Below are 71,727 nucleotides of genomic sequence, written 5' to 3' on the forward strand. Positions count from 1 at the left end.
ATTGGCCTTAAACATTCCAAAATTAACAAAATATCTAAAACTGCCTGAGATATAGCCATTTGAATGACTGGAAATGTAGCCTATTCTTATGACGTCACAATATTTTCGGTATTTGTGCTTGAAATCAGTCATGAGTAATTTTTATGATTCTTGTTAACCTCTTGCTGACTGAATATAACACTTTACGTGAGTAATGTCACTTTTACGTAAAAAAAGTTTTTCGTTGTAAACCGGTACAATTTTACCTTATTTGACCTTGCTGTGACGACATAGGTCCAAGAAAAATGGTTAAGGAGGTTTCTGTGGTTGCATATATGACATGTCTTCATAAAGACTCGAATATTCACAATGCAACATGCCTTTCCTTATGATTCACGAAAGTGCTTTCTGATTGGTCGAGGCTGACCTCTGTTGTGACGTCACAGGTCATCATCCACTCAGATGACTATCCACATGCCATGTTTATCATATATGTACATCATATTCAGACTCGGCTATTGGTTCCGGAGACACGACGGGGGGGGGGGGCTTTGGCCCCTTTGGTTAATGTCGGATTATTTTTGCCGTGTCTTTGGAATCACTGACAATCTGTTGCGGCCCAGCTCATACGGCGTGGGCCGAAGCATAGTCGCCGTGACGTCACCGCTGTTCGCAACTGGCTGCCGCCATGAGTGAGCTCGTACCCCAGTGTGCGCTGTGTGAGCGTCGAGCCAGCAGGTGAAACAATGGCTCTCCCAACAAAGCCGGCCAGCTCGGGAGGCCATAGGATGTGCAAGTAAGTTGGGCGTTATTTGGTTATTTTATCTGTGTTAAAAAGGGATTGTTAGAGCTTAACCCTATTATTGGGGGGGGGGGCGAATCGGCCCCCACTTGTAGCTTTTTTTTTGCTCTCGATGGAAAACGACTTAAGCCAGGGGCTCGAAATTTGGTGACTTCCTTGCTATTCATTGGGCACATTGTGTCAAACTTTTGAGTTTCTAGCTTGCGCAGAGGCGTCTCCAGGACGAGTTTCTCGGGGGAAGTTTTTAACCCAGATTTGACTGTTTTGACATTTGCCGCTAAGCAGCGACTTACTTAGGTTTATTCTGGTGACCAGTGGCACCACCCGTCATATGTATGCGCCTAAAAACTATGTGACGTCATTTGACATTGACAATATTGGAATAGGCGGTTCCAGGTACCTGAGAAAGGAGATAATATCAATGTACTACCCCCCGTCTTAGCGTGCCTGAATCCGCCAATGCTTAACAAAAACGTGTATTTGGTGCTCACGTTGCATATTTTACATGATATGACACACACATCATGTCATAAGACACATGATATGCCATGACAAAAACTCAAAACATCATCCCAAGTTAGCTTACCTGAATCCACTTATGATTTTTGATTATCCAAAATACCGGAATATGTATAAAGGCCCACCTCATGAAGAAAGGTTTCCTGAAGTTTCATCAAAATCGGTCAAAAAAGAAAGAAGTTATAACATTTTAAGTGATGCGGTGTAAAACGCGATTTCTTTCTTCGAAATCTTTGCTTGCAGGATCCCCAATTTAGAACTTTTATCGATTTTTTGTACTTCTGAAAGTTCACGATGAGAGCAATCGAATGACGTTTGTCCCATTAAGATCGAACATTTATTTTTCGAGATATCGGGGGTCGAATCGGCCCCCTCCAACAGTTAGCGTAGTCCAGAGAGCCCACCAGTAATAGGGTTAAAATTGAAAGGGATCACCTTGTTTGGCCCTTTGCTGGAATGATTAGGCTCTGCCATAGATAACCTAGGTAGTTCATATTAGCTATGGCTCTGCTAATTCTAATGATACAGGGAGCACTCTATAAGGGTGCCTGTTTTTCCAGCTCCCATCAAATTATTAACAAGCGCACCGACGGAGGGGGACGGGGCGATTGACCGCAGCCCCTCCCCCCTGAGGTTTTTCGTGAATAACGGAAAAACGCGGCGCTTAGCGCCGCGAAATTTGGCATGACTCTCATTAATTTTACAAATGGTATGCAAGTTTGAACCTCCTATTTTCAAGGTCAAGTCACCAGGCTACTTCGAATGACACAACCTCAAATTACTTTTTTGCAACTTTGTCTCTGTTCTGTGTCAGAGCTATAGTAGATGGCGGAGGCCTTTGAAAGTCGTAGGATGTAATAAGGTCATTGATTGCTACAATTGGTTAATCTCGGAATTTTGAAATCGATGGCCTAGAGTGAGGTCAATTTCTTGACTACCCCATTTAATGTCAATGGGGGAAAATCAAACACCTATTTTTTCACTAAAACGTGTCGAAGTGGCCCAATATACCATGAATGACTTCATATACGATCAACCTTGACTACCTTGAGGCCTTTTTTGCTCTTGGGCAACTGTAAGGTCATGCGACATCATCAAGGGTCACCAAAGTTTTTTTTTGCTAATAGCTCTTTACAGGAACGAGATAAAGTCGCGCGAATGGTCTCAATATGTTCAGCTAGTCAAGACACATCAAATAATATACATGCTGACCTTGAAGTCACGTCACCTGAGGTCACCTTTGACCTTGACCTTTGGAGGTGACCATATATATATATATATATATATATATATATATATATATATATATATATATATATATATATATATATATATAAATATATATATATATATATATATATATATATATGTTATATGTATATGTACCTATATATATGTATGTATGTATGTATATGTTATATGTATATATGTTATATGTTATATATATATGTTACAGGGAGTATGCGATTTCAGTTAGTTTGCAACGACCCTAGGGTGGTTGTAACCTCCCTGAACGATCAGTTTGTTTGCAACGACCCTAGGGGCGTTACAAAATAACTGCTCGTTCCGGGACGTTGTAACGAAACTAGGGTCGTTGCAACCTCCCTAGTTAGTATGCAACGAACCTAGGGTTGTTACAAAATAGCTAGGGAGTTTAAGAATTCATCGAGTCTTGTTCCACAGGAGGGCCGTCAACAATCTTGTCCAATGAAAATCTTGTTCAATCTAGTTCAGTTAAAAAAGGAAAACAAAAATTGAACATTCAGCTCAGGAGTATTTTTACGACGGCCATCTAAGTACACATTTTGTACAGATTAGGTGCACATTTAGTGCAGATTTGTTCAAATTAGATGGGCATTCGCCAGGAAGCCCTTCGTAAAAACGGCTATTAGCCGTTTTCACGACGGCCATCTGGTACACATTTGGTGCACATCTGGTACAGATCAGGTGCAGATTTGGTCAAATCAGGTTCAGTGTGTCTCTTAGCAGCTATCAGCTAGGGTTGCACTAATTGCTTATATGCCTGCTTTGTCATATTATCAGAGAGCATCATCGATTAACCCTCGCATGTGTAGGGGGGGGGGGTCGGATGGACCCCCCCATGTTTTTTCGCGAATAACTCGCGTAAAAAGCGGCCGATCGCGACGAAACTTTCAGTACCCTCACATTGATCAATTTTACACCTACCCTCAAAATTTCATTACCCTGACCCAAATGACCTTTGACCTGTGACCTCTTTTCCGAGACCATGTTTGGCCGGAATCGCGATTCTGCGTATGTCGGCTCGCATTAGCCGCGCGTTTGCAAGCTTTTCGTGGTTTCAAACGTTCAAACATGTAATTTGATGTTACTCCCGTGGGTGTCAAGGTCACCTGAAGGTCAGGTCAGGTCATTGACCTTTGGTGACCTCGGGTGACCTCGGTTCACTTTTTCGAGTTTTACATGTTTCTAGGCTAGTTTTTGGAGCTGAATTCGAATTTAGCAACCATTTGAACATTTACGAAGTAGTTTTGGTGACTTCGTAACATGTTACGAAGCTGTCAGAGGCGGTGGACACGTACTACGAATACCCGTCACGACGCCTACTGGTTGACCTGACCTGACCTGACCCGACCTGGTCTAAATGCTTCAAGACATCATCTGTGATCAAAACTAACACGATATTCGTGATCAGCACCCCGAAAAACCCCTTAGCAGCCACTCTTTACGACTTTCTAACAGGTCCCGATTTTCCCGACTTTGGGGTCATTGACCTGACCTGGAAGGTCAACCAATGACCTAGGACCTTAAAATTGGGTATCATCGGCTTCCTCTCGTCACGGGCAACACGCTCGTTTTTTCCGCGAAGCTCTAGCTCGATCAGGGGCCAAACGGCAAGGGGGGGGGGTCCAACCGACCCCCCCCCCCCTACACATTAGAAGCTGGCAAACGCCGCACACATGCGAGGGTTAAAACACTGAAATAAACATAAAATGAAGATATTTGCTGCAAAAGAAATTGTGTGCAGATTTGGTCAAATCAGGTGCATTCGCCGGATAGCCCGTCGTGAAAACGGCTATTATCCGCTCGTTTCCAGTCTTTTTGTGATTGTAAACGTTCAAACATGTGGAATGATTGTGGTCCCATGCATTATGGTGGGTGTCAAGGTCACGTAAAGGTCACGTCAAGGTCATTGACCTTTGATGACCTCAGTTCACTTCTTCTGGGTTCATTTATTTTTCGGCTAGTTTTTGGAACTGATTTCGAATTTAGCACACATTTGAACATTTTCGAAGTAATTTTGCCGCCTTCGTACCATGTCACGAAGCTGTCAGTGGTGGTTGACACCTACTATGGACAGCTAGCAAGACGCCTACTGGTTGACCTGACCTGACCTGACCCGACCTGGCCTAAAAACATCAAGACATCATCGATGATCAAAGCTAACATGAAATTCGTGATCAGCGCCTCGAAAAACCTCGCAACAGCCAACAACCTAACTCTTCAAAGTTTTAACAGGTCCCGATTTTCCCGACTTTTGAGTCACTGACCTGACCTGGAAGGTCAACCAATAACCTAGCCCCGCCCTGTGCGTTTGCGGCTAGCAAAACACAAATAAGGGCGAGAGTTAACCCCGCCGGACCTGTTGGTTTTCTACATACGCGCCGGCCGGGGGAGGGTTGGTACGACCCCCTCGTCGTTTTTCGCCCCTGATGGAGTTAGACGTCGCAGAAAAAACGAGCGTGTGTGACGGTAGGAGACGCAGCAACTAGTACCCGATTTTAAGGTCTCAGATCAACCGGTGACCTCTGAGGTCAGGTCAAGTGGCCCAAGGTACGGGTTCAGTTTTTGATAAATAACTTCTTAAAAAACAGTCGCAGAGCGCGATTTTAGCATCAACGTGCTCGCCTTGTTCAGGCGCGTCGAATGGTATACTTTTTGTTCGGGTGAGGTCAACTTGAGGTGTTGACCTCGGGTCAATGTCAGGTCAGAGACCCCTAGGTCGCGAAATTGGTCAAAGGAGATCATATTGCATATTATTCGCTTCGGCAGGTCTTCCTCAGTCCATTGGTGGCTTGACCGACTCGCTAGCTCAGTTTGATCGGGACTTATTGACGAAAAGCTCGTATGACCCAAGTGACGTCATAAATGACGTCACGCAACGTCAACAATGCAAAATTGAAGCGCTTGCAAGGAGTGCATGAAATCACGATCCGTGTGCTTGAGATAGTTTGAGATCGTTCCCGGCGCCAGAATAGCAGTTTTCATTTTTCTCAATTAACTTATAGTGGTGAGGTCACGTGACCGACCTGCCCTCATGTGATCTTTAGGAAAAATCCTAGAGGTACAAGTTGTGAGACTTCTAGAAGATGCCCGTACTGTAAGTTTCATCCCCTGTAAAAGCTCCTCTGGGACTGAGGGCGTTGCGAAGTTGCGGCATCTGAGGACCGCTCACTTTTGACGTCATAGGTCAGTAACCTGACCTGACCTGAAAATCTGGTTGGTGTCACAAGATTCGGCTTGAATCAAAGGTCAGGTATGCCTAGTTTCAGCTCTCTGTTGCTGGCGTGTTCGGAGCTATCACGAAAAAAAACTAGAGGAGAGCGAGGATGAAGCTAGGCTGGGTTGGGTAGGTTTGGGTCAAGTATGTAGTAGGCGTCCCACCCGCACCACCTGTTTATAGCAGGTGTACCTAAACCACCAGCGACAGCTTCGTAGCAAGTTGCATTGGCACCACAACTATACGTACTTCTCAAATGTCTCAACGAATGCTGGATTCGAAATAGGCTAAAAAATTCCCTTAAAATCGTAAATTTTGAAAGTCACCCGAAGTCACCAAACGTCAATGGCCTTGACCTGGCCGACAACTGACAAGTCAACTTGAAACCCATCATGATGCATGGGACAACCATCAGTTCACATGTTGGCACGTTTATATGTAATCACAATAACAAACGCACTTACCCCAGTAACTATGTTTTCTTCATGTAAGCATATGCTGGCGATATAATGCAGCCTATGCCTATTATCACAGTTACGTGCTTTGTCCCGGGCACCACATATACTCCTGAGCTGAATGTTCAAATTTTGTTCTCCTTTTCTTTTAAACTGAACTAGATTTAACAAGATTTTCATTGGGCAAGATTGTTGACTGTGAAAACGAGACTCGATGAATTCTTAAACTCCCTAGTTATTTTGTAACAACCCTAGGTTCGTTGCATACTAACTAGGGAGGTTGCAACGACCCTAGTTTCGTTACAACGTCCCGGAACGAGCAGTTATTTTGTAACGTCCCTACTGTGGACGTCAAACCGCGTGGGACGCGACTTTTTCGCAATAACTTTTGAATACGTTGCCTCTCAAGAACGAAACTTCGGCAATGGACGTTTCAGACCCCGGCCTAATTTTTATTACTAAGGGTTTTCAATGTCCGATCAATATTTAGGGCACTTCCCGTTCACTCGTAATGCTAAGTGAAATATCAGCCCGGATGGCGGCTATCGTCAGGCTGCCCTCGAAGCCCCGCCTACTAACTACGAATTCCCTGCCATCTACCGTTCAGACACGACTGCCATCTGTCGGTCGATCCTCACTCAGAACCGGTTCTGCATGCTGTGTGCGTCGGGTCTCAGATGGGCGGACATCTCGAAACCGAGATTGTTCAGTATGGCCTTTTACCAGGTTTTTTAATCCGAGAAAAAACCGAGATTGTTCAGTATGACCCTTTACCAAATTAACAATACGAATTATTGACTTAGCAGCAGGGATGCAGAGCCTTGAACATTTGAGTCAGGTCCAGCTCCGGTTCCGGCTCCGAGTAAAATGGCAATACGGCTCCGGCTCCGGCTCCCACTCAGGGCAAAATATGACGGCTCCGGCGGATCCGGCTCCCCTCCGGCTATGCGTACCGGTGCATTACGGAAACATTTAAGTTGGGGCATATTGGGGCTTGGCAGGATAACACGAAGTGTACTAACGTTCCTGGCGGTTTGATATCTACAAGAACCTAAAATTAAAATTTTAATTTAAAAAAAATTAACTTGACTGTGTAAATATATTATATTATTATGTATCTCATTTACGTAATTACGTTGACAAACTTATTAAATAATCATTTAATTATTTTCTGTTATTCTTAAATCATCGTAATATTTGGCGTACGCGTATAGTCTTCCTATCTGGGTGACATTCTTAGCGAGTCGAAGAAAATATTTCATTGATAGAAGTGCGAACAGTCAACACTCGGTCCATTCTAAAAAGAATACTCTATGTAGGTAGATATTTGAGCCATCATTCGCCATGCACGTTATATCCACAGCTGAGCATTCATTCAGGAAGCACCGCGTACCAACCCCTACGGACCGCGACTGACCGGTCTCGGGTCAGGTAGCGCCTCAGGCAACGGCCAGCCGAGGCGGAGCTTAGCTCCAACGTCACACTATGGCTCCGCCCCTTGTGGAGTAGCCTCTGCTCACCGAGAGAGTTTCAGGAGCAAAATTTAACATTACGAGTGAACGGGAAGTGCCCTAAATATTGATCGGACATTGAAAAACCTTAGTAATAAAAATTAGGCCGGGGTCTGAAACGTCCATTGCCGAAGTTTCGTTCTTGGGAGGCAACGCATTCAAAAGTTATTGCGAAAAAGTCGCGTCCCACGCGGTTTGACGTCCACAGTAGGGTCGTTGCAAACAAACTGATCGTTCAGGGAGGTTACAACCACCCTAGGGTCGTTGCAAACTAACTGAAATCGCATACTCCCTGTAACATATATATATATATATGTATATATATATATATATATATATATATATATATATATATATATATATATATATATATATATATATATATATATATATATATATATATATATATATATATATATATACTGATCATTGAATGTGACAGCAGCTTCATTGTTGATTATCTTCCTTGATACACCTTCGATGTGTCGAACTAGCCGTTTGTTTTCGGGTGAGAATCTGCTTAGAATGGAAGCGAAACTCATAATTGTAAAGAATGTCGGTATCATACACTTCATGGTTTTCTGTATTTTACATATGTCGACGTTTCGTCATATCTAATGACATTATCAAGACTAAATACGTTGCATGACATTACAATGCCCAAATCGCACACCGCAGTGACGTCTCCACCAGGGACACGAGGGGCTCTCTAGCCGGCTCGCTGCAGATCCCTCGAGTGCGCAGTGAACACGCACGGAAGTCGTTCTTTTGTCGTGCTGTCTCACTCTGGAACCGCGCTCCTGCGGAAGTGAGAGAGTCCCGCTCTGCCAGAGTCTGTCGGAGGAGGGCGAGAAAGTGGCTGACGACCTCCACCTAAATAGGACACTGATACTTTTTTTTAAATGGTGTTGATAACTTTTAGGCGTGTTTCATGTGTATTTTAATATTTTTAGTGTAGGGTGCAATCTTACTTTTATGCTGCATATTTTACTTTTAATAGGTACCTGATTTTATGTAAACCTGACACTTGTTCCGAAAAGCCATCGAATGTGGACGAACATAAGAATACATGATGATGATGATGATGATGAAGTCAGTGACGAGGGCAAAATTAACTTCCTTGACGTTTCACTTGATGGGAGCAGTGGTTCCTATGAGACTACGGTTTACCGGAAGCCAACCGACATGGGGAGGTGCCTTAACGGGGCCAGCCAATGTCCCGACAGATACAAGGACAGTGTGATCAAGGCATATGTGAGACGGGCTCTGACTCATTGCTCGACATGGGAGCTCGTCCATAAAGAGATGGGAAGAGTAAAACAGATTTTGACTAATAACAACTACCCTGTGCTAGCAATCGACAAACACATACGTGACGCAGTGACAGTGTACACACAAGGACGGCAGACCCCTGTACAAGACGCTAGTGTCCATAAACTTTTCTACAAGAACACAATGTCACCGGCCTACAAAGCGGACGAGCGAGTTTTGAGGTCGATAGTACGGCGACACTGTAGACCAGTGACACAAGGTGACCAACTGCAACTGATCATTTTCTACCAAAATCCCACCACCCGATCACTTCTGATGAAAAACAATCCGACGCGTGACACAGACCTCTTGAAACAGACCAACGTAATATACAGTTACAAATGCACCCTTGGAGACTGTGCGCTCCGACCAAACTGTAATTACATTGGACTGACAACAACCTCACTTAGTCGGCGCATTACGATGCATTTGCAAAGTGGAGGCCCAAAAACTCACAGTGACACTCACCACGGACATAGACTAACCAGACAGGACATGACCAAAAACACTTCCATCCTCGACAAATGCTCAGACGTTCGACGGCTACACATCCTGGAAGCCGTTTACATTCGTGATCGGGACCCGCTCATTAACCGACAAGTTAATGCAAGGGGCACCTTGGCCCTCTATGAGGGAGCACCACTAGGCGCCAGGTGATTTAGTGGTTCATATAACAGGGCTGTCATTTGCGAGGTGACGTGTTAGAAGTTCGTGTTCAATGTAAGCACGTTATGTTTTTGTTTTTTTTGTTTTTCGGCTTAGGTATTTTGTCTCCTTTCTTCTTGCGCGATATTCGCATTGCCCTGGGGATTTACTGTAATTTGCTGCCTGTATCTAACTGATAATGATGATTAAGTGTACCATGACCGGTGTTACTTGATTGCCTATAATTGTAATGTCATGCAACGTATTTAGTCTTGATAATGTCATTAGATATGACGAAACGTCGACATATGTAAAATACAGAAAACCATGAAGTGTATGATACCGACATTCTTTACAATTATGAGTTTCGCTTCCATTCTAAGCAGATTCTCACCCGAAAACAAACGGCTAGTTCGACACATCGAAGGTGTATCAAGGAAGATAATCAACAATGAAGCTGCTGTCACATTCAATGATCAGTGTCTATAGAACAATCTGCTTCCAAAATACACAAACATATATATATATATATATATATATATATATATATATATATATATATATATATATATACATATATATATATATATATATATATATATATATATATATATATATATATATATATATATATATATATATATATATATATATATATATATATATATAGGCGGTCAACCGCCCCCCCCCCCGTCGGTTCTAAGTTGGCGCGGACCACCGTCGGTGCGCGGGTTAAATATTTTTCTTCTGTGAAATATTTAATTTAATTCACTCTGAACAAGCATCTTTGAAAAAATGAAATCATTTTCTGCATAAGAGATTTGTATAGATTTTGTCATTGTGGTGCATTTGCCAGGTACCTAAACCGTCGTCAAACTTCGGTACTTTTTACGTTTTCGATTCGATCCGATTGTGTTTGGTATTTTGTTGGTATTATGAACCCTTGCTAATGTATACACGGTTGAAAAATCGGTAAAAAGTTGGTATTATCCTCGTCTTCTCAAGTTGGTTCGGTTTCGGTATTTCCTGATGGTTTTGGTTGGTATTTGGTTTGGCATCGGTAATTCGATTTTCTGTAATTGGCATCACTAATACTGATGCATGCTTCCGACTATTCACATTTCGGTACTCCTAATTAGAGATGTCAATCGGATACCAACTTTTTGGTATACCGAATACCGATACCAAACCGATACCAACTCGGTATTTGGTATTTCAATCCTAATGTGTTTGGTATTTTGTTGGTATCATGAACCCTCGCTAATGTTTAAGAGGCTAAGAAATCGGTAAAAGGTCGGCATTTTCCTCTGAGGCTCCCAAGTTGGTTTGATTTCGGTATTTCTCCACGGTTTTGGTTGGTATTTGGTTTGGTATCGGTATTCCAATTTTCTGTAATTGACATCAATACTCCTAATGGAAAGGAAGGAATGTAATCGCTCAATAGTATTTCAGTTCAGTTATGTACATATTATCCACGTGAAAGGATTGAATTGCGGTTAATTATGCGAGATATATGCACGTATTTATTTCATCTTTTGCAAAACCTGTTCACTATGCTACTAGTTGAATGATGAATTCCTGGCCCACGGAAATGCTCGCATGGGCAGGTAGCGCGGGGTCTGTGCGAATTCTGTTATCGACCGCCATATGGTTCCCTGGCGCTGTTCGGTATCTATCAGTCGCGGTGCCTGCCTGGTGCTGGTTGCCAGTCGCGGTGTCAGTCTAGAGGCAGTAGCGGGACAGTGACTACTGACCAGTGCAGAGTGGCCTGTTTGTGACGCAACGATGACCACCAACCTGCAAAATCTGACAGAGAAAACCGACTCAGCTAGCTTGTGGAGGCCATTTTGAGTCCTTCGACGGCACAAGGGGGGGGATGCGACCCCCCTTCGCGTTTGGCCCATGATGGAGCTAGAGCTTCGCGGAAAAAAGAGCGTGTTGCCCGTCACGAGAGGAAGCCAATTATACCCAATTTTAAGGTCCTAGGTCATCGGTTGACCTTCCAGGTCAGGTCAATGACCCAAAAATCGGGAATATCGGAGCATGTTAGAAAGTCGTAAAGGGCGTCTGCTAAGGGGTTTTCCGGGGTGCTTATCACGAATATCGTGTTAGTTTTGATCACAGATGATGTCGTTAAGCGTTTAGACCAGGTCGGGTCAGGTCAGGTCAGGTCGTCAACCGGTAGGGGTCGTGACGGGTATTCGTAGTACCTGTCATCCGCCTCTGACAGCTTCGTAACATATTACGAAGGCACCAAAACTATTTAGTAAATGTTCAAATGGTTACTCAATTCGAATTCAGCTCCAAAACCTAGCCTAGAAACACGTAAGACTCGAAAAAGTGAACCGAGGTCACCAAAGGCAAATGACCTGACCTGACCTTCAGGTGACCTTGACACCCACCCTAATGCATGGGAACAACATCAACTCACATGTTTGAACGTTTGAAACCACGAAAAGTTTGCAAACGCGCGGCTAATGCGAGCCGACATACGCCGAATCGCGATTCCGGCCAAACATGGTCTCGGAAAAGAGGTCACAGGTCAAAGGTCATTTGGGTCAGGGTCATGAAATTTTCAGGGTAGGTGTAAAATTGACCAATGCGAGGATACCGAAAGTTTCGTCGCAATCGGCCGCTTCTTACGCGAGTTATTCGCGAAAAACCTTAGGGGGGTTGCACCAACCAACCCCCCCCCTGTGCCGGCGAGGGATATCCATTCACGGAATGAAGTAAATGGGTCATAAGGAAATCACTTCGTAAACCAACATACAAATCACATACGAGTCGTGGAAAGTTCCACAAGTTTGTCAATGGACTCTTTTCTTACTTATGGCATGCGTCCAACGGAATTCCGAAATTGCTCCCTGATTATATTTGTGCGTCTCCATTTCAGGTGCACAGCTGTTCTGTCTATGGCCAGCGGGTTCTTTCTGGTGCTGCTGGTTTACACCTACAGTGACATGCCGTGGCAGCCAGCCAATTTGCCGCCGCTTACTGAAGAAGTCGCGCAGCAGCAGCTCGACCCGGACCGCAGCCAAGGTTAGCGCAGCTATATGTATACAGGAACGCACGCACTGCTGTGTTATATTGCTGCAATCAGTCGATACATATATTTTACATTTCTCTTATCAATCACCGAAAGTTCCAAGGCGATCGTTCAATACTTGTCCCCATGACCAGCATTCTAACTATGTCTTAGGTGAGGTCACTTAACGTGACCTGGTGATTTTATTTTTCGTTTCACCCGACAACCACAAAAAGTGGGAATTACGAAGGGTTTTGACAGAGACGCAGACAAAAACTAGTGATGTCAGTTACAGAAAATATGAATATCGTTACCGATCCAAATACCAACCAAAACAGCAGGAAAATACCAAAATCGAACAAACTATAATAGTAAATATGATGGAAATACCAACTTTTTACCCCAAAGTCACAGCCCTTTATACATTAGCGCGGATCCATGATACCAACAAAATACCAACCACATTAGGATGGAAATACCATACACCAAGTCGGTATTCGGTTTGGTATCGGTCTACCAAAAAGTTGGTATCAGGCTGACATCTCTAATGAGAACACAGCTGCACACCGTTCGCACATTTCGTACAACACTGTTGATATTTGCAATTCACACTTATCCACAATTTTCACGAAATTCAATATACATATTTGAAGAAGACACATCGCGTTGAGGCTCCTGTTGCAGGCTCCGTGAGTTGCAGACTAGAGGCGCCCCGTGAGTTGCAGTGCAGCGGGTGACTATCACTCACGACCTACAAAAGTACGTATGTATGTACATATATGTACTCTATGGGTACATCTACATACTCACTATCCCTGCATGCACTATGGCGCGTTCGACATTCATGAATTCTTCATAGTAACGATCATTCCCATCTGTTATCTGCTGTCTAGAAAGCACGACGTTTCGTATCATGCAGAAAAAAAAGAAGTTATCATACAGACCCGCGGTTACAGCTTCGTTGCATTTGTAGGTATTAGCCATGGCCGCATGGTGCTTGAGTTTCGCGCTTAGCAGCCTTTGGCTCAGCTCCGGTATTACCTACCGCTGAACTTCGGTACTTTTTACCAACTCTGAATGGATGTTTACCCGACTACGTGAGCCTTGTATCTTATATGTCTTGGCATGTGACTTAAATGCTGTTTTTATTTCATTTCAGATATATCTTGGAAACGGTTCATAAAAACAAGAGGACAAAATCGTACAGTGAGTTCCCGTATCGTTTTCTACAACCGAGTAGATAAATGTGGCAGCTCCTCGCTCAACGCACTAATCAAGAGGTAAGGAACGCCGTCTTGTCTACGCTGAAGGATAGAAGATAGCGTGCGCATTTTTGGAGATATTTGGCTTGTGTGAACAATATGAGTTTGACAATCAAGAAATAGCTTTAGCGCAGTACTCACCCCGAAATCGAACTTAATATAAATACCCCAGCTTATAAAATTTACAGAATGTCTTTGTGAGATCTCTTCAACTGCACCTTTTTTACCTTATGAAGTTCAATATAACCTTAGGAACATTTGATTTAAATCATGAAAAATTCATATTATTATTCATATAATAAAATATGTTAACCCTCGCCCGCACATGGGGGGGGGGGTGGTTGCCACCCCCCCCCCCAGGTAGTCTTTCTGCTCTGCACTCAACATTTTTAGAGCTAGAGAGCTGATTTTTGGTATAGATGCTCCTCTATCCTTTCTTGATGTCCACTAAAAATTTCAAGTTTCTCTGATTTTTGGTTTCGGAGATATGACCTTGTTTGTCAGGTCATGTCATGACCCAAATGGCCAATTCTCAACATCTTGCGTTTGCCATGGGCCTTGTGAGCTTTTGACACCTTAATTTCGGCTTTTTTTGCCAGTCTTACCTCCCACCTATCATGGAACATGTTTTTCGACGATGTACAGGGGTCAAGGTCAGGGTCAAGGTCAACCTAGGTCATCTAAGATAATTGCGTTTTAGGCAAGCTGAATTTACTTTTTGTGAATTTTTTTTTGCCTGCATTTTTGGTAAAAGCTTCTCAGATCATGATTTCATGTAATATGGACACAAAAACAATCGGTGCACACATCAGTATACACACAGACACACACAGACATACAAACACATATAACTGACCTTGACCTAACTTGACCTGAAATGACCTCAGCAGCAAAAATCTGGTCGGGTAGTGTGACAAAGAGGTTCTAGCTGGCTTGGCACCAGAAAACGGCATCGTCATCGGTATATGATAAGCAGCGCACTTGATATCCAACGGTGACCCAAAACAGCAACAGTTTTTAGTTTGACCTGACCTGGAAGGTCAATGACTGACCTGAGAAGGTAAAATCGGGTATCATTGGATTCGTCTCTAACCAAAGAATCTTTTTGGTCTTTGCCGCTAAGCTCTATCTCCAACAGGAACGAAACGGCGCGGGGGGGGGTGGCAACCACCCCCCCCCATGTGCGTTCTAGGATGTGAAAATGGCATGTGCGGGCGAGGGTTAAGTTCATTTTAACTCTCGCCCCGCTGGGGGGGGGGGGCAATTTGGTCCCCTGTGGTTTTCCTGAATAGCAAGGAAACGGCGGCGCGCAGCGCCGCCAAATTTTCAGTACCTTCCTGGCCCATGCATTTGACACCTTCACACAAAATTTCAAGTCTTAGGTCACCTTCGGTCAGGAGCTATTGAGGTCAAACTGAGGTCATGTCCGAGCAAAAATGAGCTAAAGAACATGAAATTGATGAAATCTTGAAACGCTCACACAAGCTACCGTTACCAAGCAATGTCAAAGTTCTTTATATGGTCATGTAGGCAAAAGACGGCGCTACAAAACTTCTATCTCAGATTTTCAAAATTTTCAGATTTTGACCCTTAAAATATCAATAAGGCGATTTTTTAGAAAACGCAAAACTCCCATTTTTTCTCCGAATTTTGAAAAAACTGGAATACATGTGATAGCCCCTGCGCTTTTCTATATAAATACCAAACTTTACATCGATACCTCCTTTTTTGGCTAAGTTATAGCGAAAAAATGTTCAAAATTAATGAAGCAAATTTTTGAACTCAATTTTTAGCAATTCTAGACCACGTAGCGCAAAATGATAGAACACAATTGAACTCCCCGTGACGAGCTGCATCAAATCAGTACTCATTTTATGCAAAAATATCAACTTTGAAACTTGATCTAATTTGACCTGACCTTGACCTGGCCTTGACCTGACCTTCACCAAAACATAATCTTAACTGACCCCAAAGGCTGCCTGACCCACATAATCGCTGGCATATAAAATGGACCATAAACCATGCATCACATAATATTTTCATACTGTGACCCTCAGTGACCTGAACTCTGTGACCTGACCTGGTATCAGTGACTTCAAACAGCAAAATATGTGTTTGACGAACATTTCCCTATCGATGATTTTCAATGAAATGCATTTTACTCCATTTTACAACGCATTTCTTGAAATGCCTGTAAACGGTGAAAATTCGACATTTGACCTGACCTGTGACGTCATCAGTTTGACCTAGGTCAATAAAATTAGGTGACAAGGTAGTTCCCTGCTGGGGCTATCCAACACCGTTTGCTGCTTGTCGCTATTTTGCGTGGTTCTTGAGATCTTAGCGGGCCAAATTGCCCCCCCCCCCAACGGGACGCGTTGCTCAGCAGACCCCAACGGTGCGCGGGTTAAGAGGCTTATTAAGTTTGATTTAAAACATTTGAAGTCCCATTAAACAATATTAACACGCGCAGTGGAAGGGTTGCGAGTACTACGCCCAGTGGAAGGGGGGGCGGATGTCGCCCCCCCCCTAAGATCTCAGCTCCCAGTGGAGCTAGGAAGACGAAATATGGAGGGTAGGTGAAGGCCTTGGGAATCTCTGTTGTGTGTGAATTTCATGACCCTAGGTCAATATCTTCAAGGTCAAATGAGGTCAAATGTGGTCAAATCTGCCATATTAGCGACTTTTTTGCGCTTACACGCCGATAACTCAAAAAGTTACCGGCCGATTTTCTTTTTGCTTTCACTATACGAAAGACCATACATTTGTGAGTATGTATGGTGAATTTCTAGTTAATCCAACAATAAATATGACAGCTAGAAGCCTGCTAAGAGTAAGATATCGCCGGCTGAAGCGGGATCGGCCGACGCGGGAAACGCGGCAATCACAATTTTGTGTTTACACACTCATAACTCAAGTTGTTACCGGCCGATTTTCAAAATTCTTTGACCATGAGATTGCCTGTACATTTCTTAGTCTTCTCACCAAATTTGACGCGAATCGAATATAATCAGCGGTAAGGAGCGCGATGTAAAGACGGAACCGTCCCGCCCCGGCACAGTCTACAATTCAGGCGGCGCGTAACGGCTAGCGCCGGCCGCCGCGCCGCCGCGCCGCCGCGGCGGCAGGATGTTTGACTTTACACCGCTATTACTAGAAAAGTTGTGAACCGATTTTCTTACTTCTTGCACGAGAGGATCCGCAATTCAATTCTGGACAGGTAGCCGAAATTTCACATTGATATTATGCTTGCGGCGTGAGTTATTGGCGAAAAACAGGAGGGGTGGGCGAAATCCGCCCCCCCCCTTCCACTGCGCGTGTTAACACGCGCAGTGCCGCAGTGCCGTGTTAACCCTCGCCCCCTGTGCCGGCGAGGGTTAACATTATTTGCAGGTATGACATGTTCACAAGTGAACAAGAGGTGGATTATAGGCGGTTCCACGAAAAAATGAGGTAGCCAAAATACTCCAAGTTTGGTGTTGACAAGTTTAGCGGTTTAGAACATATCGCAGAAAACGCGAGGGCGCTCTGTAGACAACGCAATGCGCGGGTTAATATGTATGTGCTCTAAAAGGTCATCCATTGATTAATCTGTGCACTATTTCAGACTTGCTAAGAATAACCGGAAGTTCATTAGATCAAGTTCAGACGTTCATTTTCGTCGATATCTAAATGATACCGATCAACTAGCTATCATCAAGAAGCTTATCAAGCAGTCCAAGAAGAAACCTGTGGTATTTGATCGGCATGTCTACTATGTTGACTTCACCGAGTGAGTACAGCATTGTTCTGTTAACGTTTGCAAATATTGATTTGTAAAAATTGTCCGCAAAATTGCGCCAATCTCTTGCAATTACGGGATATCCAGTAAGTTCGTTGACACTTTCCATGCCGATAAAGCATATGAAAACTAGCCAAAAATCTTAGGCTTTGATGCTTATGTGTACACTGCACAAAAATACCTATTGCTTCGACAACTGCATAGCTCGATGTGCTCTAAGCCAAGCCCTTTGCTGTACCTATCCCCATAAATGGTTGCAGTTACCGGTTAAGTCGTACCGTCAGCTGTCGGAGGCTTATAAAAGGCGTCTCAATTTCAAGCTCCTGCAGAAAAATCTCCGCAGTTTCTGCGTCGGATTTAGGTTGGGCAAGTTCCCTGCTTCTCCCTTAACCCGCGCCGGGCCGGTGCTCTGAGATTCCGCGCCGGGCCGGGGGGGGGGGGTCTGAACACCCCCCCCCCTTCTAACTCAGCTCCTGGGCCACGTAGCGACACGCGGTAAGCGGCAACCGCAAGAACGTCCAAAATAAGGACGAAAACACTTCGGTCATTTTTTGGGTCAGGTCAAAGGTCAGGTCACCAGAGGGCAGAGGTCACCAAAGGTAAAATGTTGACTATTTCAACATTTTGGAAACTGCCAAGGGCTATCTCGGGAACCGATAGAGCTACAGCGCCGCGGAAAAACGCATTCGATAGCCCTTTTACAGACCTTTCTGGATAATGTCCTCAGATTTGACCTCAGGTCAACGGTTTAGCCTCCAGAGGGCAAAAACTCCCAAAATAGCCGTTTTTACGAAAAGCGTTTTTTCGGCAATAACTTTTGACTAAAAAAAAGTCATTACATTACTTTTGCCAGCATCGTGTTCCTCTCGTCAAGACGCGTCGAATGAACTATAATTTGACCTTGAAAGGTCAACTTGAAAATTTGACCTCAGGTCAAGGTCATGACCTGACCGGAAAAGGTCATGTTGCATATCAGTCGATCCGCAACGTCGAGCCGAACACATCTAAGGCGTTTTCAGCGCTCTAGCACGCCTCTATCAGAACTTATTAGCGAAAAACTGTTAGATTCTGTTCGTGACCTGAGATGACCTCGGGGACATAACGAGGGGTCACAGTTGCCATTTTCCGGTTCAGTGTGTCAATGTTACCTACATCTCGATGTTTGAGAGTGTCTAGAATAGCGTTCGTGCAAAACAGACGCTTTTCAATTTTCTCCCATTGACTTATAATGGAGAGGCCGCAAAATTGACCTGACCTTAGGTCACCGATATCAAATTTCCGAGATATACATTTTATAGATAATGTTGCTCTAATCAATCGCTGAAAGTTTCAAGGCAATCGATCAATTGGTGTAGCTATGACGAGCATTCTGATTTTTTTTCTGAGGTGAGGTCACTTGGCGTGACCTGGTGACCTGACCTAAGGCGACCTGGGTCTGAAATTTTAACATGTGCGGAAAAGATGGACGAACAGGTGTGCTTAAAAAGTAAAAACCGCAGGGGGGGGGTGTTCAAACGTCCCCCCCTGGCCCGGCGCGGGTTAAAGTCGTCAGCCTGCATTGGCACCATTCATGAGTTTTTCTTTTTCTTTAGGTATTAGCTGGCGCCAATTCGTTTACCAAGAATGGCGCCGACATCCTAAGCACCACATTCCTTTACAAAACGACCCCATTTCTGACTAAAGGGAAAGCGCCAGAGGTACGTTTTGTGACCTCAGCTCATCAGCGATACGTCGCATGTATTTACATATGCATCTTTAGAGGGTGTTTTTCAGACATTCCTTTTTAACGAGGGAGCAGGCGAAGAGTCTTTAAACCCGCACACTTTCTGGGGGGGGGGTTATCCACCCCTCCCTGAAGTTTTTCGTGAATAGCGGGAAAACCTCGGCGTGTAGCGCCGCGAAATTTAGTATGACTATTCTCCCATCAATTTTACACATGGTGTGAAAGTTTGAACCTCCTAACTATAAAGGTCAGGTCACCAGGTCACTTTGGATGACCCAGCCTCAAGTCACTTTTTGCAACTTTGTCACCGTGTCAGTAGATGACGGAGGCATTTGAAAGTCGAAGGATGTTATTAGGTCGTTGGTAGCTACAATTTGTATATCTCGGAATTTTGATATCGATTACCTAAGGTCAGGTCAATTTCTCGACCCCCCATTAAAAGTCAATGGAGGAAAAATTGACTCCCAGTTTTTTTTTCACTAAAACGCGTCGAAATGACCCCATATACCATACATGACTTCACACACGATCAACCTTCACTACCTTGAGGCCTGTTTTGCTTTTGGGCAGTTGTAAGGTCAAGTGACGTCATCAAAGGTCACCAACGTTTTTTTTGCCATTAACGTCTTTACAGGACCGAGATACAGGTCTCGAGGTCACGTGACCTGACGTCACCCTTTGACCTTGACGTTTCGGGGTCAACATATATATAATTCGATGCGAATTGACGAGAAGATCACGATGATACCCTTAGTTTGTTCCTAGCTTGACTAGCTCGAAAGTTATTCGAGAAAAACTCTCCACATCTAGCGCCGCCATTTTGACTTGTTTGACCCCTGTGACGTCATTTTTGACCTGACCTGAAAATGACCTTTGTAAAAATTGTAGACCTTGTCCGTGCGTACCCCATGCCGTTTACCGCTTGTCGCTATCTTGCTTCGTTCTCGAGATCTCAGGGGGTGGGGGGGAGGCGGTCATCCGCCCCCCCCCCGTCGGTTGTAAGTTGGCGCATACCCCCGTCGGTGCGCGGGTTAAATAATATAAGAAATTTCTGAGCTTGAGCGGCCGGCCGCGGTTACGTTTCTGAGAAACTTAAGGTGATCGTCCACTGCAATGGTTAGGCGCGCATCTTTACGCGAAGAATTTAACATTGGAGTCTATGGGCTGCGCGCCGACTGCGGTTCAGCGCCGAACGCCCGATGAAGCGCAGTCAGCTGATTCCTCATCTGCTGGTCGGCGCTGAATTACGCGCTGACGGGTTGAAATAGCAGTCTACTTTTCAACGCGCACTATAATAGGCGCCGAACGATTGTGCGCTGAATACGCGCCTAACCAATGGGCGGTCACCTTTTCCTCAGCTCATTAGCCTCGTCATGGGAAGGGGATGGGGAAGGGGAGGAGCGAGGCAACTTGCCCCCCCCCCCCAACCTCCTACCGGGCACCCATGAGAACGATACAGATCCGATGAGATTTTCGGGTCGGAAAAATTGATGGTAGTTTTCTGAAAATGGTCGTGAAGTCGTGATCGGTCGGAGTCGAGAGTTATGTGTGGTCATGGAGTCTGATTCGCAGTCGCAGACGTCAAACTCTAACTCGGACTCCAGACTCGGAAACGTCATTCCCAATCCAATCCATCTATTTCAGTAGTACTCCAATTATTTCTTCAGACGTCAAAATTTGACTCCGACCCCATACTCAGCAGTATCGTCCGTGAATTTTACACAATTTTCGCCGGATGTGTAAGCTAGCGTTAAGTTATCGTCGGCGCGAGACGCGAAAAATTTCGGGGTCTGTCGGGTTCCTTCCTAATTATGAGCAGACTGCACTCTGGCGGTGGCTATAGCCGGACCGGGGGACGGCAGTTGCTAGCGGGCAGTGTTGACGTGCATGTTTATGCTAGCAGAATAAAGCTGCATCGTCGTGCCATCTCTTCCTTACAACTGCTAAATGCAAGCACAGGTGTGAATGAAGGCATCCACATATGGCTGTTTTTTTTTGGCACAGATTTGGGAGTTGGGGTGTATCTATGCAATCTTGACTTTCGACTCTAACCCCAGTCGACTTCACAGTCTATTCCTTGATTGCAGGTTCAACCAAAGTGAGCCTATTTACATCAATCTCATCCGGGACCCTGTCCAGCGGTTCATCTCGTTTTTCCACTACCTGAGGCTCGAGAAACGCTACAGGAAGGCGACTCAGAGACCCAAACGCCAATGGTAAGACGCCTGGCAGACCTGCAGTCGTTGCTCTTCGGTGTTCAGCGTTGAGTCACAGGTATACATACTAGTTACGGAGCGAGCGAAGCGAGCGGAGTCTTTCCTTAGATTAACGGAAATTTCTGAGTATGAGCGGCCGGCCGGCCGGCCGGCCGTGGTCATGATTTTGCGACGCTTATAGATATTTCAGCAACCACTTGACCGATTTACACGCGGTAATTTTTGTAGGGTAGCTTCATTCCTTCCAGGGGTGTCGTTTTCCGAAAATGATTGGTAGGGCCCAAAGGCGGCGGCCGGCCATATGTGTGACGGGGCTTAAAAGGTAGGGTACCCCCAAATCTGCCTTTCTCATCGGATTTCGGCCACTTATTTTTTCGCCCTGGTCATTGACAAGACAAACCAAAATCTAAAAAAAAAAACATTTTGGAAGCCTAGGTCCTCACCGAGCTCCATGCACAAAACGTGCAGTTAAATAGGCAGTTATAATAGTGTCGGAGGAATGCACGCCACTCTGAAAGAGGCCCACGCCGACTTAAAAGCACGGCTGTGCTGAAAGGGGCCAGGAACGGTTTTGGTGGCCCAAGCCGAATGAAAAAGAGGGCTGCGGAGTGCGGGGCCAGTAACGGCTTTGAAGACCCAACCCACGCCAATTGCAGGGTTCGACAACTAACGAGGTCTCGAAACACCACGATAGTTAGAAAGAAAGTTGAAAGTTGCCAATGCCAAAATAAAAGGATGACAGTACGAGCCGGCGTTCAGAAAGTTACATGCCCGACCATGAAGAAGCAGAGAGATACAGCATCGACTTATTAGACCAAAAAGTTCATTTATTCAAATAACCACCGTTAACCCGCGCACCAATGGGGGTCCACACTCCGCACCAACTTAGAACCGACGGGGGGGGGGGCGGATGACCGCCCACGCATATCTGTGATAGCCATAACCAGTGTATCTCAAGGGCCCCGAAACGGCGCTGAGGGCCCTCACTGGCGACTGTGCAGGTCCCACTCCGGCGCCTCTGAAGGCCCCACACATGTGCATCTGACGGACACCTACCGGTGACTTTTGCGTGGCCCACACCGGCAATTCTGAGGATCCCACCGGAGTCTGAGAGTACCTTGCCGTTCTCTAAGGACCCCACTGTACTTCTGAAGGTGCTGCCGGCCTCTGAGGACCCTTTGCCGGCTAGAGGAGTGAGGACCCCTTGCCGTTCCCTAAGAACCCCCTGCCGGCTTGCAAAGGGTTCGCGACAGCAGCTCCTACGGCCACCAGGCCACACACATATGTGACGACTGTACGAGTACATATATGCTTATTTGCTTATCTGTTTATTTTGATTTTCTTACCAACTGATAAGTGTCAAAAGATTGGTAGAGCTCAGCGAACATTGGTAGGGCCCAAATAAAGATTGGTAGGGCTCGGGCCATACCAGGCCGATATAAAACGACGCCCCTGTACTTGCTATCATGTTGATTTTATACATAAGAACCTCATTCATTTTATTTGTATGACATGTTTGAATGCAATTTTCTCAATAAGTGAAGAAAAATGTTGGTAGTGCTCAACAACACATTGGTAGTGCTCAGCTGAACATTGGTAGTGCTCGGGCACTCCCAGGCCTATACAAAACGACGCCCCTGATTCCTTCTACCAAGTATTGGACTATTCCCGATGCATGTGGGTGACCCCTTATGCACGTGCCACGTGAAAAACGAAGAGATGTCACTTTTGTAATTGTTGCAATATCTCGGTAACCACTTGGCCGATTGCGCTGACAGTTGGCATGTAGGTAGGCACCCACTAGGCAATGCATATCCATGTGCCAGAGTTGGCGTGCTGCTGCACGTGCGCACGTGCAGGGGTCGATTCCAGATCTCGAGAACGGCTGGACCGATGGCGCTCAAATTTGGTACATGGTTAGGGACCGGTTAGCAGGGTGCCGTGCAAAAGTCAGTTGGGACCCATTTTGCACGTGCGCACGTGCAGGGTGCCGCTTCCAGATCTCGCTTACAACCCCGCACAGTTATAACCAGACATGTGCATGGATCCGAGTGGTGGATCTATGATCTCAGTGGATGTCAAGGCAAATTGGAGGTTCGGGTTTATGATCCCACCGAATCCGGCGTGAAAAATTATCCTGGATCTATGATCTCACAGGACCTGACGATAAACCAAGAACATGGATCTATGATCTGAGTGGATCCCACCACTCACAAACAACATTTGAAACCAGGGCCCAATCTTACCAATGCCGTGGATGCAGATGCCGTGGATGCCTACCACGGCGGCTGATCCACGGCACTCCATTTACCCAATCTCACCAATGCCGTGCCACGGCATTTCTATTCACTGCATTTTGCCCACGGTACAATTCAGCGCCAGCAGAAAACACGCAACGTGATTGGTCAATTCTTGTCACCTTCGCTATCGGAAATTGTGCGTATTGCTTGTGAACAAGTATAGCTCTCTATTTAAAGTTTTGTCGGGCGTTTATTTGTTTTAGAGCCATACATATGTGTGAAGGATAAGTTATTTGTGGAAAGCGTGATAGCAAACTATGAAAAACTAAAGCCTGCCTAAAGAATTCTCCTGAAAAGCGGATTACTGAGCCCTGTTCGGGCAGCGCATCCTACTGCAAAATTTTGCACCACGCATGCGCAGTAGGGGTCTCTCGGGTGCCAGGCTCCGCCCTTCGGCGTATGACGTCACATGTGTGACGTCGGCACGCGCAAAATCTTTCAGTTTTGCGCAACAAGAAAATAGGAGCTGCAGGAGGCGAAAGTGGCGCGAATTAAAGTTTACCGTCCTATATTTCTTATTGTAAGCGGTTTGAATGCTGTTTTTTGGGTATCATGATCACTTTTTTCAGTGGCACATTGCTATTAACCACATTTGAACGCATTTTATTCAGTTTTTGAACGAAAACCACCAGTCCATCCGCGCCACGGTTCGTCACGCGTCGAATAATGGCTGCCGCGGCCCTCGGCTCTGGCGGCCCGGCGGAGAGTGGGCGGAGCCAGTGGCTGACGTCATTCCAAGTGTGCCGTCACACGCTGCAAAATATTTTGCGCGGACCCGAACAGGGCTCTGGCCTAGTAAACTTCCGCGAGGACATTCTCGGGCTGAGAAAATCGAGTGGATTAGATTTCAACTTTGTTTCGCTGCTCATCATTTCTATTTACTTGCTGTTAAGATATTGCAACAATTTTGAGATAAAATTATTGAAGTAACGACCTAGTGATAGCTCCGCTGTTGTTTCTAAGACATTGGAATAATGCATATGAAATGCAGCTCGTAAAGTTTAAACTTTGGGTATATGCACCCGGCAAGCTCAAGCCTCAAGCTATAGCCTTATTTGCTGCTTTTTACGAGCACGATAACAAAAGGAATTACTCAAAATATTGAAGAAACCCGTCTACATCTCAAAACCATAACATATCAAGAAAAAGGCATTCAGTTCAGAAGTCAGATTGAGACGCATGAAGACAGCATGCTCCGTAGCTGTCTGTGCCAGACAGAAAGTGTTAAAATATGCATTGTGAGTGCTGATACTTGTTTGACAAGTGTACGGTATTTGATTGCTTTTAATATTTACTTAGAAATTATGAAGGATGTTTGTGAGACGTCCGGACGGGGTGAACACTGAAACACCCACATTATAGCATATATAGATAGGTTTGGCGCATTGGTATGATTGGGCCCGGATGCTAAAATCGTCTCCACGATCTCGTATGGATTTGAAAAATAAGACAATATAATGAATAAACATGTTTATTTTTATGGATTTGAGTGTGATTTTATCCCTGGAAAATACATGTTTTTGAAATAATCACTATGCGTGTAATCGTCGCTCTAAGATGTCAAGGGCATTATATGAAGAATTGTTAACTTAGAAAAAAAGAATAGTGTCAAATATTGCATAGTAACATCCTCCCAGCGACCTATCCCTTTAACAACCCCCGCCATTCACGGCACTAAAAGGTGGCGTGAATGGAACGGCCACCGGCAGCGCAAACAGCTGATTATTTGCGTTTGTTCTGCCGCTCTCACGGCAGCTTGTGCCACTGCCCATGTTAAAGCACTGCAAAAATGCCGTGGATAAACATCGACCGCATGCCGTGAATGAGATGGCGTGAATAGCTATCCACGGCATTGGTAATATGCCGTTGCCGTGAATGGGCTCCATTCACGGCATTTTGCCTATTCACGGCATTGGTAAGATTGGGCCCAGGTTTTTCCAAGCGTTTCTATGTCAATAAAAGCCATAAAACTATGGATTATGACGTGTTGTCACATAAAATCACTAAATAAGAACGTTTGTGAGTTGCAACGAGTGCTCTTTTGGAATTTCTGTGTTGACCAAAAATAAATGAGGATCTATGATCCCACTGGATCTCAAGCAAAAATACTAGACTCGGATCTATGATCCCTACGGATCTCTCGATAAATTAAAAAAGCCAGATCTATGATCCCGACGGATCCGAGATCAGGATCCGTGGGATCAGATCCCAGATCCATTTTCTCGGATCCATGCACATGTCTGGTTATAACAAGCACAAATATACATGCATGCTTGTATTATGCTAGTGTTTTGTTCGACCACTTCAATTCAATGACAGATTTTCTGTTTTCAGGTTCAACAAGAACTTGAATGAGTGCGTTATGAGCGGCGACCCTGAATGCGCCATGACAGACACATACCACCATGAGGGCCCCAAGGGTAATGAAGTGTTTCACCCCATGACGTCCTACTTTTGTGGCCACGAGGCGGTATGCAGGTGAGGGCAATGTGCAAATAATTATGTCCTTTTTGTATGCGGATGAAACAAATGAGCACATCTTTATGTCCTGTATTATGCAGGTGAATAGTGAGCACATAATTATGTCCTGTATGTATGCGGGTGAACAAAGAACGTTGACCACGTAATTATGCCTTTAGCTAAATGTAGGTGTCTGGTGTAGGTAGGTGTATGTAGCGTAAATGCTCCAATTCGCGACCCCCTAAGCTTGTAGTCCGCTGCAGCACAGCCTGTCGGTTCGTTTGCACAGCGAAAGTCTTTTTATACCGTACTGATTGAACATTGTCCTACACATATTCATTCTTAGTCTGCACGTACCCTTCACAGTTACGGTCGTCAGCATTTGAAATCTCGCAACCGCTTGCAAAAAATAACGCAAAAAGAGAAGTTGGTCCCTTTTTGCGATCTGTGTTGTTCACAGGCAGCGTGAATGAGGTATTGGTTTAACGACTCTTTTCGGACATTTACCTACTCGGAAGTTATTAACATGCATGCTGAAACCAGGTGGGTGACAGCACGTGATCGCCTGAGGCGGTGGGGAGGGGGTTAAATATTTTCTTCATTTAATGCTCAATGCATTAGCTGCGATTTTTTACAAAACCTTCTCCTCGTTGCCATTTCCCGCTTTCAACTGCTTGACCCACAAATGCGGTTGGTGTCAAAAGATCTGGCTTGAATCAAAGGTCAGGTATGCCAAGTTTCAGCTCTCTATCGTCAGCGTGTTCGGAGCTATCGCGAAAAAAACCCTATGGGGGGGGGGGGCGGCACCCGCCCCCCCTCTCGGCCGGTGAGGGTTAAATATAAAGGTACTTTATTAAAGAAAGCTGTCGCAAACGCGTTTTGAACATATCATCTTCATCAGTGCTAGCTTTCCATTATACAAAATCTTTTTTATTTTGTATTATGGAAAGCTTGCGCTGACGACGATAATATGTTCGTAACGCGTTTGCAAAGGCTTTCTATAATACAGCATCTTAATATTTAAACGAGTTTCTCTAGTCATATGTACATGTCACAATGAACGTTCAACATCACCTTGTGATGGCATGGGGTCGGAAATCGGGAAGGGTCGCTAATGGAACATTTGCCCTATAGCTACTGTATATATACTATATACCTATTGGGTGTCCGGAAATTATTTGCCCCTCCATCAGCTCGCCACCATAATTTATAAATAAAGAGCCCCGGGTCATGGTTTATTTACCGATTTATCCCCTGCCCTGTCCTACCCATTCCCTCATCCGCTTTGGCATTCCATTGGTCAAGATGTCCAGAGTATCCGCGCTGATGTTCAGCCACACATTTCACAGGTTCCTCTAAAGTCCGTTTTCTGTGGGAGCTTGTTCAATCTTGCTGAGCTCCTCCTTCATGATTCCCCACAGGATTTGACCTCCTACTTCATTCCAGTCTTCAACATAACTTCAGCACGATGACGCTTTGTCAAAGAGTTTGTTTCGTCATAGTAGACACCACGTTCAGGTGCGAGTTACGCCTGCCAAACACTAGTGTGTCAAGGTCAGGTGACATGGTTAGGTCATGTGACTAACGGACAGCTGTAGATAGCCTGAGACACTGTCTTTGCAAATGTTCAACAGTTCTTAAAGTTTAAAGCTAGGTCCACGGTGGGATTATGGCTGAATGAACAAGGGGCAAATAATTTCCGGACATCCTGTAGGTCTAGCTAGGTGTTCGCAGGCGAACAATCAGCGTATAATTATGTCCTGAACGGGTTGCGGCTTATTTATTCGTTACCAGTATTATATACGAGGTAAATGCACAAAAAAGGAAATATTTGATATTAGGAAATCAGTGGTGACTTTCAAAAGCCTGACTTTGTGTCCAGACCTAACATATTCTAGTTACGTAACAGGCATTCTATAGAATGCCCGGTTCCACACATTGCCAGTAAAAGATCGCCTTGTTTCCAGGGAGTTCAACAACAGGGCAGCCCTGCAGAGGGCACTCGAGAACCTGGAGAAGAAGTACGCGGTCGTTGGAATCTTAGAGACATTGGACAGATCTCTGCAAGTCTTTCAAGCCTTCGTGCCTATGTACTTCCGAAATGCTGTCAAACTATTTGACAAATCTCCCTGTAAGCATATTAGTTCCTTGGACTTTCCTCTCGAATAGCTCTACATATACAGGTTATGACACTACATTATAGGTATTGCAGTCTTCTATTTACCGCGCATAGTGTATACCTGTGCAATGTGTATACTATTATGTTTTTATCATTAAACTCACGACTAATATTTATTGTGAAAGAGAACTGTCGAACAACATGTATTTAGTCTTTCAAAGGTTTTCGAAGCAGAATAACCTGATGCCGGACTTTATTTCAGTGAAATCGAACACGAACCAGCACGAACCGGCCACAGCGGCTGTAGAAGAAGAGCTGGCGAGTCGCCTTTGGGCTGATATCGAACTCTACAGGCTCGCCGAGCAGCGACTCTACCTGCAGTACCGCAGCATAGGGGGCCGCGTACCTCCAGGAGCCAAGTCTTAGCTGTGCTGTCGCAGCGTGGGGACTGAGTGGCTCCGTGAGCACCACTGCAGTGCATCATCGCAGCATTAGAGTCGAGGTGCTATAGTAGCACATTTACTCGTATGTCCGTCCTTTCCTGCCCACCATGTGATACAGGGTGTCCCAAAAATAATGTCACACCTTTCCAGCGTCCATTGCATGAAAATAGCAAACATGAGGGTTGCTATTTTTTTCCGACGTTTCCGACTGTTTACTGCTCAAGAGCACAAACGTGATGTTCGAAATCATAATGTATCCAATGCGACGGTGCTTCATATAGAAAAGTGTCATCATCTTCCAGCTTGGGATTCAGCTACAGTGATGGAAAAGGGCATGCCAAAACCGATTAGGAGAGCCATGGAAGCTGCATATATTTTACTTGAAGACACTGTTAACCCGCGCCCCGTTGGGCTCTGCCGAGCAACGCGCCCCGTTGGGGGGGGGGGGGCATTTTGGCCCCCCCCTAAGATCTCGAGAACCACGCAACCTAGCGACAAGCGGCAAACGGTGTTGGATAGCCCTATCAGGGAACTACCTTGTGACCCAATTTTATTGACCTAGGTCAAACCGATGACGTCACAGGTCAGGCCAAAGGTCCAATTTTCACCGTTTACAGGCATTTCAAGAAATGCGTTGTAAAATCGAGTAAAATGCATTTCATTGAAAATCATCGATGGGGAAATGTTCTTCAAACACATATTTTGCTAGTTGAGGTCACTGATACCAGGTCAGGTCACAGAGGTCAGGTCACTGGGGGGTCACAATATGAAAGTGTCGTGTGATACGTGTTTTATGGTCCACTTTACATGACAAATGCGATTATGTGGGTCAGGCAGCCTTTGGGCCAGCTTAGGTAACGTTTTGGTCAAGGTCAGGTCAAGGTCAGGTCAAGGTCAGGTCAAGGTCAGGTCAAATTAGGTCAAATTTCAAAGTTGATATTTTTGCATAAAATGGATATCGAATCGACGCAGCTCGTCACGGGGAGTTCAATGGTGGTCTTTGTTTTGCCGTACGAGGTCTAAAATCGCTAAAAATTGAGTTCAAAAAGTTGACGTCATCATTTTTGAACAGTTTTTTTCGCTATAACTTGGCCAAAAAACAAGATATCGATCTGAAATTTGGTATGTATATATAAGAGCGCAGGGACTATCACATATATTCCGGTTTTTTTCGAAATTCGGAAAATTTTGGATTTTTTTTCAGTTTTTATAAAAAATCAATTTTTTTAAATTTTTTGGGTCAAAAACCCAAAATTTTGAAAATCCGAGATGGCAGTTTTGTAGCGCTGCTTTTTCTCTGCTAGACCATATAAAGAACTTTGAAATTGCTTGATAACTGTAGATTTGGTGAGCGTTTAAAGATTGCATGTTTTTTGCTCATTTTTGCTCGAACATGACCTCAGTTTGACCTCAATAACTCCTGACCTAAGGTGAGCTAAGACTTGAAATTTGGTGTGAAGGTGTCAAATTGATGCCCGGGAAGGTACTGAAAATTTGGCGGCGCTGCGCGCCGCCGTTTTCTTGCTATTCAGGAAAAACCACAGGGGGGGGGGGCAAAATGGCCCCCCCAACGGGGCGAGGGTTAACATAAAACCAGGCTTCTACAGCTGGTCCAGGATAGGTGCGAAAATGGTGCTAAAAAACAAATGGCTATATCTATAGGAGTGTCTCTGTTACAATGTGTCAATGTGTCAATTCCAATGCTGTGATTATGACTTACAGAATAGTTTAGACAGAAGAACGATATAACATTTTAGTGCGAGATTAGATATAACCTGTATTTCAAAAAAGTAAAACTGTAGTTCGTGCAGGCTGGTCGTCTTCTATATTTTTATCGATGTAAAGCCTATATCTTGTTTTTCCACTGACGAAGGCACTTTGTTGTCGAAACGTCTGGTCTTATTACATTGTTTTTTGTATTGTCATTGTCTGTGAGAAAAACGAAATGTCTGACTCATCTAATGAGGGTTGCGCTTTTCTTACATATGTATCCCCACTTCTCACTGATGCAAACAAGAATGCGGTCCGGCACCATCAACTTGTCCAGCTTCTGTTGACTGAGCTTGGACCAAGCAGATCGAGCGTTGCTGGTCAGCGTGCCGTCGGATGTTCCCGTGCCATTGCTCCCCTCTTAAAGCTTAACAAGGGCTTAAAGCCCTTGTTACACTGCCGAATTTTGGTACACGAATGTGCACGAATATGCAAGTCATCCTATGTCGCGGATCGATTCGGGATCTTTCTTCCACGTTCTTGGCATTTCGCAGACCAGTCGTTGTCCACCGCGCGACTTTTACGGTTCGTCACGACCGCCACGATTATTTCATGAAAAATGAAAATTTCGTGGCCGTTCGCCGAACTTATAATAAACGAACATGAATTGATCGCCAAACAGTCGCCGAGTCGCCGCACACATGTCGCTGCGTGCGCCGACTTGTTGCCAAGGTATCGCCGACTATTCGCCACAGATTCGCCATTCATTCGCGATGTTCGCCGAATCATGGATCAGCTTCGACCTGCGCACGATTAGGGGGGCCCCCCACCCGTTTTCTTCAAATCGGGCTCTGTCGGCGAACTGTTCGCCTCTGTCGGTGAACTGTTCGCCGATTTCCTGCACGACGTGATTCGGCGACAGGGTCGTGGCCAAAATTCGGCAGTGTAAAGGCCGTGTTACACTGCCGAATTTTGGCCACGACCCTGTCGCCGAACCACGTCGTGTAGCAAATCGGCGAACAGTTCACCGACAGAGGCGAACAGTTCGCCGACAGAGCCCGATTTGCAGAAAACGGTTGGGGGGCCCTCCTAATCGTGCGCGGGTCGAAGCTGATCCATGAATCGGCGAACATCGCGAATGAATGGCGAATCTGTTGCGAATAGTCGGCGATACCTTGGCAACAAGTCGACGCACGCAGCGACATGTCGGCGGCGACTCGGCGACTGTTTGGCGATCATGTTCGTTTATTATAAGTTCGGCGAACGGCCACGAATTTTTCATTTGTCATGAAATATTCGTGGCGGTCGTGACGAACCGTAAAAGTCGCGCGGTGGACACCGACTGGTCTGCGAAATGCCAAGACCGTGGAAGAAAGATCCCGAATCGGTCCGCGACATAGGATGACTTGCATATTCGTGCACATTCGTGTACCAAAATTCGGCAGTGTAACAAGGGCTTAAGGCCTTTACCGGACGATCGCCCAGATATTTTTTATCGGCGACAGGTCGGGGCTATTCCACGGCAATTTGTCCTTCTCCCAGAATGCCGGGAAGTACGATCGACATCGATCCTGCGTCGTTCTAGCTCCACTTGAGTCGGGGTGCCGTCTTGATGAAAGATGGCTCTGGACATGTTCAGCAGAAGTTTACTGCTTGAGACGTGACTTGGAGGGCTTCAGGTTTAGAGATAACCTCTGGTGTCGATGGATTGTTGACTTGGAAACGAACCGTTGGCAGTCAGCCTTCTTGCCAGTTTCCTTGTGGATTGGCCCGTTTTAAGCACCGCGCTTCGCGATGACGATTTGCGCTACCCGGCCGACGAAACTCATCCTGTCGCGACCCGCCTTGCTCTCAAGTAAGCCGCCTCTTGTCTATCCGCCTCTGCCGCGTGGCAACCATCGCCAAATCGTGCGGTGGCTCATGCCCAGTGCCTCTGCGATCTGGCTGTGGGTCATGTCGCCGGCAACCATGCCTACTGCCTTGCTACGGGTCGATTTGTTCTGCGGCTTTGCCGTCCTGGACACGGTACGCGCGCGCCGGGCGTACTGCCCTGGAAAAGACCTCTGCTCACCCCTGACCGGTCAGGGTCACAAAAATTCGAAGGTCGTGTGACTAGAATGTAACCAATATAGCTTGAGAGCTGGTATCCGAAAAATTATACTGAAATTGCGCTATATGAGACAAAATGATGGTTGAGGGAGGGTGTGACATAAGTTACTTTTGGGACACCCTGTAATTATTGATAATGACCACGTTAAAAGCTGTAGTGAGGGCCAGAAGGCCTCATTTGTGAGTTGCGAGTGCGGAAACCCATGGCCAGTGGGATAGGTATTATGTATAAAGGCAAAGAGAAATGTCAGGCATGGGATAGACGGGAATCGGTGTCACGCAATGTGTTGTTCTAACGTTATCAATAAGTCTGCCATAATTAACCCGCGCGGCGCTATTTTCAGTTGGGGAGGTAAATATTACCCCCATCCCTCTTCCCGGATTTTTGCGATAACTCATGAACCACGTAAGCTGTCAACACGAAATTTTCAGTACCTACATTCTTTTGCATCAATTTGACATTAAAATACTGTGAACATTTTGGCGAAATCTGTCGAAAAATGTTGGTAAAATGGAGAAATGACTATAGTCTGTTCCATATCAAGCTTGCAGTCGGAGTTTCTTCGGCAGATCGCTCCTCCCAAGGCCCTATATATCAGGTAGGTTCATTAGGGATTTTTTACGTTCCCCCTACCGGCCCCGGATGACGTCACTGGGATGCTCCCGCCACGGCCGGCCTATGTATAGAGCATTACTACGGGCTTTCCGGTGGCATTTTTTCGTGTTATAACGCCCAAAAAGCTATCGCGAGCACTTTTCGCACGAAAAATTGAAAATATGTCGCATTTTAAAGTAATAGTGATATAAGGTCACGTCCAGGAAAAGCGGGCCGAAACCAGGGAGGCTTGTATGGGTCCCAGGGCGCATGGTTATGGAGTCGGGACCGGACTTTGAGTCGGATTGTCGGAGTCGAACTGGAGCCGGATTCGGAGTCAGGAGTCGATTTTGGAAGCCGGAGCCGGAGTCAGAGTCGACCTAGACCTACAGGGTGTCCGGAAATTATTTGCCCCTTGTTCATTCAGCCATAATCCCACCGTGCGCTTTAAGAACTGTTGAACATTTGCAAAGACAGTGTCTCAGGCTATCTACAGCTGTCCGTTAGTCACATGACCTAACCATGTCACCTCACCTTCACACACTACTATGCATTTCAGACAGCATGAGACCCTGTTTTTCGGCGATAATTTGTTTAATATTTATCTAATTGGTTTCAAATTTTCGCAAAGCACATTTCAGTTTACGCGCCAATTTTCGCTAATATGGTCTCTTAACAAAATATCAATTGTTAGGGTACTTGTCGTTGCCTCGTAATGTTAAAACCAGTATAACGCCTTATGGGGCGACTAACGGAGCGAGCGAGAGGGTGGGCCTTGCACGTGCGAAATTGCGAGGGGGTACCTCCAACTGACTTGTGCACGGCACCCTACTAACCGGTCTCTAGCGATGTGCCAAATTTGAGCACAACCGGCCCAGCCGTTCTCGAGATCTGGAAGCGGCACCCTGCACGTGCGCACGTGCAAAATGGGTCCCAACTGACTTGTGCACGGCACCCTACTAACTGATCCCTAACCGTGTACCAAATTTGAGCCCCATCGGTCCAGCCGTTCTCGAGATCTGCAAACGACCCCTGCACGTGCGCACGTGCAGCAGCACCCCAACCCTGGCACATGGATATGCAGCACGCCTAGTGGGTGCCTACCTACATGCCAACTTTCAGCATAATCGGCCCAGTAGTTACCGAGATATTGCAACAATTACAAAAGTGACACCTCTTCGTTTTGCACGTGGCACGTGCATAAGGGGTCACCCACATGCATCGGGAATAGTCCAATACTTGGTAGAAGAAATGAAGCTACCCAACAAAAATTACCGCATGTAAATCGGTCAAGTGGTTGCTGAGATAGAAGCCTCGCTAAAGCGTCCGCACGGCCGGCCGGCCGCTCATACTCAGAAATTTCCGTTAATCTAAGGAAAGACTACGCTCGCTTCGCTCGCTCCGTAATCAGCTCCGCAAATCCGTCAGTGGAGTAAAGGCTATCCGCAAGGCTATCCGTACGTAGGCGTGACGTCACAGGCACGTGACCATTAAGCTCCGCCCTCCCGGCGGATGGAGCGGTGACCTTGGCCGGTCAGTCGGATGCGTGGAGCCGACGGGGCAGTAGCCGCCACACCCAAGGCCGTATGCCGCGGACCGGGGCGGCTCGCATTGGACGTGGCTGCCTTGCGGTTGCCGTTGCAGTAATAACGATACAGCAGAAACTAGCGCTCGTTATTAGCGCACTAGCTTTTGGTATTGCATTTATCGCAAATTAACCTGCACCTTGTCAATCAATAAAGATATAGGTACATACCTACTTTAATACCAAGTTCAGGGCTAGTGACTACATTTTTGCTTGATTGAACGTCATTAAAAAAGGTCGTTGATATCAATTGACTGTGAACTGATGCAAGACGTCGGTCAGCCTTCGTCAAATTTGCAAAACATGGTGAACATGAGTTGTATCTGTTTTAGTGCTCGTTGGAGGATCATTATTAATGTAAAAATGAAATATTTCTTAATTATCATGACCTTTCCTCCTTTTCAAAAATATGCTGAGCCAAAATTATATTGTTTTAGCGTTTTCAAATATATCGGCCACAGGCCTTCATCAGTGAAATATATCCAAAAGAACACTTTTGCATCTATGTATAGTCACTTTTCGGATTATTCTCTGGGATAATAATATCTAACCCACAAGTCCATATATTTCGGATGATGTTGCTCACCCTTGGTCACTGGACAAAATAAAAACAATTACATATATGAAAAACCACACACCAAAATTGGAATTTTGGTGTGTGGTTTTTCATTACGAGCGAGCGAGCGCAGCGAGCGAAGTGAGTCTTTTCAATATAACGGAAAAATCTCAGTATGAGCGGCCCGGCCCGGCCCGGCCCGGCCCGGCCCGGCCCGGCCCGGCCCGGCCTGTAACGCTTTTGAGAGGCTTCAGAATTCAGAATTCAGAATGTATTTCAAGCTCATCCAGGTAAACATACACCGGCTTTTCATGTGCTTACGTCAGTTGTGGGATAAAAGGCATACACACACGACACTAATACGACATAAAACAATGCAAAAGGCAACTAACCCAATGAAAGAATGCTAAAAGGTACCACACACGAGCACGCTCACACCTGCATCTGCCGCGCCTGACCCATGTGTATCCGCAAAGCGTTTTTGAAAGCCGCGGTGCGTCCGTCCCGTACGGAGGGTGGTAGGGCATTATATGCTCGGGCCCCCCGGTAGATGAACATTCTCCTCCCTGACTCTGTTCTGATGCGTGGTAAAACAAGATGGTCGTCCTGCCTGGTCGATCTCTGCCTCACACTCATCGCCGTTCGAAAGTGACTCGCCAAGTCAGCCGGTTGTTCGTAGGTGAGGATGGCTTTCAGCAGACACAGTGTACGATACATCACGAGGTCCTCGGCAGGCAACCAGTTCAACTCGCTCAACACATCACGCACATGTTCCCGCTTTTTCCGCCCTGACACCACTCTTGCGCAAAAGTTTAACAGTTTCTGAATGCGCGTCACTGAGTGTGTAGTTGAGTTTCCGTATACAACAATGCAGTATCGAATCAGAGAAATAACCAAGCCACTCACGATCACTGGTAGCACACCTTCAGGTAAACGATGCCTCGCATGGCTCAAAGCTATAAGTAGCCCGGTGCACTTTGCAACCAGTTGGTTGACATGCGGTTCAAAAGATAAGTGTCGGTCCATAACCAGCCCCAAATTCTTTACTCGCTCAACCTCCTGCACAGTCACACCATTTACTTTAATGGAAATCTTGGGAAGACCCTGGAGCATATGACGTGTGCCAAAAACGATAAGTTGAGTTTTGCTAGAGTTAATTTTCATCTGATTTTGGGTGAACCACTGGAATAAAGTGCACAGGGCTAACTCCATGCGCCGAATGAGACTCGCAATGTCACGCTTGTGTCCAGTAACAAGAATCTGCGTGTCGTCGGCGTACTGAGTGATGCTAACGTCGTCGCCGACGTATAGGCTGATGTCGTTTGCAAAAATACTGTACAAGAGGGGCCCCAATGAGGTGCCCTGGTACACTCCGATAGGGTTTCTAGCCGCCTTGGATAGAAGCTGACGACCATCTGGAAAGCAAAGTCTAACTTGCTGATAGTGGTCTGATAAGTAATTTGAGAACCAAGTGCTTTCTACCCCATAAAGTTGAAGCTTTTCAATCAGTTTTGAATGGCTAACCACATCGAAGCATTTACTGAGATCTAATAGTACTAAAAGAGATATTTGGCCGTTGTCCATACCCTGAAGAACGCGGTCTGTTACTCTTATAAGGGCCGTCTCGGTCGAGTGGTGGCGACGAAAGCCATGCTGCGTACACGAAAATAGGTGGTTCGAGTCAAAGTGTCAAAGGCTTATATCTCAGCAACCGCTGGACCGATTGGCCTGCGGTCTTTTTTGTTGGGTAGCCCCATCCCTTCTACCCCGTAATTGACTACTTTTGATACATCTCAGTGACCGGCGTGGCACGTGCCACGTGAAAAGTCAAGGGTGTTCAAGCTGTTTTGCAAAAGTAGTGATTTTGAGAGGCTCATATCTCAGCAGCCGCTTGGGCGATTGGCTTGCGGTAATTTTTGTAGGGTAGCAGCATCCCTTCTACCAAAAATAGGATACTCTCGATGCATGTGGGTCACCCCCAGTGCACGTGCAAAATACAACAATAAGAGGTGTCAAATTTGTTCCCATTTTAATAACTCGGTAATTACTGGGGCGATTTCGCTGAAACTTGGCATACAGGTAGGCACCCACCAGACAATGCATTCCTATGTGTTGCGGTTAAGGTGCTACTGCACGTGCGCACGTGCAGGGGGCGCTTCCAGATCTCGAGAACGGCTGGGCCGATTGCGCTCAAATTTGGTACACGGTTGGGGACCAGTTAGTAGGGTGCCGTGCAAAAGTCAGTTTGGACCCAGTTTGCACGTGCGCACGTGCAGAATGCCGCTTCCAGATCTCAGGAACGGCTGGGCCGATTGCGTTCAAATTTGGTACACCGCTAGCGACCGGTTAGAAGGGTGCTTTGCGCAAGCCCGTGGGAAGTACCCTCTCGCCCTTCCGCACGTGCAGGGCTCACTATCTCGCTCGCTCGTTCTTCGCCCAAAAGGCGTTTTACTGGTATATGTAATTGTTTTTATTTTGTCCAGTGACCAAGGGTGAGCAACATCATCCGAAATATATGGACTTGTGAGTTAGATATTATTATCCCAGAGAATAATCCGAAAAGTGACTAATGACTATACATAACTAATTTCCTGGGAAAAAATGACTTTAAAACAACATACTTTTGCATCTTTTTTCCTGTATGTTTGATGCAGTCTTGCAATGCAATCCAGCCATCCAAGAAACTTTGCGCGAGACGTTTTCTTGGATGGTTTTCTTGAATAGCTTGATTTCATCGAGGGCTTCTGTTTTTAAGAAAATTTGTAAGCTTTGCTGAACTGTAAAGTAATTAGAACTGCCAGTATTTCAGTATTTAACGACGTGTAGTTAATGTTACTGTATTTTATTTATGCATATTTCGGCCTTTTTTAAGCAAATAACGAACGATATTAACACGCGCAGTGGAAGGGGGGGGGCGGATTTCGCCCACCCCTCCTGTTTTTCACCAATAACTCGCGCCGCAAACATGATGTTAATGTGAAATTTTGGCTACCTGTCCAGAATTGAACTGCGGATCTTCTCGTGCAAGAAATAAAAAAATCGGGTCACAACTTTTCTAGTAATAGCGGTGTAAAGTCAAACATCCTGCCGCCGCGGCGGCGCGGCGGCGCGGCGGCCGGCGCTAGCCGTTACGCGCCGCCTGAATTGTAGACTGTGCCGGGGCGGGACGGTTCCGTCTTTACATCGCGCTCCTTACCGCTGATTACATTCGATTCGCGTCAAATTTTGTGAGAAGACTAAGAAATGTACAGGCAATCTTATGGTCAAAGAATTTTGAAAATCGGCCGGTAACAACTTGAGTTATGAGTGTGTAAACACAAAATTGTGATTGCCGCGTTTCCCGCGTCCGCCGATCCCGCTTCTGCCGGCGACATCTTACGCTTAGCAGGCTTCTAACTGCCATATTTAATGTTGGATTAACAAGAATTTCACCATACATACTCACAAATGTATGTTCTTTCGTATAGTGAAAGAAAAAAGAAAATCGGCCGGTAACTTTTTGAGTTATCGGCGTGTAAACGCAAAAAAGTCGCTAATATGGCAGATTTGACCACTTTTGACCTCATTTGACCTTGAAGATATTGACCTAGGGTCATGAAATTCACACACAACAGAGTTCCCCTGGGCCCTCACCTACCCTCCAAATTTCGTCTTTCTAGCTCCAGTGGGAGCTGAGATCTTAGGGGGGGCGACATCCGCCCCCCCTTCCACTGGGCGTAGTACTCGCAACCCTTCCACTGCGCGTGTTAAGAAACATACAGGAAATAGGAAATAATATCTAGGACTCTACCTGACTCTACCGCGACGAAATATTTCTATCTCGAGTTTTCAAAGAATTTCATGCACTCGGCCAAGGCCTCGTGCATGAAATCCTTTGAAAACTCTCGAGTCGATAGAAATATTTCGTTTTCGCGGTATCGTCCAAGAATGTATATTTCTGATTGCCGCATTTTAAAATATCTTTTTAAAGGTCGTTCGTGCTACGTTCCCTGATCCTACCACTATGGACAGACACAGTTCACAAATGTAACATTGGCGATAAATCGCAGCACATCACAATGTGTATCTGTAGTTGCACCTACATGTATCACTGTCTATCAATAACATTGAGCGTGTGGTACCTGGAAAATATCGTTCGAGATAGTGGACATAATCTATAAAAAATACAAGAAACCTATATACTATCGAGCGGATTCTGAAATAGCTCTGAAATTGTTTCCAATCGTAAACTTAACCCGCGCCCGGCTGGGGGTCCTGGATTTCCACGCCCTGCTGGGGGGGGGGGGGGGGGGTGTTTGTACACCCCCCTTGTAACTCGGCTCCTGGGCCACGTAGCGATACGCGGAAGGCGGCGTTCGAAAGAGCGTCAAAAATAATGACGAAATCACTTCGGTCAATTTTTTGGTCAGGTTAAAGGTCAGGTCACCAGAGGTCATTGAAGGCAAAATTTCGCCGATTTCCAGGTCGAATGTCGAAAATTTCCAAGAAGCCAACGCATAACTCGAGAACCAATAGAGCTACAGCGCCGCGGAAAAAACGCATTCGATAGCCCTATTAAAGCCCTTTCTGAGTAATTAACTCAGATTTGACCTAACGTCAACGGTTTTGCCTGCAGGGGGCAAAAACTGCAAAAATAGCCGATTTTTTCTGAAACAGTTTTTCTGCAATAACTTTTGACCCAAATCTTGTACGAGCTTACTTTTACCGGCATTGTGTTTCTCTCGTCAAGACGCATCGAATGAACTATAAGTTGACCTTGAAAGGTCAACTTGAAAATTTGACCTCAGGTCAAGGTCATGACCTGACCAGAAAGGGTCATGTTGCATATCAGTCGATCCGTATCGTCGAGCTGAACACATCTAAGGCGTTTTCATCGCTCTAGCATGCCTCTATCAGAAGTTATTTGCGAAAAACTGTTAGATACCATTCGTGACCTAAGATGACCTCAGGGCATAAACAAGGGTCACGGACACCATTTTCATGTTTAATGTGTCTAAACCACTTGTAATTCGGTGTTTGGGAGTGTTTATAATGTCTTTTGTCCAAAAGAGGCGCATTTCAATTTTCTCCCATTGACTTATAATGGGGAGGTCGCAAAATTGACCTGACCTTAGGTCATCGATATCAAAATTCTGAGATATTTGAAATATTCGCGAAAAACCACAAGGGGGTGTTCAAACACCCCCCCCCCCAGCAGGGCGCGGGTTAAACATATCATAGTATAAATGATGAGGAAAACGATGAAAGCAAGAGCAAGCAATGAGGACCTATAGAAGATGATACGACGAGAGGAACCAAAACATGACATGCTTCACAAACACATATAATTGACCGTGACCTAACTTGACCTGAAATGACCTCAGCAGCAAAAAATCTGGTCGGGTAGTGTGACAAAGAGGTACTAGCTGGCTTGGCACCAGAAAACAGCATCGTCATCGGTATATGATAAGCAGCGCACTTGATACATTCTGTCCTGTCCCAGCAGAATCGGATGATTGTAGCACGGCGGTGTCCATGGCGGCATGAATCATAGATGGTTTGCCAGCAGCTGGGCATCTGCAGAAACCAGTTACACGTCTGCCTGAGGCGTGGTAAGCTGGGATTTGGTGGCAGACTCAGCCCGGTCGCGACCGCAAAACCGCCTCCTATTGATGGGTGAGGAGAGTTATCAAGACAGTAGTGACAAAGTAGTGACTTTTACCGAGTGGTGAGGAGTTATCAAGACAGTAGTGACAAAGTAGTGACTTTTACCGAGTGGTGAGGAGAGTTATCAAGACAGTAGTGACAAAGTAGTGACAAAAAACGACATCAATCAATCCGCTAACTGACTGGGACGCTTACAAAGGCCCCATTACAATAAGAGGTCCCACATCATGATCCACTCCACCGCTATCTGAGCTACATCCTGGTTCTGTTGCCATCCAAACTGGAAAAAACAACAACCATGACTGAAAATTGTAGTGCCGTTCTGTTGTTTGAAATAGTATGTCTATTGTCAACTGTAAATCTCTCTACATTATAGATAACTAAATGGTGGCGAGGGAGATGTTCCGCATGCTCCCGCGCTCAGCATTCTGTTGACCCGGCGGCCTAACTGACGTTGGTGACGCGTCAACCAGTCGGACCCGTTGGTCCGGTCAACTGTAAATGTCAACTGTATGTAACTCTCCCTACATTATACATAACTGGTTGGCGGCGAGGGAGATGTTCCGCATGCTTCCGCGTTCAGCATTCTTATTCACCCGGCGGCCTAACTGGCGTTGGCGACGCGCTAACCGATCGGACCCGTCGCGCGGTCCGGCTGGCGAGGACTTGTGACCAGAGTCGCTACAACTGACACAACTGAGTCGCTGCTAGTGACAGACCTGATCGCTGAACGGTCTGCCAACCAACACCACATGACCGATGACGGCCACAGCGCCTCGCTGGAACCGCGATTGGTCCTGGAGTGGACCCTAAGGATTTGCATGACTATAATCACCTTAATGAATTAGCGTCAATTGATAAAACGGAATAATAGCATATAATAGCATGTTTTAGTATAACATGACGGTTAAAGGGACTATCCCACCTTTACATTAAGTTTGAGTTGAGATAGCCAAGTTTGCGGCGAGGTTCAGAAACCACTATTTATCTAGGTTGCAACCCCCGCGGCCTCGTGGTGTTGAAGAAATTCGTTCCCTTCATTTGAAAATGGGCCTTGTACAAGGCCCTATCTTCAACATGGAGCGACCGTTAGTGTGACGTCACCTCGTTTAGTCATTCTGATTTAAATGGGTTTGTTCGTTGAAAAATCGCTTAAAACTTGGTCTGAACTTTGTTGTGGTGCCTACAGAGTAAAAAGAATCAGCTTTATGACAGTACCTAATGTGGCCTGGGGAAGGAGGTAATTTTGGGCTGTGACGTCACATATTTGAAAGTTTGTGTTTGGAATATGGGAAGCCTAAGATGTTACATGAAAAATAAATGCCAGAACCGTGTTCCTGGTCATCCAATCTATAAAGTCGGGCAAAATTTAACTGGTTTTAACAACATTTTATAAGGTGGGATAGTCCCTTTAAGATCGCATGATACACCTATCACCAGCCACAGTCACACTTTTTTTTTTGCGTGTCGCCGCTGGCCAAATCAACGATTCAATGGCCTAATTGGGCAGGTTTATCGACAATGACCTCATTTTTTTAACACTCAGCGTACAAAAACAGGTTTTCAACAGAATATGCTTGTGTGTAAGGTTTTGGTGTCGATGCGGACATCGTTTAATCATTTTACGGTAGTGTGTAACTGCGGAAGATTGCTTTATACGAGACAAAAGTAGCCATAAAGTAAGCGGCTGATAAAACGATCGGCTAAGTTCTCGCCACACTGTACAAAATACATTACTAACATCTAAGTAGGTGGTTCAAATTCACTCATTAAATAATTAACCCGCACCGGGCCGGGAGGATTTTTGAACACCCCCTTGCGGTTTTTCGAAGTTATCTATAAAAAAAAACGCTGGCACACCTGTTCCTGCATCTTTTCCGCACATGTTGTGAAAATTTCAGACCCAGGTCTCCCAAGGTCACGTCACCAGGTCATGTCAAGTGACCTCACCTCAGAAAACGTTAGAATCCTCGTCATTGCAACACCGACTGAACGATCGCCTTGGAACTTTCAGCGATTGATGAAAGTAACAGAATATACGGAGTTCTCGTATCTCGATCGGAATTTTGATATCGGTGACCTAACGTCAGGTCAATTTTGCAGCCTCTCCATTGATTATAAGTCAACGGGAGAAAATTGAAAAGCGTCTGTTTTGAACGAACGCTATTCTAGACAATCGCAAACATCGGGGTGCAGGTATGAATTGTCACACTGAACCGGAAAAAGGCAACTGTGACCCCTCATTATGTCCCCGAGGTCATCTCAGGTCACGAACAGAATCTTACAGTTTTTCGCTAATAACTTCTGATAGAGGCATGCTAGAGCGATAAAAACGTCTTAGATGTGTTCAGCTCGACGTTGCAGATCGACTGATATGATGACCTTTTCCGGTCAGGTCATGACCTTGACCTGAGGTCAAATTTTCAAGTTGACCTTTCAAGGTCAAATTATAGTTCATACGACGCGTCTCGACGGGAGGAACACGATGCTGGCAAAAGTAATGTCCTGGCTCTTTTAAAGGAAGGGTGCCACCTTTTGGACACAACGCAGTTTTTACAAGATTAGCCTCACATGAACCTAAAAACCGGCTTCACTTACCTATGCTCGAGACGGTCAGCATTGAATCCGCACGTGAAGTTATCATTTGCGAGTTTTGCTGCCAGCATTCGGGCAGGCAAAAATCTTCAGCACTATTTCCTCGTCGTGTTAAGGGTATTTTATAAAACATGAAATCAGCAAAGGTATGTATAAAAGTTATACTTTTGAAGCATGTTTTATCATTTTGAAAGGGTATATTTTTTCTTTATGGTATACACTAAAGTTTTAAAATTTTAATTGGGAAGTTTTTCTAGTAAGTTGCATGAAGGGTGAAGGGTTCCATAGATCTCTTAAGCATTGTAAAGGAAAAACCTTTACTCGACCTATTTGATGTTCTTTTGACGTATCTCCGCGTAACATGTTATCTTCATATTGATTGTTAAGATAACATGTTATCATGTTATCTTCTTCCTTTTTATTTGTTCATCTTTTTGTCTCAGTTGCGCCATCAATGCAAATGGCAGAATGATATGTTGCCATGACAACAGGATATGCCAGCCGTCCTAGCTGCCACATCAAACGACCTTGAGTTGTAGTGGTGATATAAACAACGATCTTTTTTTTTGGCCAATGTATTAAATGCAATGTTTCGGTTTTTTGTATATTGTGGACGCGCTAACCACGTCTAAAAATTCAAATAAGTAAAATAGATTCATAGAACAAAAATTTCGGAAGGTGGCACCCTTCCTTTAAGTCAAAAGTAATTGCCAAAAAAAAAAAACACTGTCCGTATACACGGCTATTTTTGGAGTTTTTGTCCTCTGGAGGCTAAACCGTTGACCTGAGGTCAAATCTGAGGACATGTTGGCGAAAGAACGTCAAAAGAGCTATCGAATACGCTTTTCCTCGGCGCTGTAGCTCTATCGGTTCCCGAGTTAGCCATTGGCAGTTTACAAAATGGAGAAATAGCCAAGATTTTACCTTTGGTGACCTGTGGTGACCTGACCTTTGACCTGACCAAAAAATAACTCAGTGTTTTCGTCCTTATTTTAGACGTTCTTTCGATTGCCGCTTACCGCGTGTCGCTACGTGGCCCAGGGGCCGAGTTAGAGGGGGGAGGGGTGTTCAGACCCCCGGCCCGGCGCGGAAGTCTCGGAGCACCGAACACGTGTTCATTGCAAACCTTTACTATGAATGTATGTAATGTAACTAAGTCCTTGCTTTATTACTGACGTCTTTGCTTTGCTATATATAGGCCAGGGCCTTTTTCATAACGCAGACCCATACCTGGCGACTAGCTCATATGCAATACGGTCTTTATAAACTAGTGGAGTCAATTTCGTGAAATCTTAATTCAAATTCCAAAAGGATTCCAAAAACCTGCCAAATAAATTTCCAATTTTTGTCCGAAGGGGGGCTATTTTTCCGATTTTTTGATTTTTTTTCGTTCTTCGTCAGCTTCTATTTTACCCCTCGCCGGCACGGGGGGGGGGGGGTGATGTAACCCCCCCCCAAAGGTTTTTCGCAAATAACTCGCGCAAAAATCGGCCGATCGCAACAAAACTTTCAGTACCCTCGCATTGATCCATTTTACACCTACTCTAAAAATTTCATGACCCTGACCCAAATGACCTTTGACCTGTGACCTCTTTTCCGAGACCATGTTTGGCCGGAATCGCGATTCGTCGTATGTCGGCCCGCATTAGCAGCGCGTTTGCAAGCTTTTCGTGGTTTCAAACGTTCAAACATGTGATTTGATGTTGCTCCCATACATTAGGGTGGGTGTCAAGGTCACCTGAAGGTCAGGTCAGGTCATTGACCTTTGGTGACCTCGGCTGACCTCGGCTCATTTTTTCGAGTTTTACGTGTTTCTAGGCTAGTTTTTGGAGCTGAATGCGAATTTAGCAACCATTTGAATATTTACGAAGTAGTTTTGGGCCTTCGTAACATGTTACAAAGCTGTCAGAGGCGGTTGACACGTATTACCCGTCACAACCCCTACCGGTTGACCTGACCTGACCTGACCCGAGCTGGTCTAAATGCTTAACCCGGCGGCCGCTGGGCCTCCGCGCCACCCGCCGGCCGCTGGGGGGGGGGGCATAAAGTTGCCCCCCTTTACTTCTGCGACGATATCGTCGCAACGCGAAGAGATAGAGAAGCAAAACTTTGCACACATCTTCCTGAATACCTAGCCGAGGTTGTGTCCAAATTTGGTGCCGATCCCATTTGAAATGACGTCACAGTGACGTCATAAGTGAAATTATAGATTTGCGACTCTCATATTCCTCACGATACATCACGTATATGAGACCGAATATAAAGGGCCGATTGTTGGTCAGAAACTAGATGGAAGTGTAGTAAGATGTTTTAGGATGACAGCAGGTGCTGTCTAGTTCATTTACAGTCGAGTTTCATGTTCAGCGTCATCAGAAACGGTCCATATCGGAAAACGACAAAACTTTATGACGTCACTGTGACGTCATCTTAGGTGCTACAACCACCAAACTTTCCTCAAACATTGCCTAGGTATTCATTTGAAGCTATGCCAAGTTTCACGTTCGTAGCTCATCAGGTTTCGGAGATATTTCACAAAACGTAAAGGGGGGCAACTTTATGCCCCCCCCCCAGCGGCTCGTGGGTTAAAGACATCATCTCTGATCAAAACTAACACGATATTCGTGATCAGCACCCCGGAAAACCACATAGCAGCCACAATTTACGACTTTCTAACAGGTACCGATTTTCCCGGTTTTCGGGTCATTGACCTGACCTGGAAGGTCACCCGATGACCTAGGACCTTAACCCTCGCCCGCACATGGGGGGGTGGTTGCCACCCCCCCCAGGTAGTCTTTCTGCTCTGCACTCAACATTTTTAGAGCTAGAAGGCTGATTTTTCGTATAGCTGCTCGTCTATCCTTTCTTGATGTCCACTGAAAATTTCAAGTTTCTGTGATTTTTGGTTTCGGAGATATGACCTTGTTTTTGAGGTCATGTCATAACCCAAATGGCCAATTCTCAACATCTTGCGTTTGCCATGGGCCTTGTGAGCTTTTGACACCCTGATTTCGGCCTTTTTTGCCAGTCTAACCTCCCTTCTATCATGGAACATGTTGTTCGACGATGTACAGGGGTCAAGGTCAGGGTCAAGGTCAACCTAGGTCATCTAAGATAATTGCGTTTTAGGCAAGCCGAATTTACTTTTTGTGAAGTTTTTTGATTGCATTTTTGGTAAAAGCTTCTCAGATCATGATTTCATGTAATATGGACCCAAAAACAATCGGTGCACACATCAGTATACACACAGACACACACAGACATACAAACACATATAATTGACCTTGACCTAACTTGACCTGAAATGACCTCAGCAGCAAAATTCTGGTCGGGTAGTGTGACAAAGAGGTTCTAGCTGGCTTGGCACCAGAAAACAGCATCGTCATCGGTATTTGATAAGCAGCGCACTTGATATCCCGCGCCCCACTGGGGGGGGGGGCTATTTATAGCCCCCCTCCCGTTTTTCTGCAATAACTTCCAAACCGCTTGACGTATCGACGCCAAACTTTCAGTACCTTCGGCTGCATCAATTTGACACCTTGTGTCAAAATTTTAACTTCGTAGCTACCATAGGTCGGCCGGAAATGACGTCAGAGTGACGTCATGTTCGGCCGATTTCGACGCAAAACATTGAACCACGGCAATCGCTCCCAAGAGCTCAGTTTTTAAGCTAGATCCAATTTCTTTGCATGAGAGGACTCAGAATAGACTGCGCTATCAAACTGCTATCTCGGATTTTCGAAATTCTGAAAATTTCGAAAATTTGATATAATGAAATCCAAAGTTTATATTTTTACATTTTTTTCAAAAAGTTTTTGATTTTTCGAAAAAACCGGAATATATGTGATAGAACGCATTATTATGACTAACTCTAGCAAGTTTTAGCTAAATATCTTCAAAAATGGCCAAGTTTTACGCATTATTGCAAAAAATTCAAAATTATTAATTTTTCAAATCAATTTTTCAGCACGTATTTGACATCGTACGCCAATATAAATAGCACCATCGTGTTCCTGAGCTCAAACTGCATCCAATAGACACCTTTTTTGTTGAAAAATTTTAACTTCAAAATTTGACCTTTTTTGACCTGAAAGTGACCTGACCTAAGCTAAATTCGACTCAAAATGACCTCTAATGACACAGACGACATCACATTCGAAATCTCTGGCCTAAATGGACCATAAAACATGTGTCACGTGACCGACGCATGATATAATATTTTCGTGACCTGTGATGACCTGACCTTGACCTGAAAATCAAAGTACAAGTTTGGTACCCTCGGGGTATCTAGAGCATCTTTTCACGAGTGTGTGATCCAAAAATTAGCCTGATCTGACTTGTAAGACGGCGACCAGAGCCCAAAACGTGAACAAGCAAAATGCTAATAATTTTTACTTTGACCTGACCTGTGACGTCATCGGTGACCTCGAGGTCAATGAAATTAGGTTTTGCTCGACAGTTTTTCCGGGGCTATCAGACGCCGTTTGAATTTTGACGATCGGCCCAGTAGTTTCGGAGTTAGGAGGGGGGGGGGGCTATGAATAGCCCCCCCCCCAGTAGGGCGTGTTATACGCAGACCCCAGTGGGGCGCGGGATATCCCACGGTGACCCAAAACAGCAACATTTTTTAGTTTGACCTGACCTGGAAGGTCAATGACTGACCTGAGAAGGTAGAACTGGGTATCATTGGATTCGTCTCTTCCCAAAGAATCTTTTTGGTCATTACCGCTAAGCTCTATCTCCAACAGGAACGAAATGGCGCGGGGGGGTGGCAACCCCCCCCCCCCCCATGTGCGTTCTAGGATGGGAAAATGGCATGTGCGGGCGAGGGTTAACCCGCGCCCCACTGGGGTCTGCGTATAACACGCCCTACTGGGGGGGGGGGCTATCCATAGCCCCCCCCCTCCTAACTTCGAAACTACTGGGTTGATCGTCAAAATTCAAACGCCGTCTGATAGCCCCGGAAAAATTGTCGAACGAAACCTAATTTCATTGACCTCGAGGTCACCGATGACGTCACAGGTCAGGTCAAAGTAAAAATTATTAGCATTTTGCCTTGTTCACGTTTTGGGCTCTCGCCGCCGTCTTAAAAGTCAGATCAGGCTCATTTTTGGTTCACACACTCGTGAACAGATGCTCTAGATACCCTGAGGGTACCAAACTTGTGCTTTGATTTTCAGGTCAAGGTCAGGTCATCACAGGTCAAGAAAATATTATGTCATGCGTCGGTCACGTGACACATGTTTCATGGTCCATTTAGGCCAAAGATTTCGAATTTGATGTCGTCTGTGTCATTCGAGGTCATTTTGAGTCGAATTTAGCTTAGGTCAGGTCACTTTCAGGTCAAAAAAGGTCAAATTTTGAATTTATAATTTTTCAACAGAAAAGGTGTCTATTGGATGCAGTTTTGAGCTCAGGAACACGATGGTGCTATTTATATTGGCGTACGATGTCAAATACGTGGTGAAAAATTGATTTGAAAAATAAATATTTGTGAATTTTTTGCAATAATGCGTATAACTTGGCCATTTTTGAAGATATTTAGCTAAAACTTGCTAGAGTTAGTCATAATAACGCGTTCTATCACACATATTCCGTTTTTTTTGAAAAGTCAAAAACTTTTTGAAAAAATGTAAAAATGTTAATTTTGAATTTTATTAAATTAAATTTTCGAAATTTTCAAAATTTTGAAAATCCGAGATAGCAGTTTAACAGCGCAGTCTATTCTGAGTCCTCTCATGCAAAGAAATCGGATCTAGCTTAAAATCTGAGCGCTTGGGAGCGATTGCCGTGGTTCGATGTTTTGCGTCGAAATCGGCCGAACATGACGTCACTCTGAAGTCATTTTCGGCCGACCTATGGTAGCTACGAAGTTCAAATTTTGACACAAGGTGTCAAATTTATGCAGCCGAAGGTACTGAAAGTTTGCCGTCGATACGTCAAGCGGTTTGGAAGTTATTGCAGAAAAACGAGAGGGGGGGCTATAAATAGCCCCCCCCCCCCATGCAGTGGGGCGCGGGTTAACACGCGCAGTGGAAGGGGGGGGGCGGATTTCGCCCACCCCTCCTGTTTTTCGCCAATAACTCGCGCCGCGAACATAATATTAATGTGAAATTTCGGCTACCAGTCCAGAATTGAATTGCGGACCTTCTCGTGCAAGAAACAAGAAAATCGGTTCGCAACTTTTCTAGTAATAGCGGTGTAAAGTCAAACATCCTGCCGCCGCGGCGGCGCGGCGGCCGGCGCTAGCCGTTACGCGCCGCCTGAATTGTAGACTGTGCCGGGGCCTGACGGTTCCGTCTTTACATCGCGCTCCTTAGCGCTGATTATATTTGATTCGCGTCAAATTTGGTGAGAAGACTAAAAATGTACAGACAATTTAGTGGTCAAAAAAATTTGAAAATCAACCGGCAAAAACTTGAGTTATGAGTGTGTAAACACAAAATTGTGATTGCCGCGTTTCCCGCGTCCGCCGATCCCGCCTCAGCCGGCGACATCTTGCCCTTAGCAGGCTTCTAACTGCCATATTTATTGTTTGATTAACTAGAAATTCAGCCTACATACTCACAAATGTATGTTCTTTCGTATAGTGAAATAAAAAAGAAAATCAGCCGGTATCTTTTTGAGTTATCGGCGTATAAACGCAAAAGAAGTCGCTCATATGGCAGATTTGACCACATTTAACCTCATTTGACCTTGAAGATATTGACCTTGGGTCATAAAATTCACACACAACAGAGTTCCCCAGGGCTTTCACCTACCCTCTAAATTTCGTCTTCCTAGCTCCACTGGGAGCTGAGATCTTAGGGGGGCGCAATCCGTCCCCCTTCCACTGGGCGTAGTATGTACTCGCAATCCTTCCACTGCGCGTGTTAAAATTGGGTATCATCGGCTTCCTCTTGTGACGGGCAGCACGCTCGTTTTTTTTTCGCGAAGTTCTAGCTCGACCAGGGGCCAAACGCGAGGGGGGGGGGGTCGTACCAACCGGGCCTTGTGCCGTCGAAGGACGCAAAATGGCCTGTGCCGCCGAGGGTTAGAAGATGATGTAATTTTGTCATATTGCATGGGACCAGTTGCCAAAAATCTAAGTCCTGTCTGTTGCTAATTGCTATGTGGTTTAAAAACTTAATACTTAACGGTTTAAATATGATGATGAGAAATATGATTAGCCGTTGGCACTTTCCAAAATTATTAAAATGAACTAAATTTGACCTTTGATGAACTCTGGCGACCTGACCTTTGGTGTGGCCTAAATATGAATGAGTGTTTTCGTCATTATTTTTGACGCTCTTTCGATTTTCGCTTACCGCGTGTCGATAGGTGGCCCAGGAGCCGAGTTAGAGAGGGAGGTGTTCACTGTTCAGACACCTCCCCCGGCCCGGCGTGGAAGTCGTTTAGCACCGTCCCAGCGCGGGTTAAATTTGGGAACCAATCGCTGCGTCTCGTAACGGCGCACACTCTCGTTTTTTCCATGACGCTCTAGCTCCATCAGGGGCGAAACGGCGAGGGGGATTCTTACCCCCCCCCCTTTGGCTGGCGTGTATGTAGAAAACCAATAGGCCCGGCGAGGGTTTAAGTGTCTGAATTATCGTGACTTTACGTGCCACGGCGCTTTCGTTATTTAGCTAAATTATTTCAATTTTATCCTGACCTTGAACCGGTTTTTGTGACCTGGTTGCCTGACCTGAGACGACTGGGACTTGAAATCATCAGGGAGGTGTCAAAGAATGCCCCATTCTCCATAGGTTATGTCAGATTGGTGGCGCTACTCGTCTCAATTTTTACGCTATATGCGAAAAACCTTAGGGGGGTGCATCAACCCCTTTGGCTGAGCGAGTCTTAATGTCGGATTATTGCAGTCATGTGCTCGGGATCACTGACAATCAGTTGCGGCCCAGCTCATACGGCGTGGGGCCGCGAACCTCTGCAGTAATCGCCGTGACGTCACCGCTGTTCGCGAATGGCCGCCGCCATGAGTGAGCTCGTACCCCAGTGTGCGCTGTGTGACGGTCGAGCCAGCAGGTGAAACAATGGCTCTCCCAACAAAGCCGACCAGCTCGGGAAGCCATAGGATGTGCAGGTAAGCAGGGCGTTATTTGGTTATCTTACCTGTGTTAGATGGAGTACCAGCGTTTTATAAATTGTCAGGGATCAGCTTGTTTTGGCTACCGCTGGACTGCTTAAGCGCTGTTGATTCTACTGGTATCCATGAACGTTCTATTGCCTGATTTTGTGCAGTTACTTTTAAATTATCTGACATTATTCTACATTGAAACATCAAAATAAAATGACGATATCAATATTTTAGCTGCATACAAGAATTGTTTAGATTTGGCGAACTTTGGCGAATTTGCCAGATAACCCGTCGTGAAAACGACTGACCTGATTGAACTAAGGTCGTCGATATCAAAATCCAAGGCTTGCGTTTTTAACCAGCGCCGGGCAGGGGGTTTGAACACCCCCGGTAATTTTTCGCAGGTATCTCAAAATTGGCGGCGCATCTTTTCCACCTATGTCGTGAAAATTTCAGACCCAGAGCTCTCAAGGTCAGGTCACCAGGTCACGTCAAGTGACCTCACCTCAGAAAAAGTTTGAACCTTTGTCATAGCTACACCGACTGAAGGATCGACTTAAAAAATTCAGCGATTGATTTGAGTAACAGTATGTACAAAATGTTAGGGGAAGTTGGGGCAATGCCGGAGTTGGGGCAAAGCCGAAATTCGAGATATTTCGAAAAACGTACCACATGGATGTCACCTGTCAGTGATGCTCTGAAGCTTAAGTGACTACCAACTATCGCATGTTTGTTACGAGTCGTCATTCGGAATGCTTCGGCTGTGAGGGCGCCAAGAGCGTTTTCAAGGTACGTTTCCTTTGTACTACATGCGCCTTTGAAGCTGCATTTCTTACTCATTATGCTACCGTTTGTCTGGCCAATTCGGTCAAGTAATCTTCAGCACATCTTTGCATAAGTGTGCTGCCTATTTGAAATTTATACAGCACGTTGAAGAGTTATGGGCCTGCAAATGATGGCTGGCTGGGGTAATGCCGAAAACGTGCAATTACGCGCGTTAAAGCACGCTACGTGAACTTTACTGCTGTGGAATAGCAACGCCTATTTTAAGTCACACAAATTACACTTTCAACCGACACAACCATAAGGAATGATTTACCTGGTCTTTTCTTATTTTATCACACAGTTATAACTTCCAGTGTACCAAGCGTCCTCAAGCTCTTAAAACGCACGTCAGCTTTGATGAATTATGGTAGGTTACCTACTTCACGTGATCTGGTGACCCAACCTTGAGCGGCCTGGGTGTAAAATTTTCTCAATTCTCACCATGTACAAAAAAGGTGAATGACAATGTGTGGAAGCGGCGCCATTTTTGAGACACTTGCGGAAAATCACAAATGGGGGTGTCCAAAGTCCCTGCAGCCGCCGCGCGTTACACAGTCGACAAATTACATACATAGTTCATTTGTAACACGACCACTGGCATAAACCAGTGGTCGGGAGTGGTGGCGTTCCTCAGAAATAATTGTTAAAGCGTGTCACATACACTATGCATACGAGCGAAATCGCTTCTTAAATGATGAATTCCTGGCCCGCGGAAATGCTCGCATGGGCAGGTAGCGCGGGGTCCGTGCGAATTCTGGTATCGACCGCCATATGGTTCCCTGGCGCTGATCGGTATCTATCAGTCGCGGTGCCTGCCTGGTGCTGATTGCCAGTGGCGGTGTTAGTCTAGAGACAGTAGCGGGACAGGGACTACTGACCAGTGCAGAGTGGCCTGTTTGTGACGCAACGATGACCACCAACCTGCAAAATCTGACAGAGAAAACCGACTCAGATAGCTCGTGGATACATAAGTGAGCAAACGATTATAAAAGGCGTTTTATCTGAATTATATCTATTCACGGAATGAAGTAAATGGGTCATAAGGAAATAACTTGGCAAACCAACATACAAATCACATACGAGTCCTGAGAAGTTCCACAAGTTTGACAACGGACTTTTTTACTTACTTATGGCACGCGTCCACCGGAATACCGAAATTGTTCGCTGATTACAATTGTACGTGTTCATTTCAGGTGCATAACTGTTCTGTTTATGGCCAGCGGGTTCTTTCTGGTGCTGCTGGTCTACGGTAGCGGGCCGTGGCAGCCAGCTAACTGGCCGCCGCTTACTGAAGAAGTCGCGCAGCACCAGCTCGACCCGGACCGCAGCCAAGGTGAGCGCAGATATATGTACAGGAGCGCACGCACTGCTGTGTTATATTGCAGTGGTCAGCAGAGAGTGGTTAGCAGCGCAGAGAGTGATCAGCAGGTGTGTGTTATTAACCCTCGCCCCGTTGGGGGCGGGGGCAATATTGCCGCCCCTGTGGTTTTTCCTGAATAGCAAGAAAACGGCAACGCGCAGCACCACCAAATTTTCAGTACCTTCCCGGCCATCAATTTAACACCTTCACACGAAATTTCAAGTCTTAAGTCACCTTAGGTCAGGAGTTATTGAGGTCAAACTAAGTTCATCTTCGAGCAAAAATGAACAAAACACATGAAATCTTGTAATGCTCACAAATACTACAGTTAACAAGCGATTTCAAAGTTCTTTTTTTGGTCGCGTAGAGAGAAAAAAAAAATGGTGCTACAAAACCGCAGTCTCGGATTGTCAAAATTTTGGGATTTTGACCCCAAAAAATTAAAAAATGATTATTTTTAAAGAAAAGAAAAAAATTCCAAAGGCTTTTCGAGATTCGAAAAAAACGGTTTTCGCATGATGATCCCTGCACTCTTCTGTCTACACACCAAATTTTAGATCAATGCCTCCTTTTTTGACCAAGTTATGAAAAAGTTGTCCAAAGTTTATGACGTCAAATTATTGAACTCAATTTTTAGCGATTCTAGACCACATAGGGAAAAACAAAGACCACCATTGAACTCTCCGTGATGAGCTGCATCGAATCGATACCCATTTTATGCAAACATATCAACTATGAAATTTGACCTAATTTGACCTGACCTTGACCTGACCTTCACCAGAACATAATCTAAACTGACCCCAAAGGCTGCCTGACCCACATAATCGTATTTGACAAATAAAACGGACCATAATACATGCATCACATGAAATTATCAACATATATGTATTGTGACCCTCAGTGACCTGACCTCTGTGACCTGACCTGGTATCAGTGACCTCAAATAGCAAAATTTGTGTTTGATGAACATTTCCCCATCGATGATTTTCAATGAAATGCATTTTACTCGATATTACAACGCATTTCTTGAAATGCCTGTAAACGGTAAAAATTCGACGTTTGACCTGACCTGTGACGTTATCGGTTTGACCTAGGTCAATAAAATTTGGTCACAAGGTAGTTCCCTGATAGGGCTATCCAACACCGTTTGCCGCTTGTCGCTAGGTTGCGTGGTTCTCGAGATCTTAGGGGAGAAAATTGCCCCCCCCCCTCAACAGGGCGTGTTGCTCGGCAAAGCCCAACGGGGCGCGGGTTAATGTATTACATTTTTTTTTATTAATCAGAGAAACACAACTTCGGGGTTCCTGGGGCCCTGCGATGCCCTAGCATTGTTAGTACCTTACTAAAAGCGCTAAGCTGGGGTGGAGGATAGGGGTTTTGAGGGTGGTCGGGCCTCCCTCACTGTCCAAATCATCATTGAAATTGAGAAGTTCACACAGAATAGCTATGAGGTTATGGTCCTATTTTCGGTGCATACCTTCTGTTATAAGTGACACACATTCGTGTAAACAGCAGAGCTGCTGTGAAGAGCATATGGCTCGACTATGCAGGAATATTACTGCGCCGTTCGGATTACCGCTGAAAAGCACCCTGGCATTTTCACAATGCTCCATCTATGGCGCTAAGACTTGTAACGCATTGTTCCATTCTCAACGACGAATTCGTATCGCCACCCATACTTGTATTTATCAGTTGTAGTTCGTTTAAGAACCCTTTGCTATTTTCATCGACACTGTTGACTTGCAGATATTTGCAAAGAGCATTGTATGTACTTTAAGCGATAATCAGATTATGATATGAGTGAGCTTTCAACTTTACGACTGATAGGGGTGGTTGCATGTATTGACCGACCATCACCGGCACTCCACACACACTTTTCCTTTTCCGCGCCTTTAAGTCAAGATATAAAACAGTGTGGTATTGTAGGCAATGGAAATAAAAAGAGTCATTCACTCGCAACATTCAAAACATACGCACATTCTATAAAGCCCTACTCCCGCCGCCTGCGGTGTCCCTATTGAACATTGACTTAACCCGCGCCCCGTAGGAGTACCGGCGGACCCTGTCACCCATAGGGGAGGGGCCGTTTCGCCTCCCCCGATAAAATTTCGGAAATTTACCGGCCGATTTTCAAAATTCAAACGGCGTTCGATGACCTTACCGTGGAACTACGTTGTGACCGAAGTTCATTGACCTCGGTTTAACCGATGACGTCACAGGTCAGGTCAAAGGTCAGATTTTCACCGTTCACAGGCATTTCAAGAAATGTGTTGTGAAATCGAGTAAATTGGTAAGTTATTGAAAATAATCGATGGTAAAATGTTCGTCAAGCACATACTTTGCTATCTGAGGTCAATGATACCAGGTCAGATCACAGAGGTCAGGTCACTGGGGGTCTTAATATGAAAGTGTCGTGTGAAATCGGTCACGGGCGGGGGGACCTAGCATCGAATAAGGCATTTTAAAAGAAGACGGCTGAAGAGTGAATATCTTTTTTGCCGTTCACTAACCGGCTCATTAAAAAAACAGAGAACGTTCAAATAAAGTCCAGTGAGTGGCTAGAGAGCAAATAATTTTGTAATTGGAATCCGCTAGCGGGTGCACCTGTAACCATGGATGCATTCTGTTAGCGGGTGCAACTGATGTTTTTTCGTATTCGTGCTCGGGTTTCCAGATTACACCGAAAACCGCCGTCCTCGAGTGGCATGGTGTAGGGAGAGTGGGGCACATTCGTTTTCAGCAGTTTATGGGAACACGAGTGACTGCACGAGCTCAAGGTTAAGTTATGGAAATATGTCTATCATTGCCGCCCTTCGTTCACCGTAGAATACAACACTGTACCTGCTGTCATGCTTGATAAAAACGCAACTTTGTATTCGTGAGCTTTCCAAACTTTTCTTATATCATCCATTTTCGTGATCCTGACTCAGAAATGTGGTTGCATCCTTGTCGAAAGGAATCAAGTGAAATGAAATCGAAAAGGAAAGTGAAATCGTGAGCTTTCCAAACTTTTCTTATGTCATCCATTTTCGTGATCCTGACTCAGAAATGTGGTAGCATCCTTGTCGAAAGGAATCAAGTGAAATGACCCCCTGCCAATTTCCTTTGGTAAATTTCTGGTAATGCCCGGTAATTTCTCGAACTTTGCAGGGTGTGCGGAAGCGCCCCATCCTTTGCACGAATGTGCCCCATAGGTGGGGCAGTTTCGTGCAAATGTTCAGAGTTATTAAAAATCTTTTTTTTCTGATAGAAGCAATAATCTTAGAGGATAACTTTTGGAGAGGAAAAATACCTGCAATAGTTCCTTTCCATACTACAATCAACAATTTTGCCGTTGCACTAACCAAAGAACAGATATATGGATTTATCCATTTTTTGCACGAATGTGTCCTACCCTCCCCTACACCAAAAATCTGTGGTAGTCGTGCCGACGACGGGCCAAATTTTCAGCTTTGTAATGAAACAAATCTCAACAAATCCTCTGCGAGTAGGTTGGCTTCCGTTGACCACATGCTTACTCCCATCATCAGTTTCCGGACGGCGACTCCCACCTCCCCCTATCCCTCCGCAGTCCGCAACCACTCCCCTCGGCCCGCCGCGCCGGCTGCCTCCGCGTGTCAGACTTCGGTCAGTGCTACCAGCGGCTCTCAAACTTTTCCGCTCAACCGCGGATGGGACAGGTGGCGCCTTCCCTCAGAGTCGCAATACTTTCAAGAGAGACTATACCAGTCGCTGCGTCTCGTAACGGTGCATACGCTCGTTTTTTTTTTTTCTGCGAGGCTCTAGCTCCATCAGGTGAAAAACGGTAAGGGGGGAGATCGCACCCCCTCCCCGCCTCAACCGGCGCGTGTGTAGAAATAAGAAAGCCAATAGGTCCAACGAGGGTTAACCCTCGCCGGCCGAGGGGGGCGGGTGCCACCCCCCCCCCCCCCCGAAGGGTTTTTCGCGATAGCTCCGAACACGCTGGAGATAGAGAGTTGAAACTTGGCAAACTTGACCTTTGATTCAAGCCAAATCTTTTGACACCAACCGCATTTTTGAGTCAGGTCAGGTCACTGACCTATGAGTTATGACGTCATAAGTGAACCTATGTATGCACGGTCTTCAGATGTCGCAACTTCGCAACGCCATCACTGCCAGAGAAGATGCCACAGGGAAATGAAACTTGCAGGATCTAGTATTTATTATGAGTCTCACAACTTGTTTATCTCGGATTTTTCCTAAAGGTCATATGAGGTCAGGTCATTTATATGGGCCTGCATTTATCACCATTATAAGTCAATGGGAAAAATGAAAACTGCTATTCTGGCGCCGGGAACGATCTCCAACTATCTTAAGCACACAAAATCGTGATTTGATGCACTCATTGCAAGGTAAGATGCGCCACTTTTGCAATGTTGACCTTACGTGACGTCATTTATGACGTCATCAAGGTCATATTAGTTTTTCGTCAATAACTCTTGATCAAATTGAGCTAGCGAGTCGGGAAAGCCACCGATGGACTCAAAAAGACCTGCTGAATCGAATGATATGCGACATGACCTCTTTCGACCAACTTCGTGACCTGGGGGTGCTGACATGACCTTGACCTGAGGTCAACACCCTAAGTTGACCTGACCCGAATACAAAGTACACCATTCGACGCGCCTGAGCGAGGCGAACACGATGCTGCCAAAATCGCGGCTCTCTGCGGCCGATTTTTGCGAAGATATTCACCAAAAACTGAACCGTACCTTGGGGCACTTGACCTGACCTCAGAGGTCACCGGTTGACCTAGGACCTTAACCCTCGCCGGCACAGGGGGGGGTTGATGCAACCCCCGTAAGGGTTTTCGCGAATAAATCGCGTAAAAAGCGGCCTATCGCGACGGAACTTTCAGTACCCTCGCATATATCAATTTTACACCTACCCTGAAAATTTCATGACCCTAAACCCAATGACCTTTGACCTGTGGCCTCTTTTACGTGACCATGTTTGGCCGAAATCGTGATTCGGCGTATGTCGGCTCGCATTAGCCGCGCGTTTGCAAGCTTTTCGTAGTTTCAAACGTTCAAACATGTGATTTGATATTGCTCCCATGCATTAGGGTGGGTGCCATGGTCACCTGAAGGTCAGGTCAGGTCATTGGCCTTTGATGACCTCGGTTCACCTTTTCAAGTTTTAGTTACATGTTTTTAGGCTAATTTTTGGAGCTGAATTCGAGTTAAGCAACAATTTGAACAATTACGAAGAAGTTTTGGTGCCTTCGTAACATGTTACGAAGCTGTCAGAGGCGGATGACAGATACTACGAATACCCGTCACGACCCCTACTAGCGGCAACAGAATCGCTGAGTTTATCGTTTATAGCGTAAGAACCATTAGACGTAGCGCCACAAAATTTCAGGCACAAGTTAGGGCAGCCATTTGACATGTGACCTTGGAGTTTTGTTTTGCAGTGGCCACAGGTCAGGTCACAAGGTCACAAAAGCCGGTACATCCGCCGGTCAAAATGACACTGAACATACGCTATTTTGTCAATGAAATATAGAGTGAGTTGCTTATCGATTTGATGTAAACTGGCAGGGTATGCTAAGCTCACCGAGTTGCATAGTTTACATTTAGGTTTTCCAAATTCGGGTGGCCTGAGGTCATCTAGAGAGCACGATAATTAAAAAGAAAAGTTGTCCAACGTTTTGTGTTGTTTTAGCTCAACTGATTATAAATTCCTAGCTGTTTATAAAAACACCTAGGTCGGATCATCTGAGGTCAAATGAGGTCAAACTACGTTTTTGCCAATGACTTGGCACAATATGAAGCTAGAGCTTCAAAAATGGTGTCATTGTGTTCATTGTTATCAGCCGAATCGAATGATATGCGATATAATGCAATTTGGTTTACTTGAACTTAATTAATTAATTTAAATTCACTTGAAAAGAAGAAAAATTTTAAGTTCACTTAAATTGGTAACAAAGTATACCATTCGACACGCAGAGACGTGCTGAGTTCTCAGGTGCTTTTCGTTTTGCTCTATCTTAACTAAACCAGTATAACGCCTTTTGGGGCGAATAACGGAGCGAGCGAGAGGATGGGCCTTGCACGTGCGAAATTGCGAGGGGTACCTCCAACTGACTTGTGCACGGCACGGCACCCTACTAACCGGTCTCTAGCGATGTGCCAAATTTGAGCACAATCGACTCAGCCGTTCTCGAGATCTGAAAGCGGCACCCTGCACGTGCACACGTGCAAAATGAGTCCCAATTGACCTGTGCACGGCACCCTACTAACTGCTCCGTAACCGTGTACCAAATTTGAGCGCAATCGGTCGAGCCGTTCTCGAGATCTGGAATCGACCCCTGCACGTGCGCACGTGCAGCAGCACCCCAACTCTGGCACATGGATATGCATTGCCTAGTGGGTGCCTACCTACATGCCAACTTTCAGCGCAATCGGCCCAGTAGTTACCGAGATATTGCAACTATTACAAAAGTGACACCTCTTCGTTTTGCACGGGGCACGTGCATAAGGGGTCACCCACATGCATCGGGAATAGTCCAATACTTGGTAGAAGGAATGAAGCTACCCTAAAAAAATTACCGCATGTAAATCGGTCGAGTGGTTGCTGAGATATAAGCGTCGCAGAAGTCGTGACCACGGCCGGCCGGCCGGCCGCTCATACTCAGAAATTTCCGTTATTCTACGTAAAGGCTGAAACAGACTCTTTCCGCGTTCAGGAAATCGCATGCGAGAGCCTATTCAAATACATTATAATTCTTCCCGCATCAATCGCATCCGGGAGGTGCGTGCGATTGGTGCGAGCGTGCTTCCATGTATTTGAATAGGCTCTCGCATGCGATTTCCTGACTGCGGAAAGAGTCTGTTTCAGGCATAAGACTCCGCTCGCTTCGCTCGCTCCGTAATGAAAAGTTATAGGCGAAAGCCTTTTGACATATGTTCTTGCGAATTTTTTTACATTTATACCCCCAAACCTCCCTAAACATTAAGCTAGAGCAACCAAATTTGCATAGGGGCGAGATCACTTATTGACCCATCTATCCTGTAAATTTGGCGCTTCTAAGTGCCATATAGGAGCCAATCGCCAACGGGGGCTTGTACTAACCCCCCGGCCGTCCACGTTATGAAAAAGACCCTGGCCTGGCGAGCTCTCGCCCTGTTGGTGGCCAATTTGCCCCCCCCCTGTACTTTTTCCTGAATAGTAAGAAAAAGGTGTGCCACCAAATTTTCAGAGTACCTTCTCGGGTATCAATTTGACACCTTCACACAAAATATCAAGTCTTTGGTCACCTTAGGTCAGGAGTTATTGAGGTCAAATTGAGGTCATGTTCGAGCAAAAATGAACAAAAAACATGAAATCTTGAAACGCTCACAAAAGCTACAGTTAACAAGTGATTTCAAAGTTCTTTTGGTGGTCGTGTAGTCAAAAGACGGCGCTACAAAACTACTATCGCCGATTTTAAAATTTTGAGATTTTCAGCCCCAAATTATTATTTTTTTAAGAAAATGCAAAAATTCCCAAACGTTCTTCGAATTTCGAGAAAAAAAAAACGAAATAGGTATATATGATAGATCCATATGGACCATAAAACATGCATCACATGATATTATCAAATTGTGACCCTCAGTGACCTGACCTCTGTGACCTGACCTGGTATCAGTGACCTCAAATAGCCAAATATGTGTTTGTCGAACAATAACCCATCGTTGACCTTCAATGACATTCATTTTACTCGATTTTACAGCACATTTCCTGAAATGTCTCTTAAACGGTGGAAATTCCACATTTGACCTGACGTGTGACGTCATCGGTTTGACCAAGGTCAATGAAAATGGCTCTCAAAATACAGTTTAAAATGTAGTTCCCCGTTGGGGCTATCCAACACAGTTTGCTGTTTGTCGCTATGTTGCGTGATTCTCGAGATCTTAGGGATCTAAATGCACGGTGTGTCCTAGCATACAAAAGAAATTAGAAAAGGAAATGAAAGTATTGCACATCCAAGCTTTCTTACATTTATACCAGTAAAGACCACATGGCGTTTGATTTTCGGCACTTTTCAGCCTTTAGCTCGGCTCTGGCATTACCGGCGAGTCGGTACTTTTTATCAGCCAGCTCCGAATGAATGTCTATTCGAGGAACTGATGTATTCATTTTATGTGCTTGGAATGTTACTTAGTTCCTGCTTTTACTTTGTTTCAGATGAATCATGGAAACGGTTTATTCAAACAAGAGGAAAAAATCGCACAGTGAATTCTCGTATTGTCTTTTACAACCGAGTAGATAAATGTGGCAGTTCCTCGCTCACAACGCTTATCAAAAGGTAGGTATGGAACACTGCTCTGCCTGCACTGAAAGATAGAAGGTAGCTCATACGCCCATTTTAGCGAAATTTGACTTGTGCGAACAACATGAGTTCTATATTTGAGGAACGGCAGCTCTTTCCAGTGCTCGTCCAAAATTGGACTAGGCATAATTTCATTCACGTGACCTTAGTCTCTTAAGTGATATGAATATCTCAATTAACCCGCGCCCCACTGGGGGGGGGGGTATTAATAGCCCCCTCCCGTTTTTCTGCAATAACTTCCAAAGCGCTTGACGTCTCGACGCCAAACTTTCAGTACCTTCGGCTGCATCAATTTGACACCTTGCGTCAAAATTTTTACTTCGTAGCTACCATAGGTCGGCCGGAAATGACGTCAGAGTGACGTCATGTTCGGCTGATATCGACGCAAAACATTGAACCACGGCAATCGCTGCCAAGGGCTCATTTTTTAAGCTAAATCCGATTTCTTTGCATGAGAGGACTCAGAATAGACTGCGCTATCAAACTGCTGTCTCGGATTTTCAACATTTTGAAAATTTCGAAAATTTCATTTAATAAAATTCAAAATTTACATTTTTACATTTTTGTCAAAAAGTTTTTGACATTTTTGGAAAAAAACTGGAATATATGTGATAGAACGCGTTATTATGACTAACCCTAGCCAGGTTTAGCTAAATATCTTCAAGAATGGCCAAGTTATACGCATTATTGCCAAAATTTCACAATTATTAATTTTTCAAATCAATTTTATGGCCTAAATGGACCATAAAACATGTGTCACGTGACCGACACATGATATAATATTTTCGTGACCTGTGATGACCTGACCTTGACCTGAAAATCAAAGTACAAGTTTGGTACCCTCAGGGTATCTAGAGCATCTGTTCACGAGTGTGTGAACCAAAAATGAGCCTGATCTGACTTGTAAGACGGCGGCCAGAGCCCAAAACGTGAAGAAGCCAAAATGCTAATAATTTTTACTTTGACCTAACCTGTGACGTCATCGGTGACCTCGAGGTAATGAAATTAGGTTTCGCTCGACAGTTTTTCCGGGGCTATCAGACGCCGTTTGAATTTTGACGATCGGCCCAGTAGTTTCGGAGTTTGGAGGGGGGCTATGAATAGCCCCCCCCCCCAGTAGGGCGTGCTATACGCAGACCCCAGTGGGGCGCGGGTTAAAAAAATTTCAGATGCGTCTCGTCGAGACCGTTCCAAGTTCCAGCGCCGCCTTACGCGTCTAGCTAGGTATATACGGTCTGCAGCTTCGGATATGACTGAGGGAGGTGTGTAAGCGCGTGTTAAGTGTCACTGATGGAGGATAATGGTTCTGGTGCTAAATTTCCTCCGGCATTTGTTCCATATTCGACTTAAAACGTGCTCTGATACGTCACCCAATTGATTAAGATTTGCATTTTTCAGACTTGCTATGAGGAACCGGAAGTTCACTACGTCAAGTTCAGAGGTATATTTTCGACGATATCTAAATGATACCGATCAACTAGCTATCATCAAGAAACTCATCAAGCAGTCCAAGAAGAAACCTCTGATATTTGATCGGCATGTCTATTACATTGACTTTACCGAGTGAGTATGACATTGCTTCATTAGCCTAGTCTGCAAAATCACACAATTAGGAAGGTTAATACCTACGCACAATGCGTCGTGGTCATGGATGAGATAGGAGAGATAAATATGAGATAGCAGAAGTGGTGAGGTAGATAGTTTTATCTCAGTCATGCCATAACATGGATTAGATCATTTGACCATGACATTAGCCGTGTTTACATTTTCTCCCCTATTTTCAGATCGAATTTTAGGCATCATAGCGATCGCATGTAACGTTGCTATGGGTTGTTGCTATATTGTTGTTAGAAGCATACAAAGCATCGTTTATGCTGTAAACAATATAAATTGGGCTTATTTAATACTCGAAATTCAACAATTCATATTTTGAAGTATTTTTATCCTGCCCTTCAATTCCCTCTTTAAGCGACAAATAGGGGAGGATTTGGTAGCGTAGAGGGTATTTCAATACCCAGAGGGTATTGAAAATTTCGGCCCGCTACGACAAGCCGTTTAGCGTGCACTTCGAAAAAACCTCAGGGGGAGGGGGGTTGATACAAGTTACAACCCCCCCCCCCCTAGGCGTTCTAGGGTTAAATGTCCCTTATAAAGGAATCCTCTGTCTCCTTTACCTCGCTTCACTACAAATATGGCGCAACTAAGTCATTCTAGAAGCAGTTTGCAATTTTTACTTACCTTTAGGGCTCTCCCAAATAGCTTCCAGACTAGACACTGAGGTAAAAGTGATAGCACATGAAAGCTCAAAGCAAGAAAAATCAGAAAACTATCTGGCATTTAACATACTATAAACGGCTGAGCTATTATTCAAGTAGGTGTAATCACATCCACGGCAATATACCCTCTGGCACTTTCAATACCCTCTGGGTATTGAAAGCGCCTTTCCAAAAGCTGCTACGCTACCATATCCAGTGGTTCTCAAACTACCACATCACAAAAGTGGCTTGCTGATTGGCCGGCAGTTCCGAATCGTCCGACTGGTGGTCCCCGACTCGACAAGCGCACGTGCGCCGACTGAGGATTTTTAAGTGGCATTAACGCATTAACGGCAGAAAGTCAAGGCAGAAATTCGACAGGTGCGGTGTTCTGATATTGCCGTGGATGTGATTACACCTACTTGAATAATAGCTCAGCCGTTTATAGTATGTTAAATGCCAGATAGTTTTCTGATTTTTCTTGCTTTGAGCTTTCATGTGCTATCACTTTTACCTCAGTGTCTAGTCTGGAAGCTATTTGGGAGAGCCCTAAAGGTAAGTAAAAATTGCAAACTGCTTCTAGAATGACTTAGTTGCGCCATATTTGTAGTGAAGCGAGGTAAAGGAGACAGAGGATTCCTTTATAAGGGACATTTAACCCTAGAACGCCTAGGGGGGGGGGTTGTATCAACCCCCCTCCCCCTGAGGTTTTTTCGAAGTGCACGCTAAACGGCTTGTCGTAGCGGGCCGAAATTTTCAATACCCTCTGGGGCAACCTTTGCGCATCTTTTGCCGAAAAAAATTGATCGGGTCATGTCAGGTCACGGAGTTATGACGTCATAAGAGGTACAGCCTCCGGCCGACAGTTACCAAACGTGTGCGCCGAATCCCTAGGTTTTCTGCCGGTGATACCCACATTGTTTGATGGATCATGATGAAACTTCCCATGCATGTTGGGGCAAGCATTGGCTATCGTGTGGTGCAAGAAAATTGATTGGGTCAGGTCAGGTCACGGAGCTATGACGCAAGGGCTCCGCCACGGACTTTTGGTTGGGGGGGACGGTCTGCTCTTCGTCCATCGGCCTAGTGTCTCCTCTAAACCTAGGGTACCCCCAAATCCAGTTTTCTCATCGGATAAAGGCCACTTGTTTTCGCCATAGCCCTGATACGATGTTTTTTTTTACTAAAGAAATACAATAAATAGAGAAATGGTAGGCCACCTGACCCATGATTTTATATTAGGCTGTAGTGGTTGTAGCTTCCTCACACTGTCACACCAGACGGAAAAAAAACTTGAAAAACAAACCTCAAATTTTTACTGGTATCTGGCTCATAGTTTTGCGCTGAATCTGAATCCCTTTTTAGCATTTGGCGTAGGTCGGGTCAGGTTAGGTGAGATCAACAAGTACGTGTCCCGCCGGCTAGCCAAAGTAGGTGTCAACCACCGCAGACAGCTTCGTAACATGTTGCATTGGTACCAAATCTACTTCTCAAATGTTCAAATGGATGCTTAATTCGACATCATCTCCAAAAAGTGCGTGAAAAGTAAGTGAAATTATTGGCCCCCACAACAGAAAAGACTAAAAAGCACAGCCCGACATTATAGTTATCGACGACAGTTTAAATAGATTATCATCAGGTTTTTTTCTTCGGAGAATCTTTGCACCATGTTCTGTTTTCGGTGTCAGGAACAATATAGAGTCGATTTATCTACCAGCAGGAGAGCCGATTATTGGGGGGGACAAAAGATAGTATGTCCCCCCCAACATTTTGGTTGGGTGGGACATGTCCCCCCCGTCCCCCCGACCCCCCCGGTGGCGGAGCCCTTGCTATGACGTCACAAGAGGAACAGCGTCCGGTACTATTTTTGAAAAGCGCCCGAACCACTATTTTGCTAATTCTTGTCACCTCAATGGGAATATGCAGCAATATTAGCTTCTATAGGGAGCAAATGGACCTCCCAAATCCAAAAATACAATCAGATTTCAAAAATTTAAATTTTGATTTTTCGAATTTCTGCCGCCGACTGTGACCTTGCCGACTTCCGGCGCTCCCAACGCGCCATTTTTAGAGCTAGGGAAACGAAATACATACCAAACGATAGAGAATTGATCAAGGAACACGATAGTGAAGGTTTCAAGTCGATATCTCCCACCGTTTTGCCGCAATCGCCGCGGAAAGTTGAAAAAGTTTGATTTTTTTTCGGAAAATTTGACCTTTGACCGGTCATAAGTAGGTCAAATGTTGACCTAGGACCAAAAAATAAACCACCAATCGCGAGATCTCGTTGAGAGCAATCCGTTGGTTTTTTCCGCTAAGCTCTACGACCTTCCGTTTCGAAACGCCAGGGGGGGGTCGTAACAACCCCCCCCCCTGGTGGTTCGTGTTATGAGAAATGGCCTGGTCGTGCGAGGGTTAAGAGACAAATAGGGGAAGATTAAGGGGACCCTATGTAAACACGGTTATTGTCGGTCAATTGACGTAGCGTGGAAAGATGGAAAGAGCTGGAAATGCGTCAAAAAAAAAAAAAATACATCAAGCAAACAGTCATCACACAACAGCCCCACACTTTTAAGTCGCTTGTTCGCCGCCTTTTTATCTGAATTAGCCCGCGCCCGGCTGGGGGTCCTGGATTTCCACGCCCTGCTGGGGGGGGGGGGGGGTGTTTGAACACCCCGCTTGTAACTCGGCTCCTGGTCCACGTAGCGATACGCGGAAGGCGGCGTTCGAAAGAGCGTAAAAAATAATGACAAAATCACTTCGGTCAATTTTTTGGTCAGGTCAAAGATGACGTCACCAGAGGTCATTGAAGGTAAAATTTTGCCGATTTCCAGGTCGAATGTCGAAAATTTCCAAGAAGCCAACGCATAACTCGGGAACCAATAGAGCTACAGCGCCGCAGAAAAGTGCATTCGATAGCCCTATTAGCGCCCTTTCTGAATAATTCTCTCAGATTTGACCTAACGTCAACGGTTTTGCCTGCAGGGGGCAAAAACTGCAAAAATAGCCGATTTTTTCGGAAACAGTTTTTCTACAATAACTTTTGACCCAAGCCTTGTACGAGCTTACTTTTACCGGCATCGTGTTCCTCTCGTCAAGACGCATCGAATGAACTATAACTTGACCTTGAAAGGTCAACTTCAAAATTTGACCTCAAGTCAAGGTCATGACCTGACCGGAAAGGGTCATGTTGCATATCAGTCGATCCGTATCGTCGAGCTGAACACATATAAGGCGTTTTCATCGCTCTAGCATGCCTCTAGCAAAAGTTATTTGCGAAAAAACTGTTAGATACCATTCGTGACCTAAGATGACCTCAGGGCACAAACAAGGGTCACGGACACCATTTTCATGTTCAGTGTGTCTAAACCACTTGTAATTCGGTGTTTCGGAGTGTTTAAAATGTCTTTCGTCCAAACGAGGCGCATTTCAATTTTCTCCCATTGACTTAAAATGGGAAGGTCGCAAAATTGACCTGACCTAAGGTCATCGATATCAAAATTCTGAGATATACATTTTGTACATGCTATTGCTCTTAGCAATCGCTGAAAGTTTCAAAGCGATCGGTCACTCGGTGTAGCTATGACAGACATTGAAACTTTTTATGAGGTGAGGTCACTTCAAGTGACCTGGTGACCTGACCTTGAATGACCTTGGTCTGAAATTTTCACAACATGTGTAGAATTGATGTATGATAAGGTGTACTAAAAACGGCGGCGCTCCGCGCCGCCGTTTTTGAGATATTCGCGAAAAACCACAAGGGGTGTTCAAACACCCCCCCCAGCAGGGCGCGGGTTAATATTGCATCTTTTCAAATTTTTCGCAAAGTTCTGCACCAAGTGCTTGTAATCAGTATCGCGTAACCGTCGTCTCTGCGAGCCCGCGCAAAAAGCAGCCGATCACGACCCAACTTTCATTACCCTCGAGTTAATCAATTTTACATAGACCCTAAAAATGACATGGCCCTGACCTAGATGAACTTTGACCTGTGACCTATTTCTCGAGTCGAGACCATACTTGGCCAGAATTGCGATTCGGCGTATGTCGGCTCACATTCGCGCGTTTGTAATCCTTTTGTGGGTTTAAACGTTCAAACATGTGAAATGATGTTGGTGTCATTCATTATGCTCGGTGTCAAGGTCACGTGAACGTCGAAAGTCAGGTCACGCTATGGATCTTTGATGACCTTAGTTAACTTTTTCGAATTTTACATTTTTTATTATAAGACTCAGTATATGATAATATATATATATATATATATATATATATATATATATATATATATATATATATATATATATATATATATATATATATATATATATATATATACATAAGTACTGTTTGCATTGAGTTCTAGATGTTCCTAGGCTAGTTGTTGGAGCTGATTTCGAATTTAGCAACCATTTGAACATTTACAAATAGTTTTGGTGCTTTCGTAACATGTTTCGAAGCTGTCAGTGGTCGTTGACACCTACTATGAACACCCGACAGGACGCCATACTGATCGACTTGACCTGACCTGACCCGACCTCGCCTAAATGCATGAAGACATCAACTGTGATAAAAAATAGAAATGTGTGACCAGCGCCCCAAAAAACCTATCAACCTCACTTCACGAAATTCTGACAGGTCCTGATTTTCCCGAATTTTGGGTCATTGACCTGATCCATGAAAGGTCAACCAATAACCTAGGACCTTAACCTTCGCCCGTATTGGTGTTTTTTTCAGCCGCGAACGTATAAGGGAACGTATAAGAACGTATAAGACCCCTCTTGACACGGCAAGGGGGGTTCCGTTGGACCCCCCCTTGCCGTTTCGCCCCTGATCGAGCTAGAGCTTTGAAGAAAGAACGAGCGTGCTGCCCGTGACGAGAGAAAGCCGATGATACCCAATTTTAAGGTCTTAGGTCATCGGTTGACCTTCCAGGTCAGGTCAATGACCCAAAAGTCGGGAAAGTCGGGACCTGTTAAAAAGTCGTAAACCGTGGCTGCTATGGGGTTTTTCGGGGTGCTGATCACGAATATCATGTTAGTTTTGATCACAGATGATGTCTTCATGCATTTAGGCCAGGTCGGGTCAGGTCAGGTCAGGTCAACCAGTAAGGGTATTCGTAGTAGGTGGCAACCGCCTCTGACAGCTTCGTAACATGTTACGAAGGTGCCAAAACTACTTCGTAAATGTTCATATGGTTGCTATATTCGAATTCAGCTCCAAAAACTAGCCTAGAAACATGTAAAACTCGAAAAAGTGAACCGAGGTCATCAAAGGTCAATGACCTGACCTGACCTTCCGGTAACCTTGACACCCACCATAATGCATGGGAGCAACATTATATCCCATGTTTGAACGCTTAAAACCACGAAAAGACTGCGAACGCGCGGCTAATGCGGGCCGACATACGCCGAATCGCGATTCCGGCCAAACATGGTCTCGAAAAGTAGGTCACAGGTCAAAGGTCATTAGGGTCAGAGTCATGAAAATTTCAGGGTAGGAGTAAAATTGATAACCGCGAGGGTACTAAAAGTTTCGTCGCGATCGGCCGCTTTTTACGCGAGTTATTCGCGAAAAACCGAGGGGGGGGGTTCGTTCGACCCCCCGACCCCCCCGTTCGCGTAAACGGTGTTTTGCTACCTTCGCCCATGCAGGGGGGGGGGGGTTGGTGCGACCCCCCCTGGCGTTTGAAAACGGAGCGTCGTAGAGCTTAGCGGAAAAGACCAACGGATTGCTCTCAACGAGATCTCGCGATTGCAATCGCGAGCAAAAAATATACCACCAATCGATTGGTGGTATATTTTTTGGTCCTAGGTCAAGATTTGACCTACTTATGACCGGTCAAAGGTCAAATTTTCTGAAAAAATCTAACTTTTTCATATTTCCGCGCCGATTGCGGCACAACGGTAAGAGATATCGACTTGAAACCTTTACTATCGTGATCCTTGATCAATTCTCTATCGTTTGGTGTGTATTTCGATGTCATAACTCTAAAAATGATGCGTTGGGAGCATCGGAAGTCTGCAAGGTCATTTGTGCATTGGGTCACGTCAGGCGTGTGACGTCACTGACCTGACCCTGACCCAAAATGAACTACAAGAAACAACCGACGATGCCTGAAATGAATACCAAATTCGAATTCAGGGCATCAAAATACCCCGAAAAGGCATACAAGTGCAAGAAGTCATTACAGGTCAACCGAGGTCACAGACCTTACCTTGACCTTTAGTAACCTTCAAAATGTCAACGGACATTGTGCCAATGTTAAATCAGCCAGTTGTGATTCTAAAACAATCCATCAGTGTGTCAGGTCAGTCGGCATTTATACCAATGTGAAGCAATCTCCAATTTAGCGTAAATCTGCCCGGAGGTTGTTCCCTTTATGACGTCATAACTCCGTGACCTGGCATGACCTTGACAAAAATACCAAAAGTTGCGCAAAGGATGCCCCATAGGGTCCTGAAAAAAATTTAAGCAGGCTATCTGAAACGGTTCGGCGTGTAGCTAAGAAAAACCGCAGGGGGGGGGGGTTGCACCAACCCCCCTTCATGGGCGAGGGTTAACCCTCGCCCTGGCAGAGCATTTTTCATAAAACGGCCTGGCAGGGGGGGTCGATGCGACCCCCCCTCGCGATTGGCTCCTATGGCACTTAGAAAACACCAAATTTGGTAGGTGGGTGGGCCCTCTGGAGTTCTCGCCCCTGTGCAAATTTGGTTGCTCTAGATAAATATTTAGGGGGGTTTTGGGGGGTATAAATGTAAAAATTTCGCTAAAAACAGGTCAAAAGTTTTTCACGTATAACTTATGATCTAATTAAGATAGAGCAAACAGAAAAGCACCAATGAACTTAGCACGTCAAGGCGCGTCGAATGACATACTTTTTAGCTTGCTTAAGTGTACTTAAAGTTTTTCTTAATTTTTAAGTAAACTTTAATTAACTAATTAAGTTCAACTTAACCAAATTGCATCATATCGCATATCATTTAATTTGGCTGATCACAAGGAACACAATGACACCATTTTTTAACCCTCGCCGGCCGAGGGGGAGCGGGTGCCG

General features: G+C 45.2%; 1 protein-coding gene across 1 annotated transcript; it reads left to right on the plus strand.

Moving 5' to 3' along the window:
• Nucleotides 1-725: 725 nt before the first annotated feature.
• Nucleotides 726-29,014, plus strand: LOC122366006 (heparan sulfate 2-O-sulfotransferase pipe-like). The gene is made up of 8 exons (XM_043337735.1): nt 726-775; nt 12,596-12,741; nt 13,887-14,007; nt 17,597-17,761; nt 21,581-21,709; nt 26,344-26,487; nt 28,437-28,600; nt 28,851-29,014. The coding sequence occupies exons 1-8, from the start codon at nt 726-728 to the stop codon at nt 29,012-29,014; spliced, it is 1,083 nt and encodes a 360-aa protein (XP_043193670.1).
• Nucleotides 29,015-71,727: the final 42,713 nt, after the last annotated feature.

The sequence above is a fragment of the Amphibalanus amphitrite genome, unplaced genomic scaffold (genome assembly GCF_019059575.1).
Source record: "Amphibalanus amphitrite isolate SeventyFive unplaced genomic scaffold, NRLGWU_Aamphi_draft 000777F_arrow, whole genome shotgun sequence".
NCBI lineage: Eukaryota > Metazoa > Arthropoda > Thecostraca > Balanomorpha > Balanidae > Amphibalanus > Amphibalanus amphitrite.

What these genes read in the sequence shown, in the direction of transcription:
- LOC122366006 (XM_043337735.1), top strand. Translation starts at nt 726, where the DNA reads ATGGCTCTCCCAACAAAGCCGGCCAGCTCGGGAGGCCATAGGATGTGC. An exon ending in CGACCCGGACCGCAGCCAAG is followed by an intron (nt 12,742 to 13,886) that starts GTTAGCGCAGCT and finishes ATTTCATTTCAG; the next exon opens with ATATATCTTGGAAACGGTTC. An exon ending in ACTATTTGACAAATCTCCCT is followed by an intron (nt 28,601 to 28,850) that starts GTAAGCATATTA and finishes ACTTTATTTCAG; the next exon opens with TGAAATCGAACACGAACCAG.